We start from the raw sequence: 72,089 nt of genomic DNA, 5'->3' as shown, positions 1-72,089 counted from the left end.
GGTTTTCGAAGCACCAACCTGGAGTTTAGGGAAGAGCATGGCAGCCCACATCGCTATGGGACGCATTGGAGAAGTCTACCACAGGGAGCTTAAGGATACTATTTATCAGATTTGTGGACGCCGAGACGAGCAATGGGAGATGATCAGAACCAAGAAGGATGGATCAATTGCAGCTTTCATCCAGGAGCGAAACCAACACATTCGTCGCTAGGAGAACCAGATGTGCTCAGACAAGGAAGATCTGAAGAAGGCATTGACGAAGATCAAGGAGCTGGAGGAAGAACTCAAGGCCACACGCGAGGATTATTTGGAGGAAATCGTCACACTAGTAGGGAAGAATGACGACCTGGAGAAGAAGATTGGAGTATTCATGGGAAATCCAATGCCAAAAGGAGAAGATGACGAATGCACTTGCCCGGATAACTACATCATAATCGACGACACTGACTCGGAACCAAGTGAAGATGACTTTGTTGATGAAGCTGGAGCAGACATCATGGAGTCATCAACTGATTAGAATTTCTATTGGACCACCATATGAGTAGTAGTTTTTCCCCCATGTATATAATATAGTTCGAGCACTTGTAACGCTAGTGAGATCGATTGTATGCCTTGTTTGAATTGATTGAGTGATATTGATTGTATTTGACTCATGAGCATATGGGTAGTGTTTTCTCTCTAGACCTCATTCTATTCTTAACTCTCATCTTTTCTAACCCATCAGATGCCTCCGAGACGCGACACCGGATTTGTCTTCCCACCAGAGATCACTCAGTTGATTCAGCAACAGAATGCCCTGATGCAAGTGTTAGTGCAGAACCAAGGCAACAACAACAACAACAACCCACCGCCACCACCACCTGTTGATCACTTAGCCCGTTTCTTGAGGCTAAACCCGCCGGTGTTTTCCAGTAGCACCGAGCCGATTGTTGCAGATGATTGGCTCCGCAAAGTTGGAAGGGAGTTGACCACTGCAGGATGCACAGATGCGGAAAGAGTGCGTTTTGCCGCACATCAGCTTGATGGACCCGCAGCATCATGGTGGGAGAATTACACAGCCACACACCCTATTGACACTGTCACATGGGACCAGTTTCAGCAAGCTTTCCGTACAGCTCATGTTGCAGCAGGAGCTATGGCTATGAAGAAGCGTGAGTTTCGCAACCTACGCCAAGGAGGACGCACCGTAGGCAGTATGTGGAGGATTTCAGTAAGTTAGCACGTTATGCACCTGATGACGTTGCTACAGATGCAGCCAAGCAGGAGAAGTTTTTGGAAGGACTGAATGATGAACTGAGCATGCAGTTGATGGTAGCAACCTTCAACAACTACCAGGAGTTGGTAGATAGAGCTCTCATGATTGAAGGGAAGCAACAGCAGATTGAAAACCGTAAGAGGAAGTATGGACAAGGGAAGTATAATTCTGGAGCTCAGCAGAAACCACGATTTGCCCCGAAACCGGGAGGACAGTTTCAGCATACCCATGGAGGAGGTAGTTCGCACAACCATAATGGCTCCAAGAATGGTAATGGGAATGGAGGAAGCAATGGACAGAACCGCACCAACCCATCTACCCCAGCCAAGAGGGACCTGAGCCAAGTCACTTGCTTTAAGTGCCAGAAGACTGGACATTATGCCAATGAATGTCCTAAAGCCCAGAATGGAAATGGCAATGGAAGCTCTGGGAAGAAGCCGAACCCTTTCAATAAAGGACATGTGAACCACGTGAGCATGGAAGAGGTTGAAGCACAGCCTGATGCAGTAATAGGTAAGTTTATGGTCAAGTCATTTACTGCAATCGTTCTTTTTGATACTGGTGCATCGCATTCATACATATCAAGGGGATTTGTGGATAAGTTTAAGTTGCCCACCAAAGTTCTCAGAACACCTATGCTAGTAACCTCGCCAAGAGCAGAGTATATGGCAAGCCAAGGATGTTTTCAGATGCCATTAACCATAGGTAGGCATGTTTTCCCCTCGGACCTAATAATTTTGGAGTCGCAAGGTTTGGATGTGATTTTGGGAATGGATTGGCTATCAAAGTATGAAGGGAACATCGATTGTGCCAGTAAGTCGATTTTGCTTACCACCCCAGAAGGAAGAAGGATTAAGTATGTATCACAGCATGTGTCAAAGAGGACTCAAGTGAATTCCTTATCAGGAGTTGTACAGGAGGAAGTACCAGTGGTGAAGGATTATCCGGATGTATTTCCAGAAGAGTTGCCAGGCATGACACCGGATAGAGACATTGAGTTTCTGATTGAACTTTTGCCAGGCACAGGGCCAATATCTAAGAGACCGTACAGGATGCCCGCAAAAGATTTGGAGGAAATTAAGAAGCAGATTAAGGAGTTACTGGATAAAGGCTATATTTGCCCAAGTTCATCACCTTGGGGATCACCAGTACTTCTAGTGGAGAAGAAAGATGGATCATTGAGGATGGTTATTGATTATCGTGGATTGAATGAAGTGACCATCAAAAACAAGTACCCACTGCCGATGATCAATGATTTGTTTGACCGCTTACAAGGAGCTAAAGTATTTTCCAAGATCGATCTACGATCAGGATACCATCAGTTAAAGATTCGAGAGCAGGATATACCCAAGACGGCTTTTACCACCAGATATGGGCTGTATGAGTATACCGTTATGTCATTTGGTCTGACTAACGCACCTGCCTATTTCATGAACCTGATGGACAAAGTGTTTATGGAGTTTTTGGATAAGTTCGTCGTGGTGTTCATTGATGATATTTTGGTCTTTTCCAAGAATGATGAAGAGCATGAGGAGCATTTGCGATTGGTACTTGAGAAGCTCAGAGAGCATCAGTTATATGCCAAGTTCAGCAAATGTGAATTTTGGCTGAAGGAAGTTGGATTCCTCGGACATGTTATTTCTGGAGAAGGAATAGCAGTAGACCCCGCCAAAGTTGACACCATAACAAGTTGGGAATCACCCACGTCAGTTGGAGAAATCCGGAGTTTCCTTGGACTCGCAGGATACTACCGGAGATTCATCGAGAATTTCTCAAAGATTGCAAAGCCCATGACTGAGCTATTGAAGAAGGACACCAAGTTCAATTGGACTGAGGAATGTGAAGATAGTTTCCAAGAGTTGAAGAAACGATTGGTTACATCACCAGTGTTGATTCTGCCAGATCAACGCAAGGATTATGAAGTTTATTGCGACGCTTCTCGTCGAGGACTTGGAGCAGTGCTTATGCAGGAAGGAAGAGTTGTGTCATATGCTTCACGACAACTTAAACCCCATGAGAAGAATTATGCTACGCATGATTTGGAGTTAGCAGCCGTGGTGCATGCGTTGAAGACATGGAGACATTTTTTCATCGGAAACCATTGTGAGGTGTACACGGATCACAAAAGTTTGAAGTACATTTTCACGCAGAAAGAGTTAAATCTCAGACAGAGGAGATGGTTGGAACTCATAAAGGATTATGATATGAGATTGCATTATCACCCAGGGAAGGCTAACGTAGTAGCAGATGCGTTGAGCTGCAAGAGCCATGTTAACACCCTCATAACAGGAGAGTTACCTCAGGAGTTAGCCGAGGACCTTCGCGAGCTATGTTTGGAGATAGTCCCAAGAGGCTATTTAGCGACATTGGAGATTTAGTCTACCTTGATGGAAAAGATCAGAGAAGCTCAGAAGACAGACAAGGAGATTGACGAGATAAAGGAAAAGATGAGCAAAGGAAAAGCCAAGGGATTTCGTGAGGATGAGCACGATACCTTATGGTTTGAGGACCGCGTTTATGTGCCCAATGATCCGGAGATCAGGAAGTTGATTTTGCAAGAAGCCCATGATTCACCGTACTCGATTCACCCAGGAAATACCAAGATGTATTTGGATCTGAAGAATACTTTCTGGTGGACCGAAATGAAGAAGGATATTGCGGAGTATGTAGCAGTTTGTGATGTATGTCAGAGAGTGAAAGCAGAGCATCAGAAGCCAGCAGGATTACTACAACCATTGCCAATACCCGAATGGAAGTGGGATAAAATAGGCATGGATTTTATCACAGGATTGCCAAGGACTCGTTCAGGCTATGACTCAATATGGGTTGTAGTCGACCGTTTGACGAAAGTGGCTCATTTCATTCCAGTGAAGACCACTTACACCAGTGCTAAGTTGGCAAAGATATACATGACCAGGATCGTATGTTTGCATGGAGTTCCGAGGACCATTGTATCAGATAGAGGAACCCAGTTTACCTCGAAGTTTTGGAAGCAGTTACATGAAACATTGGGAACCAAGCAAGAATTCAGTACAGCCTTTCACCCACAGACAGATGGACAGATCGAGAGAGTGAATCAGATTTTGGAGGACATGTTGAGAGCTTGTGCACTAGATTATGGATCTAGTTGGGACGACAATTTGCCATATGTAGAGTTTTCTTACAACAACAGTTATCAAACCAGTTTGAAGATGGCCCCTTTCGAAGCTTTGTACGGAAGAAGGTGTAGAACACCGTTGTTATGGGACGAAGTTGGAGACCGTCAGTTGTTTGGACCAGATTTGATTAAGGAGTCTGAACAGAAAGTGAGGTTGATACGCGATAGGCTCAAGGTAGCCCAGTCCAGGCAGAAGAGTTATGCTGATTCTAAACGAAAGGAGACAGTTCACGAAGTCGGAGACAGAGTTTATCTTCGAGTATCATCACTTCGAGGAGTGAAGCGCTTTGGAGTTAAGGGAAAGTTAGCGCCCCGTTTTATCGGACCATACAGAGTTTTGGAACGTATGGGAGAAGTTGCCTACAAGCTAGAATTGCCCCAAGGATTGTCAGGAGTTCATGATGTATTTCATGTTTCCCAGTTGAAGAAGTGCCACGCAGAGATGGCTGAGATACCACTGAGAGATACAGTGCCACTGGAAGCGATTCAGCTGGAAAGTGATTTGACCTATGAGGAGAAGCCAGTTAAGATTCTCGAGTATGCCAGCCGAGTTACCCACAATAAGGTTATCAAGTTTTGCAAAGTCCAGTGGAGTCACCATTCGGAAGATGAAGCCACCTGGGAGCGAGAGGAGGATCTACGGAAGGACCACTCTCCTATTTTCTAGCCAACCCGAATCTCGAGGGCGAGATTCATCTTAAGGGGGGTAGGTTTGTAACATCCCAAATTTTCAATTTGGAATGTTATACATAGATCATCATTGCATATCATATTTTATTGCATTTTGGCAAATCCTCGATAAATCCTAAGCAACTCAAGGACCCTCGGAGAGAGTTGGGGATTTTTTCGATTTTTCATATTTGATTTTATCAAATAATAAAACGAGGATTTTGGTTTTAATTATTTTCTCTCCGGAAAAATATTTCACATTAAAATAAATGAGAGGAGAAAACATGACTTCTCCAAAACAATTGAAATATTGGAGGAAAAATATTAAAATCATATATTGGATTTTATTCGGATTTTATTGCAATTTTAATTGCATTAAAAAATTGCACATTTTCAAAACTGCATTTTGTGTCAAAAAAATGTTCACCTTGTTCTAATTATTCTAATTAGACGGGGAAAATTTGTTTTATTATTTTTGGATTTTTATTTATTTTTCTGTGATTTGTTTTGGGATTCTGCGGAATATTTAAAAAAAACGCGCCCGACCGGGCCGAGGCCGAGCCGAGCCGGCCGGCCCAGCCCCGCCGTCTCCCTCGCGCAGCCGCCGCCGCCACCGCGCCCGAGTCCGCCTCGAGCACGGCCGCCGCCGCCTTGCCCCCTCCCCCACGCCACCAGCCCCCCCTCATAAATACCCCGCTGCCGCCCTCCCTCTCACCCCGAGCCGCCGCCCCCGCTCGCACTCGCCGCCGCCGCCGCGCCTTGCCGCCGCCGCTCGCCCGTCGCCATCGGCGCCGCCCCTCGCCACCCGCGCGCCCCGCCCGAGCCTCGCCGCCCCTCATCGAGCCCCGCCGGAGCCCCGTTCCGACGAGGTACCGATCCGACGCCGTTGCCGGGTTTTTTTTAAACTGTTTGTTTTTTTATAACCCTAGATCGGTTTATTTTCTTCGGTTTTATTATTTAGTGAGCGTTCACCGACCCGTTCGTTTTAACGAACGTGTTCGTCGGATTTTCACTGTCAACGAACGTCCGTTCTTTAACCGTTCGTCGATTTTTCTTTTTCGTTGGATTTTTCCGCGATTATTTCAGATCCCGATTTCAGATCAGATCTTCGTTTTCGTTTAACTTTTCGCTCGTTTATCGGAATCAGGCGATTCAAGCGCCTAGAGTTTCGTCTCGAAATTCTCTTTCCGTTTAACCTACTCAAACAAGTTTTTGCTACTGTAAAATTTGACCTAGATCCAGATTAGTAAACGAAGCTTGTTTCTTTCGCCGTTTGACTTTCGTTGCTTCGTTCGATTTGATTCTTTTTGCAAACCGGAGTTCTTAAGTTGAACTTTCTGTTTGGATCTTTCATTCGAGTTTTACGTGTGCATTAGATGAGTACTTATTGTTTGCTTGTTTGTTTGCGATAGAGTACCCGGAGTGCGCCGCTTGTTACTTCGAATCTCTAGGTTTCGCGGATCATCAGCAAGGCAAGTAACACTTTGATCATACCTTTTCCATACCCAGTTTTTATTGCATTAGATCAATCCTCAAACAGTGCATGACTAGGATCTAATTAAACTGTGGGTGTTGGGAAGTAGTTGAGGTAGTACCTATTACCTGTTTGATTACCAAACCCTTGGGAGTTACTTCTGCGTTTGCTATTATATTGTCATGCTATGCTCGTAGACGTGGATTGGGTTTGAGAGATTTCCATGACAGATGTGAGATTGTTAATTAATGGTTTACTTAAGGTGGCAACTAAAACTCACATCTGGGTGGATTGAGGTACCTGGTTATTCCAGGATTGCCTGTTTTTCTTTTGGACCGCCACCCAGGTTCAAAGGGATCATAAGATTATTCATGCTAGAAACTTCCGTGTGCAGCCGCAAGCTATTATGGGCTCTAGCATAGTTGACTAAGTTGTGTGAGCTCTTACAGTGGTAGACTAGCAGATGTAGGGGAAAGTAGGTGTAACTGTCTACCCATACGTAAGGTGCAAACACTTCTGAAAGACTGTGTCTCGGTCATCCGTTACTCAAACACCATGTAGTGCGAGTAATCCAACAGAGGAGATCGAGTCTTGTGGGAAATGTGCACAAACCTCTGCAGAGTGTACAAACTAATCATGGTTAGCCGTGTCCCCGGTTATGGACAACTTGAGTATCTAGTACCTGGATTATCATGTGAATCTCATCATGTTATTTTAATTAATTTTGTTGGGTTAATGATGATACTTAATTGGGATTGAGATGTTGTCAACCATCTCAATGTTTCACAACCACCATGATAGTTAAATAAAATTATTCCTTTGCAGTAGGGAAAAATTGGCTTTTCGCAAAACTGTAACCATAGAGCTTTCCACCAGCCATATATGCATGTAGTATAGCATTATTATGTTCATTATTCTCTATGTGTTACTTTGCCAGCATATTCCATGTGCTGACCCGTTTTCGGGCTGCAACGTTTCATGTTGCAGACTTTTCAGACGACGAGTAAGGTGCCTTAGGTCGTGGTCTTATACTTAGTGATGCCGTTGGAGTTGATGGACTCACTTACCTTCGAAGTCTTCCGCTGTTATCGTATTTAGATGGCCTTAAGCCATATTTGTCATACTTATTATATTTTGAGATATTCGATGTAATAAGTGTGTGATTGCTACTCTGTTATAAATCCTCCAATTGTACTGTGCGTGGCAGCATTACTAATCCAGGGATGACACTGGTGCACAGCAGCACAGACTATTTGAGGTCTGGTCGCTACAGACAGATCATATTCGGCGGCTCGTGCTACGGGCCAACTCGCTTGGCCATCTGGAGCAGATCGAGAGCTACGCCCCTGGCCGTCAGGTCAAGTTTGGAAATTTAAACTACACGGCCGATATCCGCGGAGACTTGATCTTTGACGGATTCGAGCCCATGTCAGGTGCGCCGCACAGTCACGACGAGCACGACTTAGCTCTGCCGCCGGACGGTGTTCGGGAGATCACACCTATGGCTACTCCGGCCCTAGATCCGGAGTCGATTGCACCGTCCGAGGACAGGTGGATGGGCCCCGCCTCAGAGGCCACACACTCAGTGGCGATAGAGCCGAATACTGACTTCATCTCCTATGAGACATGTGTCGCCGGATCCTTGGATTCGTACCCGACCACAGGTCCCGAACCGCCTGCGTCCATGCCTATCGAATCTGATTGGGCGCCGATCATGGAGTTTACCTCCGAGGATATCTTTCAGCAATCGCCTTTTGGCGATGTGCTAAATTCATTAAGGTCTCTCTCCTTGTCAGGAGGCCCTTGGCCGAACTATGTACAGCTCGAATGGGAGGCGGACGACGAAGAAATTCGTTCCCCACCCACCACCCACTTAATAGCCACTGTCGATGACTTAACCGACATGCTCGATTTTGACTCAAAGACATCGATGGTATGGACGACGATGCAGGAGAAGAACAGGAACACCGCCCACAGGGCGCTGGACAGCCACTTCATCACACGATATCTATATGGTGGATACGCCCAAAGAAAACAATGACGAGGAACGGAAGGATGCAGCGAGGGATAGTTCCCTCGAGAAGCAACCAAAGCGACGGCGTAGGCGCCGCTCCAAATCCCGCCTCGGCAAAAACAGCGATAACAGCGCAAGAAAAAATAATACCCCGGTCGACCCCAGAGGAAACAACGACCACACGGACCCAGTGATAGAGCAGGATGAACCAGCGGACGGCGAACATAGTACGCAGCCGCTGTCCGATCACGGCGACGCCGAGGATAAAGCTCATCAACCTCTCTCCGGAGAAGAAAACAGTCCTGACGATGATGCACACATCATCCCGGAAAGGCACTTGGAACAAGAGAACCTCCATAGAAGGCTTATTGCCACCGCGAGGAGTCTGAAGAAGCAGAAGCAAAGGCTCAAGGCCGCGCAGAATACGCTCAACAGTAGATGGAACAAAGTGCTCGACACTGAAGAAAAGTACGGTGGCAGTCACCACACAAAGAGCTATCCAAAGCGCAAGCTGTTGCCTGAATTCTATGATGAGGCCTTAGAGCCTACACAACAGAAAAATAAAACGGCCGACCGGTCGGATCGACCACCTCGTGGCCGCGATAGGGCGGCTAACGAGGCCGCACATAAGTCAGCACACAATTCACGCGAGGACTTGCATCAAAAAGCCGGCGTGACCAGATCCATCTACGGATCCAGGAAGCGCGCTCCAGCGCAGAATCAACATCAAACACTACAACCGTCAGAACGCCATGACACATCCAAATAAAGGGGTGCCGCGCACCCCCTATGTTTCACCGATGAGGTGTTGGATCACGAATTTCCAGAGGGATTCAAACCCGTGAACATAGAAGTGTACGACGGAACGACAGACCCTGGGGTCTGGATTGAGGACTTCATCCTCCATATCCATATGGCTCGCGGAGACGATCTCCACTCCATCAAGTACTTGCCCCTCAAGCTGAAAGGACCAGCTCGGCACTGGCTTAAGATCCTCCCCGAAAATTCAATTGGAAGTTGGGAGGGGCTTGAGGATGCTTTTAGGGCTAACTTTCAAGGGACCTATGTCCGACCTCCGGATGCAGACGATTTAAGTCATATAATTTAACAGCCCGGAGAGTCAGCCCGAAAGCTTTGGAACAAATTTCTCACTAAGATGAATCAAATCGTCGACTGCCCGGACGCCGAAGCCTTAGCAGCTTTCAAACACAGCGTCCGAGACGAATGGCTCGCCAGACACCTCGGCCAAGAAAAACCGAGGACAATGGCAGCCCTAACAAGCCTTATGACCCGCTTTTGCGCGGGCAAAGATAGCTGGCTGGCCCGTAGTAGCACCAGCGACCCAGGCACATCTGAAGTCAGGGCTGGCAATGGAAAACGACGACGCAGTAAAAGCAAGCATCGAAATAACGAAGTCAGCCCAGACAACACGGCGGTAAACTTCGGATTTAGGGGCTCTCGACCCGGTCAACGAAAAAGCCTTTCAAAGGCAGCAGAGATGGACCGTCCAGCCTAAACAAGATTCTAGACAAATTATGTCAGATTCATGGCACCTCCGATAAACCTGCAAATCACACCCACAGAGAATGCTGGGTCTTCAAGCAGGCCGACAAGCTAAACGCCAAACACAAGGGGAGGGAGACACCAAGTGAAGACGAGGATGAGCCTCGCCTGCAAAACACTGGGGGACAGAAAAAAATTCCCACCGGAGGTCAAAACAGTGAACATGATTCACTTAACAAAAAGAAGGAGCAAACACGCACTCCGAGACATATGCGGCATAGAGCCCGTCAACCCTAAGTTCAACCCTTGGTCGGCCTACCCGGTTACTTTTGATCGTAGGGATCACCCGACTAGTATCCGGCACGGAGGATTGGCCGCCTTGGTGCTAGACCCAATAATCGACAGATACCATCTCACCCAAGTCCTCATGGACGGCGGCAGTAGTCTTAATCTGATATATTAGGACACAGTCCGCAAAATGGGGATAGACCCGACAAGAATCAGCCAAAGCAATACTATCTTTAAAGGAGTAATACCAGGCCCAGAGGCCCGCTGTACGGGCTCTCTAGTACTAGAGGTTGTATTCGGTTCTCCCGACAACTTCCGAAGTGAAAAGGTAACCTTCGACATCGCTCCATTCCGCAGCGGCTATCAAGCACTACTCGGAAGAACGGCCTTCGCTCGTTTTAATGCAGTACCGCATTACGCTTCTCTTAAGCATAAGATGCCCGTTCCACGTGGCATCATCATAGTTAGCGGAAACACTGAGCATTCCTTACGCGCGGAAGAACGTGTGGCGGCTTTAGCAGCCGAACACTAAATGGCCTTTCCAACCAGAATAAACGGTCGGTCGTCAAGGCCGCGGACACGGCTAGACGAGTCCGGCGCACCACTAGCTGTAACAGCTTAGATAAACCTGAGATTGGTTTGATGGATATACCCCCATAGGCGGTACCAGGGGCTTCCCGCATGTAAAAAGGACTACAGTTCGGCTTTACCTCATTTCGATTGAATTTTAATGAGAATAATCAGTTTTTCGCACGAAGACTTTCATCTAAGTTTTTCTCTTTTACAGATGACAATCGTGCTACACCCTTCCAAGATACGGCACAATGGAGACACAGGCGCAGACGTGCAGCGGGGCCCCGCTCAAAGGTTTCTTTTTAGATTAAGACCCTGTGTAAACCTTTCTTACTGTCTCTTGTTGCTTGACACCCCCCGGATACCTAACACAACCGTGAGGGATGCTGGCGTTGTTGGCATTTTGCCACGACAGACTAATGCATGTACCTGGAAATTTAGGGTCCATTATCAAGGGCGTTACTCAGCCCGGTACATGTTGTAAAGACCGAACACCTTAGGGAGTGTTCGGTGTCGCGAGTTTGGCCTTATATGCACCAGCTCCAAATCATGTCTTTGGTCAAATGTTGGGTTTGCCCGGCTCCCGCGTTTTGCTACCTTACGTTCCGCTCTATCGGCTAAGGTGGCACCGGGAGAACAACTGCAATTGTGCCCTGGTTCATCCGGATGAGCACCTCAGTAGAGAAAGCCAAAAACTGACTGTCATGATAAAGCGCGAGACTGGTCAACCACTCGATGACTTAGCGGAATCTTCGGGATTCCTCCGCATTAACGAAGGGCTGGTTTTCCCGGTCATGTACGTACGCGCCCCGTACTCGGATGAGCGCGGAAGTACCAGGGGCTATATAGTAGCCCCACTGTCAAACTCCTATGGTTAAGTGAAAGTGTTAAAGCAATATAGTCCGATTGCCTCGTTCGCCGCACTACCACCTCCTTAATGGACCAAGACGTTGGATCAAGTGTGAACACGTGCTTTTGCGAACACCCCCGCATTATATGTGTGGGGGCTGAAGCCGACGACTACAAACTTTCAGGTTATATATATACATAAACGACCGCATAGGAGGCATAATAATACTTTCAGGCAAAAGTATAAACACAGTCTCTATAATTCAAATAGCATTGTTCTTACAATCGGGATACATCTCACTCGAACATGACACTCTTCGAGCACTGAGCCTCTATTAAACGAGCACCTTCTAGGACTTCTTCAAAATAATGCTCGGCCGAAACCTGGCCTACGGCCGGATTCTGGGTTCCAATAGCGGTGGCCTCCATCTTTGCCCAGTATGTCTTGACACGGGCAAGAGCCATCCGCGCACCCTCTATGCACACCGACCTCTTTACAGCATCGATATGCGGCACAGCACCAAGGAATCGTTGCACTAGACCAAAATAACTATTCATCCTTGGTCCTTCCGGCTAAAGGCGATCCACGACAGACCTCATGGCAAGTCCGGACAACCTATGGAGCTCGGCCCACTCGGCCATTTGCTCATTTAACAGCAGCGGACGCGCTGGAGTATTGAACTGCGACCAGAACAACTTTTCCACTTCATGATCCTTTTGAGCTTCGAAAAACTTGGTCGCATCAGTAGCACTCGCTGCCAAATCCAAGTACGCGTCCACAGAACTCCATAATTGATCCAGAAGGGCATACTTAGGATCTCCGAACTTCGTCCGCAACAAAAAGGGCTTCCCAGCCATGATATCTCCGGCTTGACGTAGCTCCTCCTTTGCCGCTCTGATTTTAGAGCGGGTTTCCTTGACTGCTACCATGGCTTTCTCCAGGTCCGCCGTCTTCGTTTGACTTTCCCTTTCAAGAAGATCATAACGGTCGGCGGCATCTTTCAACTCAACAGCCATCTTGGCCATTTTCTCTTTGCTCTGGCAATGTGCAGCCTGTTCGGCTCTTAACTCTTCAACCGCCTTTAGGGAAGCCGCATCACTCCTCCTGGGTTGTTCCTTGGCTCGGGCAAGTTCCGCCCGAAGGGTCTCCACGGCAGCAGCTCCATCTACAGTCACAGCATATTATAGATACTAGCATCATGCTCCTCTTAATATATGTTGACCACCGGAGAATACATACCATGTGCCTCGTCAAGCCGCCTGTTTACAAGCACGATGTCGGCATCCGCCGCATCAAGTTGCCGCTTCAGTTCGGCAAACTCACCAGTCCGGCTAGCCACTGGACCCTCAGCTGCCTGCACACGTAAGCAACACGGTTATTACCTGGGACTATGATCCTCTGTTTGCCGCCTTTTTCGACAGCAACCAGAGTCTCAGGGGCTACTATATGCATAGGGCACACCTAGCATGTGCGGTACCGTCAAAAATATACATATTACTTTGCGTACCTCAAAGCCTCTCAGCAGGCTCATAAAAGCTTCATGCAACCCGCTTTCGGCGGATGAAATCCTCTCAACCACCGTACCCATTAGCGTAGGATGCGCTTCTGAGATAGTCGCTTGCTCCAGACGATTCATCGGTGCGTCTGGTCACGCACCGGACAGTCCCGGACTCTTTCTGTTGCTCCCCTTAGGAGCCGAATACTCCGGACTTCGGGAGGCCGAAGGGTTACCTTCTGGCCTTGGTGGATCAGGAGAAATCCTTCATGACGACACCTCTGGGTCGTCCGCCTCATAAGGCGGGGAGGCATGGGGAGGTGTTTCGCTCTCCATCATCTCCGGAAGAAGATCCCCCGAAGACGAACTCTGTCGAGAAGGGCTACGATCCGAACTACAAGACATACATCTCGGTTATTGTCCTCGGAAATAAAGTAAGATATATTTAATATAAAGTGCTTTTGTTTACTTACAGCTCGGTGGAGGGCTGGTCCCCTTGCGGGCACTGTGCGGTAAGGATGCCCTCCGGGGTAGGGCCCCCTGACAAAGGTTTCTTCCCTCGTTTGGAAACCATTGTTTCCAAGTCTTCAGAGGCGGCCCTCTTCCTTCCTTGGGGAGAGGGAATTTTAGATTCTTCTTCCTGGTTATCCTCCTTCATGGAGGCACTAATTCCCCCGGTTTGGATGAGTAATGAGTGAGGCTCGCTTTCGGCTTCTTTGTTCCTCCCTTTATCTTCCCCTGATGGCCCTTGATAAGGCGCAAGGTGATCCTTCAGGAAGGGGGGCCGAACACCTGATCATCTTCGCCTTTTTTTATCCAGTCCTGGTCAAAGACCGACTTTTCAGAATGATGTTGTGATAAATATAGAGATAGTATGTTCGGCCGAAGAATTACTTACTTGGGTGTCTGGACGATTGCAGTTTAGGCCCGCATCCTCGGTGGTGTATGGACACTTTATTCGTGATCCGAAGAACAATCTGTACATCTCTTCGAGCGTCACGCCGAAGAATTGCTGAATGGTTCGCGGTCCTTCCGGGTTGAACTCCAACATACGGAGAGATCGACATTGGCATGGCAGGACCCGACGAACTAGCATGACTTGCATTACTTTGACAAGGCTGACATCTCTCTTGAGGAGATCCCGGATGCGACTCTGCAATGTCGGCACGTCATTAGCCGGCCCCCAGTCCATCCCCTTGTTGACCCATGACGCCAGTTGTCGCGGGGGGGGGGGGGGGGCGAACGGAAGGCAAGGGCAGCTACCCACTTAGTACTTCAGGGAGCCGTGATGTAAAACCACTCCCGCTGCCATAAGTTGGACATCTCGGGGAAGGATCCCTTTGGCCATGGAGCATCGACGCCTTTGCTTATTATGGCGCCTCCGCCCTCTGCGTGTTGCCCATCGATCAACTTCGGCTTCACATTGAAGGTCTTGAGCCATAAGCCGAAGTGTGGGGCGATGCGGAGGAAGGCCTCACACACGACGATAAACGACGAGATGTGAAGGATGGAATCCGGAGCAAGATCATGGAAATCGAGCCCGTAATAGAACATAAGCCCTCTAACAAAGGGATCAAGACTAAAGCCTAGCCCTCGGAGGAAGTGGGAAACAAATACGACGCTCTCGTTGGGTTCGGGAGTGGGGATGACCTGCCCTTGAGCAGGCATCCTGTGCGAGATTTCGGCGGTCAGATACCTGGCTTCTCTTAGCTTCTTGATGTCCTCCTCTATGACAGAGGAGGCCACCCACCGGCCTTGAAGGTTGGATCCGGACATGATTGAAGGTCCGAAGCGCTTGGCCTCTGCCTTGGGTGCTGGGATTCGAGGTGGGAGAAAGGAAAGATCGAGCGCAAGAAGAAAAGGACAGGCCTTGACCCCTTTATAAAGAGGGTGAATATCAAGCGCCCTCCGCACGACCATCTGGAACTTGCCTAAAATCGAGGAGTCTTACCAGCGGGCGCGATTGGGTTACCCACACTCGTATTGATGAGAATCCCGTGAAAAGAGGGACACAATCTCTGCTTTGACAAGACGTGCCAACAAAGCCGCCTCGCAACACGTGCAGTGGCAGGCTCGGAAAAAACGGTTCGTCATGACCAGATCACGGTAGAACGTCACGTTAAGAAAAGCTGTCAGCAGATTAGATTTGTGGAAATATTATTCTCTCTACGGTCGTATGTGGAATTTGTTTTGCAGAGCCAGACACTATCCTTGTGTTCAAAATCTTCTAAGGAATATTCGGAGGAGGAACCCGCCTTGCAATGCCGAAGACGATCTGTGCGCCGGACTCATCGTCATTGAAGCCTGGTTCAGGGGCTACTGAGGGAGTCCTGGATTAGGGGGTCCTCGGACAGCCGGACTATATACTTTAGCCGGACTGTTGGACTATGAAGACACAAGATTGAAGACTCTGTCCCGTGTCCGGATGGGACTCTCCTTGGCGTGGAAGGCAAGCTTGACAATACGGATATGTAGATCTCCTCCCTTGTAACCGACTCTGTGTAACCCTAGCCCCCTCCGGTGTCTATATAAACCGGAGGGTTTAGTCCGTAGGACAACAACAATCATACCATAGGCTAGCTTCTAGGGTTTAGCCTCTACTATCTCGTGGTAAATCAACTCTTGTAATACTCATATCATCAAGATCAATGAAGCAGGAAGTAGGGTATTACCTCCATCGAGAGGGCCCGAACCTGGGTAAACATCGTGTCCCCCGCCTCCTGTTACCATCCGCCTTAGACGCACAGTTCGGGACCCCCTACCTGAGATCCGCCGGTTTTGACACCGATAAAGGTTTTTACATATTTGACGAAGATATGACCCAAAGAATTTTTGAGATTTTTTGGGGAATTTTGGGAATGGTAGAAATATAGGTTGCTTCACAACCTAGGGCAAAAATTGACACATGGACATGACACATAGGAAAAACTGATGAAGTGGTGCCTAGTCGTAGCAATCCACCACAATTTACAAGGTTATTACCATCTATATTGGTCGTGATCAGCTAGAAATAAGGCAGCGGGCCAGTGATGTCTGCTTTATGACAATTTCGTGTAAGGAAATTACGACCTTTCTGACCAAAATGGTCGTTATAGTTTAGCGTTTGGAGCCCCCCGAACAGCTTTTGACCATTGGTCTCAAATGGTCGTAGATTTATGACCAATTCTTCCAGGGTCACTGACAGAATGTCACAAGTTGACATATTTCTTGTAGTGATTGATGACATCATAAGCATAAGTGGCAGATCTTCAACTGGCGGATCAGCAGTGTTGTGCAAACCAAAACGTGCACGATGGCACGATAGATCAGAGTTTAACTAGCCTATTACATGGCTCCCCGAGCCCACATGATTAAGTGTTTTCAAAAGCAATGCTTGAGGATGAACATTGTGAACCATCTTGCGGATCAACTCTCCTGGTCTTGGCAGTTCGAGGCTTCCGGGTCATCCCGCGCCGGTTCTTCTTCTCCCTCCACCGTCTAGAAGTCAGGCGATGACCAATTGATGCCAGTCAAGGCTTGGAATTAAGCTTCATCATCGATAAGCTCAGAGGGATAAGATCTGCAATTTTGTAAGCCAGTGTGGGCATTTTCTGGTTCTCTGCAGTATAAGCCGCCTGATATTTGGTCAGATCTGTTTTTTCCACAAGCAGGCTCGCCAAGGGACGCATCTCCTTCACACATGAAGCAAAATCTTTCTTATCAAAAGCAGACTCGTCCTCTTTGAAACTAGGGCAGCCAGTGGCTAGCTCGGCCGGGTCAAATTCTGACTGCCATGCCTTCGCCCGGCTTAAAGTTGTAATGGCACCGACTCTCGCAGCCGACCGTTTGTTTTCTTGGATACGGGCAGGCAGGACAGAAAGTTGGCTTAAAACATTGCTGAGCAGAGATGGAGCTTGATTACTTGGGGAAATGGTGGCTATCGTACGCTGAGCTCCGGTGTATAGTTGTTCCACCAATGTGTAAACCGCCTTGAGTTTTATCAGCATTCCCTTCCCAAGATTGTTGCTTCTAGGACCTGCATGGCATATTGTGATTAAATCACCTGACGGTTTATAACATGAAGGGTGGAAAATCATTACAAGATAACAGGTCTTACCAAAGATAGCAAAAGTCATCTGATTGATATGATGCTTCAAACTCGTAAGTTCTGTGTTGACCTCTTCTAATGAGGCCTCAGCCTTCTCAGCTCTCTTGATCAGGGAAGCCTTCTCTTCAGCCCAGGCGGCTTTCTCAGTATTAAACTCAGTCATGAGTTTTTCATTTTCATCCAAGCTAAATTTGAACTTGGAGTCGGCCTTTCGGGTTTCAGACTCTTGGGCTTCGAGCCGGGTTTTTAAATCAGTCAGCTGAGACTGAAATTGACTGGATGCTTCCTGAAAAGAGCAGGTTCAAACGAGTATGCACAGTTATAAAGCAGTATATATTGATAAGTCCCAAGCCCTTTGAGCACTTGGCACTTGGGGGCTAATGTGTGTAGAAAGTTTCTTTATACAACACTATATATTGCTAAGTCCCAAGCCCTTTGCAAGCAATAGCACTTGGCACTTGGGGGCTAATGCATGCACAGTGTTTCTTTTAATGATACAATGGTAGATGACCCTAGTTCATATTTTTCCAAAGTTAACCCAGTTTGCATGAGTGACAAAATTTGTTATCTGACAATGATAAGTCCTGGTTTAATCATATGGATTCAAACGGCCCTTGGGGGCTATAGCTGCATAATTGATCATTCTAACTGAAGACCCGGCTTGACTTAAAAGTTTAAGCCGGCCCTTGGGGACTACAAGTGCAAAATTCATTATTGGAAGATCCGGCTTATCTTGATAAGTTTAAGCTAGCCCTTGGGGGCTACAGGTTTTGACTCAGATGCATAAGTTACAGGTTATCTGGCAAGTCTACAGCATATTATATTCTATCATATTCAGTAGACTTGGGGGCTAAAGGAATATAGCTTATGAAAAAAACAAGAATTGATACCTCATGCTTCTGATGCATGTGCTTGACCATGTCAATCTCTAGATCACGGCTGTTGTGTATTTGATTCAAATAGCCGGAGAGGATTTCACTCATGCTCAGATGAGAATAGTTGTCCATGTCAAATTTGACCTTACGCCTTTCAACCAATTCTTCCTTGGCAGAATGCTTTGCTAGAGCAATAGGATTCCCCGGTTCTTGGAAAGAAGTGCCAGTGATCAGAACTTCCTCAGTGTCTTGTTCTGAAGGCTTGACTGGGCTTGACGGTTCAGTACCCAAGGGGTCAACAGCTATATGATCAGTAGAGGTACCACGATTTTCTGGTGGCGGGTCGTTAGTAGGATCCTCCGGTTGTTGCACGGAGGCCTCAGAAATAGGTGCTTGCTTTTCCAGTTCATGAGTCTTGGGATCCTCTGTTGGCTTGTTTGTCTTAGCCTTTTTGCTAGGCTTTGCTTTCCCACTGTAAGAGGATTAAAAAAGTCAGGATGAGTTCACAGATGTTGAAAAGATCAGATAAAGTTGGTACCCAGGAGCAGTCTTGAAAGTCGGTAGCAGAGTCTGAGATGAATCGCCGGATGAGGAGTGAGAGTTTCCCTTATAAATTGAGTTGGAATGACTATGTGTTTGATGAATAGAATCTGCTTGAGAATAAATAACGTTGGAACTTTTTGAAATACCTCATTCCGGCGCTTACGTAGGGCTGGTGTGTTAGGTAAACTGGAGGAAAGTTCTCCGCCTCCACTAGTCCGGGTTCTGCGTCGGGTCTCATGCTGTTGTTGCTTCAAAATAAAGTTGGGATCCAAGTGAGCTAAAGGGTTAGAAAACCTTACTTTCCGGATCACTCTTCGAAATTTCTGTCTGGGCAAGGGCTGTGAGTCGGAGGAAATAATAGTTACCTCGTCATCACCCGCTTGGCTGGATTCCGCGTCATCCTGATAGCAATCAGTGTCAATAAGATGGATGAAAAAAGAGCCAAGGGAATCAAGGTCTACCTCCGACTCATCATTTTCGTCTAAATTGAACATATCAGAAGCAGTGGATTTCTTTTTGTTCTTCTTTACGGCTTTGGTCTTGGCCCTGGCCTTCTTGGCAGCTTTTTCATCATATTTTTTATTCCAAAAGGCAGATTTAGCCTACAACAAATTACAACAAAGGTTGGGAATTTCCAGATTCTATGAACAAATGAAGTAAAGTATATAAACTGGACAGACTTACATCCGGCGCCGGGTTGAGTGTGTAGAAGGGATTCAGACCCACTTGGTTGCAGCTTTCCAAACTCTCATTGAGAACAGTCTTGGTCATCTCATTGATAGCCTTATCAGTCAAACGTATTGAACTGTAATGCAGTGAATCTTTGGTGTCGCCGGTATACGTACACATTAAAGCGGGCCGGCGGCTTAAAGGTATGATCCTCCAAGCTACCCAGCATCGAACCAGGTCAATTCTGATCAATCCATTGCCCAGTAGAGCTCTGACCTTTGAGAAAGTAGGCGCAAGTTTGGCCAGCTCAGCAGTGGTAAGCCGGTCGGGGAGAGGATGCTTTGGGTTGATCCGTTGATCACGAAAGCCGGGCATGGGGTTTTCATCAGCAGGTGAAGTATCTTTGCAGTAGAACCAAGTTTTGTTCCAATCCTTGGGATGGCTTGGAAGCTTAGCATAAGGAAAAATGGCGTCTCTACGTCGTTGAATTGAGATAGCTCCAAGCTCCTGGCTGGGCCCGTCAGTAAATTCATTTTGGTGGTTCAAGTAAAAGTATTCTCTAAAAAGTTCAACACTAGGTTCTTCTTAAAGATATACTTCACAGAAAGCTTGGAAATTGCAGATATTTGACACGGAATTCGGTCCAATGTCTTGAGGATGGAGTTGACAAAAGTGCAAAACGTCACAGAAGAACTTTGACCCGGGCGGTGAGAAACCCCGATTCATGTGGTCAGTAAAAACGATCACTTCATCGTCCTGGGGCTGAGGCCTGACTTCATCCGGTTTGGGAGCATGCCAGTGAATGACGTTCTTTGTCGGTAAGAAGCCAATCTTGACATATTCTTGGAGCATTACCTCAGTAACAATGGATGGAACCAAGTCGCATGATGTGACGATCTTAGTCATGCTTGGACGCACAGCCTACACAAGGCGGTTCAAGATGTTATTAAACCGGAAGATGTATGGCGACTTACAAATTATTGTTTAAATTCTCTGAACAAGGTTAATAGTTATGGAGATATAGTTCAAAAAATGCAATTGTTAAACCGGAAGGATGTTATAGGGTTAGTAACTATGAAGTAAAGGATGGTGACTTAACGGGGCCTAATGCTATATAATGGGTGATGGTTTATGTCATAAGCCGCCATGGCAGTGTTGGTGCTTCAGATCTGTCAAATAAAAAAAATTGCTAAGTGGTGGACAAACAGATTCGTAAGCTAAAGCTATAATTTTGGATCTGTGGCACTTCAGAAAAGGCAGTGAAATTCTAAACCTAAGGTGGCGGCAGCAGCAAGTTTTGATGCTCTGACGAGGTTTTTATGGAAAGATGCTACTTGACGATGCGCACGAATGCTAAACTACTACCGCACAAAGTTTATGACTCATTCAGATTGAACGCTGTTTGGAGTTAAGGAACACGAAGAACAGTAAGAACACCGATGAACGGTCTGAACCCTAGCACAAATATGAGGCTTGGATAAAAGGGTACTTACAGATGCTGTGGAGCGGTGGTGGCGCGTCGGAGTTTTTCTGATCTGATCAGGTCGATGCGGCGGCCTGAGTTGGTGCAGCGTCTGAGGTCGTGGCGGCGGAGCTCGAGCGGCAGATGCGACGTGAGAGGAAGACGAAGGAGGAAGTGAGGGGGAAATGAGAAAGACCCCTGTCCCTATTTATAACAGGGTGGATGCAAGGCATGCACGGGAATCGAGGAGGCTGAAACCATCTTGTGGCTATATGGACGCCTTGGTTTTCGGGATGCTCATTAAGATAAGGATCAATTAAAGATGCTCTGGGCTACGTGCGATATTATTGCGAAATGACATCATGGCGGTTTAAGAAAATTCTGTGAGCTAACGTCACGGCGGGTTACAACAAGGTTTATCAGACAAGTGATGCAGGATTGTGACAAGTCAGGTATTGAAGATTGATGTGAACAAGTTCAAACCAACCTGGGGCCTAATGTTGGGGATATGACCATTGGGTATGAACCGCCCAGGAGGGGCCGGGTTATACCACTGACGACTTACCAATAAAGATGGCGGATTATACGAGCCTTGTCGTGGAATTGTCACGTCAGATGTCCTAGTGTGAGGACTTAGTCGTGAGGCCAACGCATCTATGTGGTAGCTTGAGAGGGGTTGATCGGGATGAGAGACACGAGGCAGATCAACACACAAGACAAGGATTTAGACAGCTTCGGGCCCCGGGAAATATCATCCGGTAATAGCCCTACATGATGTTTGTGTCTAGGTCTCATTATGCTTATGAGGGAGTCGCCGCATAAACCGGCTCTCCACTTAGTTGTGTCTAGCCTTAGAGATTGTTCTTCTCTCCCCTCTTGGGGTGCCCTGCCCCTCTTTATATAAGTTGAAGGGGCGGGATACATGACTAGTCCTAGTAGGATTAGGATTACTCTATTACAAGTGGAGTCCTAGTCTTGCTTCCTTTGTAAGGGTATACTTCTTGTGCTTTCCTCTTAAGCCGGCCCACCATAACGTGAGTCGGCCTTCTGGGCCTTGGGCCTAGTGCTCTATCTGACCCGCCATTGGGGCCATCCGTGAGTCGCCAGGCTCGCGAGTCGTCTGTCCAGTGAGCTGCCAGACTCGTAAGTCGCCAATCCTCCGGCGGGTTACCAAAGAAACGCCAAGTCCCAGCCGGGTCATATATCCGGCCGGGTCATACCGCGGGGTATACCCCCGACATTAGCCCCCAGTTTAGCTTGGATTTATCCACAGTGAACTTATCCTACGTAACAAGACCAACTTTGATAGATTATACGCCGGGTCGAAGGTTCTTCTGAGCCGGCACTTGATCATCGTTAAGTCCTTGTCATTTCCTTGTTTATATATACATGTCCATGATCTCATAGCAAATCTTCCTTAGCAGATATGTTTCAACTTTGTCAATGTAAAAAATCTAGATGCTTCTTTTGAAAAAATCCAGGTCAACATGCCAGCTTCAGAGTCAATTTGCTGACATTGGTCTCTTGTAGAGAAATATTGTAAGAAATAATCCACTTGAGTTGGCTTCCAAAGCGCTGGATTAAAAAATATTGGTCTTGAAATACTCATCTGATTTTCAGCCGGCTTGAGGATGTAGAACTTGCCAGTTTATCCTCTTATATGCATACCCCCAAGTCTTAAGAAGGGAGCGTACTAACAACTTGAGACTTGCTTCAATATAAATGTTGCAACCTTGAAGAAATCCAGGTTGTTCATCTCAATCACTAGTCAAAACTAAATATTGCACATATGTAGCCCCCAGGTGCCGGGTTGTCATGCTTGCAGCAACCTGGGACTTGTAATTGCCTTATGCTCATGAAAACTTCAACCAGTGTAGCCCCCAAGGGCCGGCTCAGTAAGATAATACTGAGCTGGGACTTTATATATATATATATACTTCATTGAAAACAACATCATATGATGTAGCCTCCATCGTAAGGCTTGAACCCACATCCACAAGGTTAAGAGCCTTGTACTTTACCAACTGAGCAATGGACCTTTCAATATAATGGATTTAACTTGTGTACTTGAATTTTCAACAGGAGCAATTAGTAGCCCCCAAGGGCCGGCTCATCACTATGTGAGGGGTCGGGTCTTCAATGAGGCGAGTTAAGAATGATCTTGCATTAGCCCCCAAGTGCCATGGTACATGCTGGCAGTGACATGGGACTTGCGTATTTGATGTAATCTCAATCTGAATAATGTAGCCCCCAAGTGTCGGGTCGTAAGCCTACAGCGACTTGGGACTATTCCTTCCATTGTAGAATAAATCATATGCATTGATAAAATAATAGCCATTGCGCTGAAGCGACTTTGAAAACCCCAAACATAATACTGGTTATTGATAACCATAATAAAAATCCAACCATGTTGGCTATTCAAGATTTGAAGAATATAATCCGGTATGATAACCTCAATCATTCAATATCATCATGAAAATCCAGCCAAGTTTGGCTATTAAAGATTTGAATAATATAATCCGGAGTTAAATACCCGGCGGCTCTTGGCCGATGGCGACTTAATGCACATTCATTGTAAACCAGAATTTTTGTAACCCAGCGGCTTATAGCCTTTGTAAAAATCAATAATTGATAACCCTTTTGATACACCAATTTCAGTTTTTGATGATGGGCTTGGACTTAATCATTTATGTAAGTCATAGCTCTGCAAATCCTGCACGGAGTTTAAACAACATATTCCCTGGCGACTTAACGTCAAAAGCCAGGGCGGGTAACAACCCAAACATAATATAGTCTTATGCAATTATGGAAAAAACTAGCATTAAGGCCATTCAAGCCTAAACATACTGGCAACTTAAAGTTAAAAGCCAAGGCGGGTTATCAAACCTCGCATATTCATATAACCAGGAAAACATACCTGTAGGATTGATTTATACTGCTGGCTTACATTGCCATACCTAGTGAAGGTAACAATCCAATGAATTATAAGCGCATGATTCCAATGACGCAATTCAAAATATACTAGTGACTTAACGTCCAAAGCCAGGCCGGTTTAATCATAACCTTATATAATCATAACAAAATATCATACCTGTGATATTTGCGCACACCGCCGGCTTATCATACCTGTGCAGTAAGGGTTACAACCCAAAGATTGAGAGCTCAACGCCCTGTTCAATTGATTTATACCGCCGGCTTACAACGACGCATGCAGCAAGGGGTAATATCCCCAAACTTAGAGCACAGCGCTCTAAGCACATAAAATCATCATACGCTGGCGACTTATAGTCCAAAGCCAGGCCGGGTTAATAAACACCGGGTAATTTCAGATATGAACCATAAGGCATCATAGCCCTCATCGGTTTTCAACAATGTATATTAACATGTCACAAAAGATGAACCTCAAAAAACTTTCAAATATAAATCAAAAGATAAAAACAAGGCTTTCATAGGCTGCCAAGCCTAAAAATCAAGTGCTTTCAAAGGGCCGCACAGCCGCTGAGTTAAACCTTCATGCAAACCTTATAAGCCGGACCTCACATGGCCAATCGTCATTTTAACTTTGACAAGTTCAGGGTCTGTATAAGATTGACTTGTCAAAAGTACGGCGAGTCATTCCAGTCAATCTGGCCGGAGTGGCAGACTTAAAAAGGCGGGATAACCCGGGTTTTTAGGTGAATACACCTGGCTTCCAAGCCTATTACAAGGGTCATAAAAACTCTTCCATTGAACAAACAGCCCCCAAGTAATATTTTATTAAAGGCATACAAGCCGGATCAAGAGGGTAATCAAGGCTCTGCTCATTAAGCAGGTCGCCCCCAAATGATATCAAAGCAGGGTACCTATGTTTGAGTTGTGCTTTGCAACAAACTCTCTTTGGCCCCTATAGCCTGGGTAGCAAGCCCCCAAGTGTTTTGTAATTATGGCGTATAAGCCGAATCAAAGGGTAATCATAGCTACGCTCAATGAGCAGGAAGCCCCCATGTGACCATAATAAAATAAGCCCATAATGCAGGATGCCCATGTTTGAACCACGCATCACGGCTGCAAGTTCTCTTTGGCAACCTTTAATTTTTCTTGAAAACTCGAACTTGCGAGAGATGTATTCTTTTTGAACCGGAATCTTTCCTGATAACCCGGAATTCTTCTGTTGAGCCAGAACTTTATGATTGTCAATCACTTTTTTAAGCCAGAAATTTTATGACGGCCTTCAAATTTTCACCAATAGGGCAGTAGCCTCCAGGGCCGGGTTATTTTTTCCCCAATGACCCGGAGTTCTTGAATTTTGCTGAAACTGGCAATATTTGCTGAGTCATGTCATCATAGCCCCCGAGTCTTAAGATGACTCGAAGAATTGGCTTGAGATTCTTCATATTTTGACCATAGAATAAGATGTATATCATTGGCGTTGATAACGCAATGTGAATCCATAGAAGGTTGAGGTGACTGCGGCGGGTTATAAATGATCCCGTCTGAGCCGTGTCAGCAACTCGGCCAATGTTTCATCCCAACTGGCTATTTGAAGTTAACCAAACTGTAGTGGAGGCGAAGGCTGATAATATATGATAATTTGCTCCGAAATTGTTGGAATAGACCGGGCCGTAGAGCGGCATATTGCAAACGTCCATTGGGCAACTTGTATGAACAGACGTGGCCCTGATTTGTTGATGTATATGCAAGAGTCGACCGCGGTCATTAGAAGATAGCGCCGATGCGTGAGTCGGTCATGGCTTTGCAAAACCATGGAAACGGGCGAGTCAGCGACGTGTTGATGTAGACCGAGCCGCAAGGGTGGTGGCTTACACACACCCGTTGAGCAACGAGCAGGAGCGGTCTCGGTGAGTCACTGTAGACCGGACCTCAGGGACAGCAACTTGCACGCGTCTGTCGAACGGACGAACGCCAGTACAGATTAATGCTGACGTGCTCCATATCCATAGTATAACGTCACTTTTATAGTGAATAATTATCCTGTATATAAAAATACAGCAGGGCAGAGTAGCATTCCTCGGATGAATTAATATTTATTTAAAAATAGATAGGATAAATAGCACCTGGTATTTTTATCTAACGATCGCAGACTGATGATGGAATGGTTGCAGGAGTTATGATCGATGGAACTTGTGCCCTGGTTCATGCGTGATGATATGGAGTTTTGAAATGTGAGTCGTGACGCCCCCAGGCTGTGGTCTTGGTATTTGGACTATCAATTTGTTCGCCGGACGCCTGCACCCAGTTAAAATACTCCCAACTTTTGTTTATTCTTAATCTAGTGAACTACTGTTTTTCCATACTCCATAGCCACTCATTCTACAACTCTATGAAAAACGAGTCTGAGGAGGTGAGGGCGCTCCAGCGGGTCAACATACGGCGGCTCGAGGCGATTGACAGAGCCGGCAACTATGACTTGCAGAGGCAGCGGAAACGGCCGGGAGGCAGACGGTCGGGTCGGGGCCGCACACGCTATAGAAGCGACTCGAAAGCTGAGGTGGAGCCAGTGGCTCAGCAGAGCGCGCCACGGTGATGGACGGAGCCGGTGAGATGGGTCACCGGAGCAGCGGAGGCCGGCACAGGCAGCTCAGGATGGCGGGGGGCAGGCGGCGGCAACGGCCCAAGGTGCTGCAATAGAGGACGCGCGAGTCGGCCGGTGCTCTGGAGACATCGAGCGCGTGGGAATCGGCCGGTGTCTCGAGTGAGGGCCCCGGCTTGAGGCAGATTTCTGTAAAAACAGGCTCAAATCATACGTCGTGGCCGCTGTGACAGTGGAGAAGGCGAGCGGCGGCTCGAGGAGCAGAGGTATGGTCGGCCCGTGGCGCGGCCGTTAACTGCCGCGGCGGAGACGGCAGGGTCGGCCCGAGGTGAAGGTGACGAAGGTCGGGGCGGCTCGGCGATGAAGACGACAACGACTTGAGGCGGAGCGACAAGGCGGCGAGGTGACCCGGAACTGGGGCAACTCGAAGTAGGAGATGCGAGGCCAGCTCGGCGGCTCACCACATAGGCGAGACGGTCGGCGGCTTGACCAAGGCGGAGTCGGCGCACGGCAAGGCGGCTTAGAGGTGCGGCTGTGACACACCGGTGGAGCCCGAGGCAGCGGCGGCGGATTGGAGTTGCGGCAACTTGAAGCTCTGGCGGAGGCCGAGTCCACCTCTGTTTTCCGTGTTGTGGCCGGCTTGACTTACTCTCGTCCGTGTCTTTCTCCCAGTCGTTGCCTTCCTTTTCCCTTTTTCCTTTCTTTTCTTTTTTTATTAATTCCCTAGATCCCAATTTGCAAACAGCACACGACGACTAGGCCGGGGTCCCTCGGTTCCTTAATCAATTATGTTTTCTGCATATCAGATCGAACCGATGACTTCTTTTTTCCTTCAGTAGATATACACGCGGTTTTGAATCCATGGTGACTTGATAAAAGTTACAGATCAAAACCTGATGTGACGACGAAATAGACTGCTGCAAAAAATGCTGTCCTTGGCGACTTGTGATTCCACTGCTCACTCAGACGAACAATCGGTTGATTCATCTTGAACTCAAATATTGCACTGCCAGAATCAAAGTTGACCAGCAACTTCTAATTAACCCGGCTGCGGCTCTGCCCAAGACTGTTGCTCCATGCCGGTTCTTCTTCATTTGTAAAATTGCGAGCTCCTCGATCCCTAGGAGAGATCCCTCCAAGAACTCAACGCCACCGTGCGCAGGCCCCACGATGGGCGCCAACTGTCGTGGAATTGTCACGGCAGATGTCCTAGTGTGAGGACTTAGTCGTGAGGCCAACGCATCTATGTGGTAGCTTGAGAGGGGTTGATCGGGATGAGAGACACGAGGCGGATCAACACACAAGACAAGGATTTAGACAGCTTCGGGCCCCGGTAAATATCATCCGGTAATAGCCCTACATGTTGTTTGTGGCTAGGTATCATTATGCTCATGAGGGAGTCGCCGCATAAACCGGCTCTCCTCTTAGTTGTGTCTAGCCTTAGAGATTCTTCTTCTCTCCCCTCTTGGGGTGTCCTTCCCCTCTTTATATAAGTTGAAGGGGCGGGTTACATGACTAGTCCTAGTAGGATTAGGATTACTTTATTACAAGTGGAGTCCTAGTCTTGCTTCCTTTGTAAGGGAATACTTCTTGTGCTTTCCTCTTAAGCCGGCCCACCATAACATGAGCCGGCCTTCTAGGCCTTGGGCCTAGTCCTCTATCTGACCCGCCATCGGGGTCATCCGTGAGTCGCCAGGCTCGCGAGTCGTCAGACCAGTGAGCGGCCAGACTCATAAGTCACCAATCCTCTGGCAGGTTACCAAAGAAATGCCAAGTCCCAGCCGGGTCATATATCCGGCCGGGTCATACCGCGGGGTATATCCCCGACAAGCCTGTTGACGGCCCAAGACCCAAAGGAGACTTAAGGCCCAGGAGGATGAACCGCCATGTATGTATGACTTGTATTGTAAGGCAAGCGTAGTTAGTCACCGAGCCGGACACGTTGTGTATGAGTCGGCCGGGACTCTGTGAGCCGCCGGGCGTCAACCTGTGTATATAAAGGGACGACCCGGCGGCAGTTTAGGGCAAGAAACAAGAGATCGAGAACTAGGGCAATCGTATTCGCTCCCTGGTAATCGAAACCCTAGCAATACCACCTCAAAGTCGATTAGGCTTTTACCTTCACCGCAAGGGGCCGAACCAGTATAAACTCGCTGTGTCCTTTGTCCCGATTAACCCCATTAAGCTAACCTTGTCGTGATGACTCCACGACTAAGTCCTTCCGCTAGGACATCTGTCGTGACAATTCCACGACACTCATGTTGTTCTATGTTGACACTAGAAAATTTATGAAAGCAATAAGAGGCAACGGATATCGTTCCATCCCCAAAGGTGGCACGTTCCCTATGGAAACCATCACGCTTGTTGTGAGAAGCTCTGGTTTGTGAGAAGCTTATACCCAAACCTGCCCCAAATGGGACAAAAAATTTACCACGGCATGTTGATGCCGCTCCATGATAGCATGCTAAGTTTCATGAATTTCAGACGAGTTTTGGATTTACTAGAATTTAAAAACTAGGTATCTCAATGTTTTGCCGGCAATCAACAGTGCCCTGGTGTTTGAATTTCATTCCCATCTCTTGCATGGGACCTAGAAATTCACCCAAGGACACACGTGTGATTTTTCAACCAACATTGGTGCACTAGAGCATCTGCTTGTAGTTAAAATTTGAATTATGCATACTAAATGCCCAGAAACTCAATTAATGTATAAAAAAGGCCAAACGAACCCCGAAAAAATTCAAAATTAAACACAACACTCCTGTTGTTCTATCTTGACACTAGAAAATTTTTGAAAGCAATAAGAGGCAACGGATATTGTTCCGTCCCCAAAGGTGGCACGTTCCCTACCGAAACCATCACGCTTGTTGTGAGAAGCTCTGGTCTGTGAGAAGCTTATACCCAAACCTGCCCCAAATGGGACAAAAATTTTACCATGGCATGTTGATGCCGCTCAATGATAGCATGCCAAGTTTCATGAATTTCAGACGAGTTTTGGATTTACTAGAATTTAAAAACCAGGTATCTCAACGTTTTGCTAGCAATCAATAGTGCCCTGGTGTTTGAATTTCATTCCCATCTCTTGCATGGGACCTAGAAATTCACCCAAGGACACACATGTGACTTTTCAACCAACTTTGGTGCACTGGAGCATGTGCTTGTAGTTCAAATTTGAATTATGCACATTAAATACCCAGAAACTCAATTAATATATAAAAAAGGCCAAATGAACCCGAAAAATTCCAAAATTAAACACAACACTCCTGTTGTTCTATGTTGACACTAGAAATTTTTTGAAAGCAATAAGAGGCAACGGATATCGTTCCGTCCCCAAAGGTGGCACGTTCCTTGTCGAAACCATCACGCTTGTTGTGAGAAGCTCTGGTCTGTGAGAAGCTTATACCCAAACCTGCCCCAAGTGGGACAAATTTTTTACCATGGCATGTTGATGCCGCTCAATGATAGCATGCCAAGTTTCATGAATTTTAGACGAGTTTTGGATTTACTAGAATTTAAAACCAGGTATCTCAATGTTTTGCCGGCAATCAACAGTGCCCTGGTGTTTGAATTTCATTCCCATCTCTTGCATGGGACCTAGAAATTCACCCAAGGACACACACATGTGATTTTTCAACCAACTTTGCTGCACTAGAGCATGTGCTTGTAGTTCAAATTTGAATTATGCTCATTAAATGCCCAGAAACTCAATTAATGTATACCGCCTGGAAGGTTTTAATGTTTGATAGCACACGACTAGTATGTGCGGACCGTGTGCGATGTCTGTTACTCCCGCTCTGCTTCAGTCCCTTGATTCAAATTTTCAGTAGCTTCTGCATCCCTCGCAATCTCAAAAATATTTGCTCACCCTTGATCCAAATTTTCAGTAGCCCCGCCTTGTTACTCCCGCCTAGTAAAATTTTCAGTTGCCACAGTATTTCCTCAAACACCACCTTGCCCCCCAGCCCCCCTCCACACACACCACACACTCCCCAAAACCTCCGCTCACGCAGACACACACAACCCTCGAAACCATTGGTAGGTCGCCGCCATCGCCGGTGCCTCCATCCTCAACCTCTGCCTGTGTGCCGGGGAGCTCGAGGAGCCAATAGCCAAAAAGAGGTTTATCGCGGCCTTTTCGCCCGACGTCGGCAAGGTGGCCGCCGAGGTGTCCCCGTCATCCTCCGCGGGCTTGATCCGCCGTCGCTGGTCCCCCGATCCGCCCGCCGCCGTGCCCCTACGCCTGTTCGAGGACTTCCCCGTCCTCCCTCGGACCCGGCAGCCAATGAGGTCCTACCTCGGGGTCCGGCAATGGCGGTGGGGGACGTGAGTCGCCGAGATTACAGATCAGGAGACCCACACCCACCGGTGGCTCGGTAGCTTCCACACGGCCGAGCTCGCGGCCATGGAGTACGACCGCTGGCAGGTCCGCTACCACGGCGCAGCAGCTAGGCTCAATGTCCCCTTCCGCACACGTCCGGTCGACCTTGTTCCATCGGAGCCAGGGGTGGTGAGCTCGGCTATGGTGCGGGAGGACCGCGAGGCGTGGGAGCTCCTCGAGGCCGAGGCCGCCGACGAGGCCTACATGCAAGAGCTCCACCGGCAGCACCCGGAGCTCGTGGAGGCAGAGCGGGCGATCTTTGCTGGCGCGGAGGGTGGCGAGGTTATCGCGCTCTCCTCCGATGACGAGGTCGAAGGCGGCGAGGACGGCGGCGTGGAGGGCGGCGAGGTTATCGCGCTCTCCTCCGATGACGAGGTTGAAGGCGGCGGCGACGGCGGCGTAGAGGGCGTCGAGGTGGGCCCCGAGGACGAGGAGATCAACGTCAACAAGTGGAGGAGTGCCTTCCCCAACGACCCCGACGACGGTACCGGCCCGGACCCGGCTCGTGGCACACCGTACATGACGAGGAAGGATTGGCTCGACCTCTACTTCGACCGAAAGTAGTTTAGCTTAGTTTAAATTTATGTTTTATGTTCGGTTATGCAAAACTATCTAGGTTTATGTTTGAATGCATGCTACTTTCGGTTGAACCTTCTTTGAACTTGATCAAATTGAATTTTACAACCCTAAGTGTAGGGGATCGACTAGAAAAGGCCAAAAATTGCTGGAGTATATATATATATATCCACTAAGGGTTTTAGTCCTTTAACTTTTTAAGGATCGGCTAGAGATGTCCTTATGACTTGTTTATTTCAGTTCTTCACAATGTGATGCTCTATATGTGCAACTATTTGCCGTGCAGTTCAATTTCATCAATAACAGTTTCAACAATACCACTATGAATTACGATATTTGGTTGCTGTTAAGGATATTGCAGTTAACATGCCTTTTCGTTTTTTTAACAATAACTAGTGTACTGTAGACCTGCACAATACCAGTTTGAATGACTATTTGCTTGTTTTTAAATTTTATGCCTGATGCAGTTAACACACCTTTCCACTTGTTCTTTTGCTTAACTAGTGTGCTTAAGCCTACACACTGAACTTATCATTTGTAGATTATGTTGTCTACCATGGATATATTTGGTTGATGTTTAGCCTGTTGTGCTTAACATGCCTTTATATGTACTCATGCAGGACAATATTGAGAACGGTGTTTTTTTCCATCGAGGTTAGTTCCATCGCATTGCTTATATGTACTCACTGTTCAGGATATCGGTAGCTGGTACCATATAGCCTGGGGCTGATAAGGGATTAATCGTCGAATCGGACATTTCACTGAATATATATGTAACCCATTTATCAGTAGGTTAACTAGGGCTATATTTAATATATCTAAGGCTACATAGCAACATGCATTGTACTGAATGACTAAATATGCAATCCCAGGCTACATAGCAACAAGGAAGAGTGTTACCTTAATGTTCTGATGATGTCTAGATATACATGTAATAAAATCTTATATAATGGGATGCAGGGAGTGTTGTACTACATCATTTTTCAATTGTTGTTTAGCTTCTAATATTAACTTGGTGCTTTTAGGTACATATATCATTGCCAAAGATCCACACTTTGACCCTTTCTACGTATGGGGCAATGAGATATTCATGAACCAGCATCAAGTGAGGAAACCGATAAAGATTGTTATTAAAATGGGTCAAAAGATGTCAATCGAACAATTTGTTTACACTTTATGCAAGACAATAGTGAACTGCGGGATGGTAAGTAAGAACCCTGTAGCCTTCTTTTTACTGCCCGTAATGAGTTGTGTTAGATGACAATGTCTGAATCTTTTTTCTTTTGCAGTGGATCCTGAAGCAGTTTACTAGAGTCCTGCATGCCTTTTGCATCCAGGAGAGCACAATAGGGCCATTTCGCTTCACCTTGTTCAGCAACCGGAATGTCTGTCGCCTCTTTCTTTACCATCTGTAATAGTACAAGTATAGAACCCCGGTTCATCATTCTTTATTTGGTGCTTATGTAATTCTTAAACATATGTACCTATGAATCGAATAATGCATTGGTTGTTTGAACCTGATGGATATGAATAAAGCTGTCTACTTTCAAGTTTAAATTAGGTACAATTTTAAATAGCAGCAGTTAAATTAGGGCGAAATTACGGTGTGCAGGTCATTACGGCACACAAAACACAAACGTTTGCGATATACACCATAATCCGAGACGGTTCACAGAGAGGAAACGTGTGCAAGCATGCACACAGTTGCCGTTTGCAAAGCGTGTGTGATGTCAGACACTATCACATACGGTGCGGGAAAACTAAATCCGTGTGATTGTCTACCTATCGTACACGGTTTATAATCATGAACTGTTTGTGATGTGCCAAGCATCGTAAAACTCCCATGCCTGGAATCTGCCTGGAAAGCTCCCGTGCCTGGAATCTGCCTGGAAAGCTCCCGTGCCTGGAATCTGCCTTGTTTTAGGTAAAACCACAAAACTCCAACTATGATGTCAATGCGAGCACAAACGAGTAGCAAGGATGAAGCATTTGGGATATTCCAGGAAACGGTTAATAGGGACAACTGTATGCATCAAGGCTCCCTATCCCCGACGATTTCTGGGACATGTGGGAAGGACCCCCCTATCGCCCACACTCACATGGCGACGATTCCAAATGTCATCGCAGAAAGGGGTTAAAAACCATTTTTATAGCACCGACGTGCACCAGTGTACATAGTTCTCGAACCCGTAGGGTCCGCACGCTTAACGTTTGTTGATGATTTAATGTTATATGAGTTATGTGATTTGGTTACTGAATGTTATTCGGAGTCCCAGATGAGATCACGGACATGACGAGGAGTCTCGAAATGGTCGAGAGGTAAAGATTGATATATATAGGACGATGGTATTCGGACACCGGAAGTATTTTGGAGGGTACCGGGTACTTATCGGGTCACCGGAAAGGAGTTTCGGGCACCCCCGGCAAAGATATGGGCCTTATGGGCCAAGTGAGGGAACACACCAGCCCACAAGGGGCTGGTGCGCCCCTATAGAGGCCGGCCCTATGAGGAGGATAAGGAAAGAGGGGAGGGAAAGGAAAGTGTGGAGTAGGACTCCCCCTTCCTTCCCCCCCCCTCTTTCCTTCCACCTAGTTGATACAAGGAAAGGGGGCGCAGGGCAAGCCAGGGGCCGTAGGTATGTATGTATATATATATATATATATATATATATATATATATATATATATATATATATATATATATATATATATATATGGGGAGGGGGTGCCACACAAGAACACACAAACATCAATTGTTAGCCGTGTGCGGCGCCCCCTCCAAAGTTTACACCCCCGGTCATATTCTTGCGGTGCTTAGGCGAAGGCCTGCGCGGATCGCTTCACCATCAAGGTCACCACGCCGTCGTGCTGAAGGAACTCACCTACTACCTCGACATCTTGCTAGATCAAGAGGACGAGGGACGTCATCGAGCTGAACGTGTGCAGAACTCGGAGGTGTCGTATGTTTGGTACTTAATCGGTCGGAGCTAGAAGAAGTTCGACTACATCAACCGCGTTGTCAAACGCTTTCGCTTTTGGTCTATGAGGGTACGTAGAAATACTCCCCCCCGTTGCTATGCATCTCCATGGATAGATCATTGCGTGTGCGTAGAATTTTTTTTGTTTTTCCATGAAACGTTTCCCAACGGTGGCATCCGAGCCAGGTCTATGCGTAGATGATATGCACGAGTAGAACACAAAGAGTTGTGGGTGGTGATCGTCATACTGCTTACCACCAATGTCTTATTTTGATTCGGCGGTATTGTTGCATGAAGCGGCCCGGACCAACCTTACACATGACCACGTTCATGAGACCGGTTCCACCGACAGACATGCAACTAGTTTTGCATAAAGGTGGCTGGCGGGTGTTTTTTCTCCTACTTTAGTTGAATCGAATTTGACCGCGGCCGGTCCTTGTTGAAGGTTAAAACATCAAACTTGATAAATCACCGTTGTGGTTTTGATGCGTAGATAAGAACGGTTCTTGCTAGAAGCCCATAGCAGGCACGTAAAACTTGCAACAACAAAGTAGAGGACGCCTAACTTGTTTTTGCAGGGCATGTTGTGATGTGATATGGTCAAGACATGATGTGATATACGTTATTGTATGAGATGGTCATGTTTTGTAAAAGTTATCGGCAACCGGCAGGAGCCTTATGGTTGTCTCTTTATTGTATGAAATGCAAATGCCATGTAGTTGCTTTACTTTATCACTATGCGTTAGCGATAATTGTAGAAGTAATAGTTGGCGAGACAACCACAACGCAACGATGGAGATCAAGGTGTCGAGCCAGTGACGATGGAGATCATACCGATGCTTTGGAGATGGAGATCAAAAGCACAAGATGATGATGGCCATATCATGTCACATATTTTGATTGCATGTGATGTTTATCTTTTATGCATCTTATTTTGCTTAGTACGGCTATAGCATTATTAGATGATCCCTTAACTAAATTTCAAGGTATAAGTGTTCTCCCTGAGTATGGACCGTTGCGATAGTCCGTCGTGTTGAGACACCACGTGATGATCGGGTGTGATAGACTCTACGTTCACATACAACAGGTGCAAGACAGTTTTGCACATGCGGAATACTTGGGTTAAACTTGACGAGCCTAGCATGTACAGACATGGCCTCGGAACACTAGAGACCGAAAGGTCGAACGTGAATCGTATAGTAGATATGATCAACATAGAGATCTTCACCATTGATGACTACTCCATCTCATGTGATGATCGGACATGGTTTAGTTGATTTGGATCGCGTATCATTTAGATGACTTGAGGGATGTCTATCTAAGTGGGAGTTCTTAAGTAATTTGATTAATTGAACTTAATTTATCATGATCTTAGTCCTGATAGTATTTGCATATCTATGTTGTAGATCAATGGCCCGTGCTACCGTTCCCTTGAATTTTAATGCGTTCCTGGAGAAAGCTAAGTTGAAAGATGGTGGTAGCAACTACACGGACTGGGTCCGTAACTTGAGGATTATCCTCATTTCTGCATAGAAGAATTGTGTCCTTGATGCACTGCTAGGTGAAAGGCCTGCTGCAGGAGCAGATGCTGATGTTTTGAACGTCTGGCAAGCTCGATCTGATGACTACTCGATAGTTTAGTGCGCCATGCTTTACGGCTTATAACTGGGACTTCAAAAACGTTTTGAACGCCACGGAACATATGAGATGTTCCAAGAGCTGAAATCGGTATTTCAGACTCATGCCCTTGTCGAGAGGTATGAGACCTCTGACAAGTACTTTGCCTACAAGATGGAGGAGAATAGCTCAACCAGTGAGCATGTGCTCAGAATGTCTGGGTACTACAATCACTTGAATCAAGTGGGAGTTAATCTTCCAGATAAGATAGTGATTAACAGAGTTCTCAAGTCACTATCACCAAGCTACTAGAACTTTGTGATGAACTATAATATGCAAGGGATGACAAAAATGATTCCCGAGCTCTTCGCGATGCTGAAATCAGCAAAGGTAGAAATCAAGAAAGAGCATCAAGTGTTGATGATTAACAAGACCACTAGTTTCAAGAAAAAGGGCAAGGGAAAGAAAGGGAACTTCATGAAGAATGGCAAGCAAGTTGCCACTCCCATGAAGAAGACCAAAGCTGGACCCAAGAGCCTGAAACTGAGTGCCTCTACTGCAAAGGAAATGGTCACTAGAAGCGGAACTGCCCCAAATACTTGGCGGATAAGAAGGATGGCAAAGTGAACAAAAGTATATTTGATATACATGTTATTGATGTGTACCTTGCTAGTGTTCGTAGTAGCCCCTGGGTATTTGATACCAGTTCAGTTGCTAAGATTAGTAACTCAAAACGGGAGTTGCAGAATAAAATAGACTAGTTAAGGGCGAGGTGACGATGTGTGTTGGAAGTGATTCCAAGGTTGATACGTTCACCATCACACACTCCCTCTACCTTCGGGATTAGTGTTGAACCTAAATAAATGTTATTTGGTGTTTGTGTTGAGCATGGATATGATTTGATCATGTTTATTGTAATACGGTTATTCATTTAAGTCAGAGAATAATTGTTGTTCTGTTTACATGAATAAAACCTTATGTGGTCATACACCCATGGTGAATGGTTTATTGAATCACGATCGTAGTGATACACATCCTATATACTTAAGAAGTTCACCCCAACTACTTGATTTATCTCAACATGCAACATAGACACATTAGCATCCAATCACAACAAGCCACATCACACATCATAAAGTCCCACACAGCCCACCTTCTGAGGTCATTTTACCTGAAAAGAAAAAACAAAATCTATCCAATTTTCCCCACGCAGCCACGCCCCACGCCCCTGGTCAAACCCATCCCCTTCCTGTGCTTTGGCTTCTCCTCGTGGCGGCGGCGGTGCTCCATCCCCATCGCCCGCCACATTTCCTGCACGGCCCAGCAGCATGACGCGGTGGATGTGGCCCCTGTCCCCTTCCTTCATGATATCCGGAAACAACAAATCTTTCGGCTTCTCCGCCCCCGCCTCTCCCCCTCCCCCATCAATAATATCCACCCCGCATCCCCAACCTTCCTTCGCTTCTACCATCCATATCCCTCCGATTCGTCGCCTTGGTCATCTTCTTCGCGTTGGGTTTCAAGGTCGGCATGTCCTCTTTGCCTATCGATGTCATCCAGGGCTAGCTTTGATTCTGATCGAGTGATCGTTCAACATGAGGAAGTCCCATGGCGTTGTAGTCTTAGATCATGACTGCCCCGTCAACGCATCATGAAATTATTCTCCTCACCAAAGGTTAGGCTCCGTATTCTCATCCTGTCCCACCCATGTAGATCTGATGTTGTTGATTAATTTGTGCAAGTCTGGGATTAGCAGTTCTCAAGTTAGGGAAAGTATGTACGTTTCATTATTTTATTAGACTGCAGCTTTTGATGTTGTAGGCCACAAGAACCGGTATCTAGCACTGCATCTACCACTGCTTGGGAGTTTTTTAGGATCGTAAGACGATCGATCTGGAAGGGTGTCATGCCAACGGGGATCAGAGTATGCAAATCGATAGGACAAGGTCTTCTCGATCTCGCCTGGCTGGCCCAACAGGAAAACTCGACCTTAATCTGCAGGTATATACTGTTCTTACTATAGTTTCATCCAAATTCGATCCATCGGCAAGCCGATCTATATGCATGTATTCCTGTGTTGCAGCTATATATAATGTCGACACGTGCGGGGTGGCCGTGGCAGGTTTACCCGCGGCCTGATGGCTGATGGCCGGGAGCAACATTGTTCTTCCATGTTTTTGATCTCACCCTTTTGATGCACAAGTGTTCCTCCATGTTTTTGATCTCACCCTTTTGATGCACGAGGCTTTGGCATCGGTCATAATAAACATTCATGTTCTTTCTTTCTTTTTTGAGAAAAAGGCAGCCATTCTTTCATTTGATCTGAGGAAAAATGTCAGATGAAAAGAGAAGGAAAAAGGATCAGATGAAACAAAAGCTAGCGCGGATATTCATTATTTCCCTACATTTGGAATTTATTATATTTAAGGGCCAGTTGCATTTGGTGTGCTTTAGCCAACTCCGGTATGAAGTTTCTGTTATAGCTTGGTTGCTTTTGTTTCATGCAATTGGCGCTTTCTGAATATGCACAAAAAACCTTTCAGTTGTGAGCTCTGTTGAAATGTATATGTGTATACTGACTTTCCTTCTAATGCATGTACTTATTCTCCATGAAGTAATTATTTGTTTAAAAGTAATTTTCAGGTCATGTTCATTCAACACTACTGGGAACCGCTGAAAGCTGTACAATGATGGGTTGTACAATAATGGTGACCATAAGTGTTACCAATAAACAATGAGGCAAGTATGGTTTCCATGTTTGGTTTTAACCTAACACATGATTGTACAAAGTTATTTTCTTAGTTTTCTTTGCGGAAATTTGATTCTATGTTACTTGCGGGATTGACAATCATTGATTCTTTAGTTGTCTGACGTGTGATCTTCCCCTCCATTAACTGCAAAATATGCCTTTGATCCCCCGGATAAATTAATTATAGTTGTTTGTTAGAACTTGAAGTAGGAGCCTCACTTATTTTCAAATCTTATACTCTTTTCAGTATTTTGAAGGAAGCGCTTCTAGCATGGTGGGAAGTCATGTAATTGTAAAGGCTGCAACCTTGATTCTCACAAAAAGGGTGCCTCACTGAGTTTGCAATTGCGCCATTGCGGACAATGGAGCCGGCTTTTGGGTCCTTCCCTTACATAAAAAAGGCATGCCTTCAGGTTTCTTTTCATATTTTCCTGACAGTCAAGTTTTTTGTTAATAATTTCCAGCGATAAAAAAATTGTGCTTTCACACACCTCTTTTATGTTTGCGTGTTTGAAATAATTTTGATCTTATGTTTTATTATGTTCCGTACAATGTTGGCATGTCTTCAAAGCGAAACCATCTTATTTGCAAACCTTGAAGGCATGTATTGTTGACTGAAATGTTATAAATAAAACTGAGGATGCTTACTTGTATTGCTTCCATCCTTCCTTTGTTACACATCAATACAAGAAAGTTGGATAGGGGACACTCTGGTTTCTTCCTTCTGGCCCCACTTATAATTGTACTGCCCTATTTTTTCCCAGTGCAATGTACTAATGATAGAATGGTTGACGGGACTTTGTTCGTTTTATTTAGTAATGGGGTCATGCAATGTGTATCAACACTAACTCCACACATCAAGTGAACTATAGTATCCCGCAGCAACGCGCGGGGTATCATCTAGTATTCATAATATTGATGCCAAAAGATGCAAAGTTGATAATGATAGTGCAACATATTTGTGGCACTGCCATTTAGGTTATATTGGTGTAAAGCGCACGAAGAAACTCCATGCGGATGGACTTTTGAAATCACTTGATTATAAATCATTTGATACCTGCGAACCATGCCTCATGGGTAAGATGACTAAACCTCCGTTCTCTGGAACAATGGAGCGAGCCAATGACTTATTGGAAATAATAAATACCGATGTATGCGGTCCGATGAGTGTTGAGGCTCGCAGCGGGTATCGTTATTTTCTGACCTTCACGGATGATTTGAGCATATATTGGTATATTGATGTCTACTACACAACCTTCTTCTTGTAGACATTGTTGGGCCTCCAAGTGCAGAGGTTTGTAGGACAGTAGCAAATTTCCCTCAGGTGGATGACCTAAGGTTTTATCAATATGTGGGAGGCGTAGGATGAAGATGGTCTCGCTCAAACAACCCTGCAACCAAATAACAAAGAGTCTCTTATGTCCCCAACACACCCAATACAATGGTAAATTGTATAGGTGCACTAGTTCGGCGAAGAGATGGTGATACAAGTGCAATATGGATGGTAGATATGAGTTTTTGTAATCTGAAAATATAAAAACAGCAAGGTAACTAATGATAAAAGTGAGCGTAAACGGTATTGCAATGCTAGGAAACAAGGCCCAGGGTTCATACTTTCACTAGTGCAAGTTCTCTCAACAATAATAACATAACTGGATCATATAACTATCCCTCAAGATGCAACAAAGAGTCACTGCAAAGTCACTAATATCGGAGAACAGACGAAGAGATTATTGTAGGGTATGAAACCACCTCAAAGTTATTCTTTCTGATCAATCTATTCAAGAGTCCGTAGTAAAATAACATGAAGCTATTCTTTCCGTTGGATCTATCATAGAGTTCGTACTAGAATAACACCTTAAGACACAAATCAACCAAAACCCTAATGTCACCTAGATACTCCAATGTCACCTCAAGTATCCGTGGGTATGATTATACGATATGCATCACACAATCTCAGATTCATCTATTCAACCAACACAAAGAACTTTAAAGAGTGCCCCAAAGTTTCTACGGAGAGTCAAGACGAAAATGTGTGCCAGCCCTTATGCATAGATTCCCAAGGTCACGGGACCCGCAAGTTGATCACCAAAACATACATCAACTGAATCAATAGAATACCCCATTGTCACCACGGGTATCCCACGCAAGACATACATCAAGTGTTCTCAAATCCTTAAAGACTCAATCCGATAAGATAACTTCAAAGGGAAAACTCAATCCATTACCAGAGAGTAGAGGGGGAGAAACATCATAAGATCCAACTATAATAGCAAAGCTCGCGATACATCAAGATCGTGCCGAATCAAGAACACGAGAGGGAGAGAGAGAGAGAGAGATCAAACACATAGCTACTGGTACATACCCTCAGCCCCGAGGGTGAACTACTCCCTCCTCGTCATGGAGAGCGCCGGGATGATGAAGATGGCCACCGAAGAGGGATTCCCCCTCCGGCAGGGTGCCAGAACGGGTCTAGATTGGTTTTCGGTGGCTCTGGAGGTTTGCGGCAGCGGAACTCCCGATCTATTGTTCTCCTCGATGTTTTTAGGGTATATGGACATATATAGGCGAAAGAAGTCGGTCAGGGGGGCCACGAGGGGCCCACAAGGGTGGGGGGCGTGCCCAGGGGGTAGGGCGCGCCTCCCTGCCTCGTTGCTTTCTCGAAGCTTCCCTGACGTCTACTCCAAGTCTCCTGGATTGCTTCCGTTCGAAAAATAACTCTCCCGAAGGTTTCATTCCGTTTGGACTCCATTTGATATCCCTTTTCTTCGAAACACTGAAATAGGCAAGAAAACAGCAATTTGGGTTGGGCCTCCGGTTAATAGGTTAGTCCCAAAAATAATATAAAAGTGTTTAGTAAAGCCCATAAACATCCAAAACAGATAATATAATAGCATGAATACTTCATAAATTATAGATACGTTGGAGACGTATCACCATCCCCAAGCTTAATTCCTGCTCGTCCTCAAGTAGGTAAATGATAAAAGAAATAATTTATGAAGTGTGAATGCTAGCGGGTGCACAAGTTTGATCAATGATAATTTCAATCACCTTTTCTAGCATCATTATATGTCATAACAGTAGGTCATGTCATAAAACTTTTCATGATCAAGTAACAAACTGTTCACATGCTAAAGTATAGATCATAAACTTTCTTGAAAACTAACAAACAGTGCTCTTAGTCATCAAACAATTGCAATCCATCTTATTTTCAGGAAGGGTCTATGTTAGAGCTTTGATTTAGCAAACTCCACATACTCAACTATCATTTAATCTTTCACAATTGCTAACACTCATGTGATATTTATGGGTTCAAAGCTTTAATCGGACACAGAGAAAGATAGGGGCTTATAGTTTTGCCTCCCAACCTTTTACCTCAAGGGTAATGTCAACAATAATAGTTCATGATAACTTACATCCAATTGGATATATATATCAGGATCTTTCCAACACAATGTGCTTGCCAAAGGATAAAATGTAAAAGGGAAAGGTGAAGATCACCATGACTCTTGCATAAGGTATAACACAAGAATAAAGGATAGGCCCTTCGCAGAGGGAAGCAGAGGTTGTCATGCGCTTTTATAGTTGGATGCACAAAATCTTAACGCGAAAGAACGTCACTTTATATTGCCACTTATGATAGGGACCTTTATTATGCAGTCCGTCGCTTTTATTGCTTCCACATCACGAGATCGTATAAAGCTTATTTTCTCCACACTAATAGATCATACATATTTAGAGAGCAATTTTTATTGCATGCACCGATGACAACTTACTTGAAGGATCTTACTCAATCCATAGGTAGGTATGGTGGACTCTCATGGCAATACTGGTTTAAGGGATGTTTGGAAGCACAAGTAGTATCTCTACTTGGTGCAAAGAATTTGGCTAGCATGAGGGGGAAAGGCAAGCTCGGCATGTTGGATGATCCATGACAATATACTTTATTTCGGATATAAGAAGACATAACCCATTACGTTGTCTTCCTTGTCCAACATCAACCTTTTAGCATGTTATATTTTAATGAGTGCTCAAAATTAAAAAAGATGTCCAAGATAGTATATTTATATCTGAAATCTCTCTTCCTTCAACATTCTTCATGAATTGTTCAAGTGACCAATACAATGTTTGCTAACCTTCAATAAATTTACCACCTCTACTTATTATATGTGAAGTCATTACTCCCCATGGGATAAGCAAATGAAACATATATAATTTGAGATTTATGATATTCAATTCATTCAACCATTTACTCATAGGATATAAGTGAAGCATACAAGTAAATGACAAACTACTCCAAAAAGATATAAGTGAAGATCAATGAGTAGTTAAATAATTACGCAGCTACGTGAAGACTCTCTCTCTCATTTAAGAATTTCAGATCTTGGTATTTTATTCATACAGCAAGAAAAACAAAAGAAAATAAAATGACGCTCCAAGAAAAACACATATCATGTGGTGAATAAAAATATAGCTCCAAGTAAAGTTACCAATGAACAAAGACGAAAGAGGGGATGCCTTCCGGGGCATCCCCAAGCTTAGGCTCTTGGTTGTCCTTGAATATTACCTTGGGGTGCCTTGGTCATCCCCAAGCTTAGGCTCTTGCCACTCCTTATTCCATAGTCCATCGAATATTTACCCAAAACTTGAAAACTTGACAACACAACACTCAACAGAAAACTCGTAAGCTCCGTTAGTATAAGAAAATAAATCACCACTTAGGTACTGTTGTGAACTCATTCTAAATTCGTATTTGTGTAATATCTACTGTATTCCAACTTCTCTATGGTTCAAACCCTCTAATACTACTCATAGATTCATCAAAATAAGCAAACAACACATAGAAAACAGAATCTGTCAAAAACAGAATAGTCTATAGTAATCGGTATCAAACGTATACTTCTGGAACTCCAAAAATTCTGAAATAAATTGCTGGAGGTGATGAATTTGTCTATTAATCATCTGCAAAAAGAATCAACTAAATAGCACTCTCCATTAAAAAAATCGCAGCTAATCTCGCGAGCGCTAAAGTTTCTGTTTTTTACAGCAAGATCATAAAGACTTCACCCAAGTCTTCCCAAAGATTCTACTTGGCACAAACACTAATTTAAAACATGAAAACACATCTTAACATAAGCTATATGAATTATTTATTAAACAGAACCAAAGAGCAAGAAACAAAAATAAACTTGGGTTGCGTCCCAACAAGCGCTATCATTTAATGCCCCTAGCTAGGCATGATGATTTCAATGATGCTCGCATAAAAGATAAGAATTGAAACATAAGGAGAGCATCATGAAGAATATGACTAGCACATTTAAGTCTAACCCACTTCCTATGCATAGGGATTTTGTGAGCAAACAACTTATGAGAACAATAATCAACTAGCATAGGAAGGCAAACCAAGCATAACTTCAAAACTTTAAGCACATAGAGAGGAAACTTGATATTATTGCAATTCCTACAAGCATATGTTCCTCCCTCATAATAATTTTCAGTAGCATCATGAATGAATTCAACAATATAACTAGCACCTAAAGCATTCTTTTCATGATCTACAAGCATAGAAAATTTACTACTCTCTACATAAGCAAAATTCTTCTCAATCGGAATAGTGGGAGTATCATAAGAGACTCGAATACTATAAATTGTTTCCACATTGAAAGAATAAAGTTCAGAAAAAGGGTAATCATAATCATGACAAGTTTTATAAATATAATCATCATTACTTTTTATAGCATACGTATCATCACAATAATTATCATAAATAGGAGGCATGCTTTCATCATAATAAATTTGCTCATCAAAACTTGGGGGACTAAAAATATCATATTCATCAAACATAGCATCCCCAAGCTTGTTGCTTTGCATATCATTAGCATCATGGATATTCAAGGAATTCATACTAACAACATTGCAATCATGCTCATCATTCAAAGGTTTAGTGCCAAACATTTTAATGCATTCTTCCTCTAGCAATTGAGCACAATTATCGGAATCCTTATTTTCACGGAAGACATTAAAAAGATGAAGCATATGAGGCACCCTCAATTCCATTTTTTGTAATTTTATTTTATAGACTAAAGTAGTGATAAAACAAGAAACTAAAAGATTTGATTGCAAGATCTAAAGATATACCTTCAAGCACTCACCTCCCCAGCAACGGCGCCAGAAAAGAGCTTGATGTCTACTACACAACCTTCTTCTTGTAGATGTTGTTGGGCCTCCAAGTGCAGAAGTTTGTAGGACAGTAGCAAATTTCCCTCAAGTGGATGACCTAAGGTTTATCAATCCGTGGGAGGCGTAGGATGAAGATGGTCTCTCTCAAACAACCCTGCAACCAAATAACAAAGAGTCTCTTGTGTCCCCAACACACCCAATATAATGGTAAATTGTATAGGTGCACTAGTTCGGCGAAGAGATGGTGATACAAGTGCAATATGGATGGTAGATATGAGTTTTTGTAATCTGAAAATATAAAAATGGCAAGGTAACTAATGATAAAAGTGAGCGTAAACGGTATTGCAATGCTAGGAAACAAGGCCTAGGGTTCATACTTTCACTAGTGCAAGTTCTCTCAACAATAATAACATAACTGGATCATATAACTATCCCTCAACATGCAACAAAGAGTCACTCCAAAGTCACTAATAGCGGAGAACAAACGAAGAGATTATTGTAGGGTACGAAACCACCTCAAAGTTATTCTTTTTGATCAATCTATTCAAGAGTCCGTAGTAAAATAACACGAAGCTATTCTTTCCGTTCGATCTATCATAGAGTTCGTACTAGAATAACACCTTAAGACACAAATCAACCAAAACCCTAATGTCACCTAGATACTCCAATGTCACCTCAAGTATCCGTGGGTATGATTATATGATATGCATCACACAATCTCAGATTCATCTATTCAACCAACACAAAGAACTTCAAAGAGTGCCCCAAAGTTTCTACCGAAGAGTCAAGACGAAAATGTGTGCCAACCCTTCTGCATAGATTCCCAAGGTCACGGAACCCGCAAGTTGATCACCAAAACATACATCAAGTGAATCAATAGAATACCCCATTGTCACCACGGGTATCCCAAGCAAGACATACATCAAGTGTTCTCAAATCCTTAAAGACTCAATTTGATAAGATAACTTCAAAGGGAAAACTCAATCCATTACCAGAGAGTAGAGGGGGAGAAACATCATAAGATCCAACTATAATAGCATACCTCGTGATACATCAAGATCGTGCCGAATCAAGAACACGAGAGAGAGAGAGAGAGATCAAACACATAGCTACTGGTACATACCCTCAGCCCTGAGGGTGAACTACTCCCTCCTTGTCATGGAGAGCGCCGGGATGATGAAGATGGCCACCGGAGAGAAATTCCCCCTCCGACAGGGTGCCGGAACGGGTCTAGATTGGTTTTCGGTGGCTCTGGAGGTTTGCGGCGGCGGAACTCCCGATCTATTGTTCTCCTCGATGTTTTTAGGGTATATGGACATATATAGCCAAAAGAAGTCGGTTAGGGGAGCCACAAGGGGCCCACGAGGGTGGGGGCGCGCACAGGGGGTAGGGCGCACCTCCCTACCTCGTGGCTTTCTCGAAGCTTCCCTGACGTCTACTCCAAGTCTCCTGGATTGCTTTCGTTCCAAAAATAACTCTCCCGAAGGTTTCATTCCGTTTGGACTCCATTTGATATTCCTTTTCTTCGAAACACTGAAATAGGCAAGAAAACAGCAATTTGGGCTGGGCCTCCGGTTAATAGGTTAGTCCCAAAAATAATATAGAAGTGTTTAGTAAAGCCCATAAACATCCAAAACAGATAATATAATAGCATGAATTCTTCATAAATTATAGATACGTTGGAGACGTATCATATATCTACTTAATGAAACACAAGTCTAAAACATTTGGAAAGTTCAAAGAATTTCAGAGTGAAGTGGAGAATCATCGTAACAAGAAAATAAAGTTTCTACGATCTGATCGCGGAGGCAAATATTTGAGTTACGAGTTTGGCCTTCATTTAAAACAATGTGGAATAGTTTCACAACTCACGCCACCTGGAACACCACAACGTAATGGTGTGTCCGAACGTCGTAAACCGTACTTTATTAGATATGGTGCGATCTATGATGTCTCTTGCCAATTTACCACTATTGTTTTGGGGTTATGCATTAGAGACAGCTGCATTCACGTTAAATAGGGCACCGTCTAAATCCGTTGAGACGACACTGTATGAATTGTGGTTTGGTAAGAAACCTAAGTTATCGTTTCGGAAAGTTTGGGGTTGCGACACTTATGTCAAAAGGCTTCAGCCTGATAAGCTCGAACCCAAATCGGAGAAGTTCGTCTTCATAGGATACCCTAAGGAAACAATTGGGTACACCTTCTACCACAAATCCGAAGGCAAGATCTTTGTTGCCAAGAATGGAACATTTATAGAGAAGGAGTTTTCTCTTGAAAGAAGTGAGTGGGAGGAAAGTAGAACTTGATGAGGTAATTGTACCTTCTCTCGAATTGGAAAGTAGCACATTAGATAAATCTGTTCCCGTGATGCCTGCACCAACTAGAGAGGAAGCTAATGATGATGATCATGAAACTTCAGATCAAGTTACTACTAGACCTCGTAGGTCTAACAGAGCACGTTCCGCACCAGAGTGGTATGGTAATCCAGTTCTGGAAGTCATGTTGCTAGACCATGACGAACCTACGAACTATGAAGAAGCTGTCATGAGCCTAGATTCCGACAGATGGCTTGAGGCCATGAAATCTGAGATAGGATCCATGTATAAGAACAAAGTGTGGACTTTGGTGGGCTTGCCCGATGATCGGCGAGCCATAGAGAATAAATGGATCTTCAAGAAGAAGACTGCCGCTGATGGTAATGTTACTGTCTACAAAGCTTGACTTGTCGCAAAAGGTTTTCAACAAGTTCAAGGAGTTGACTACGATGGGACTTTCTCACCCGTAGCGATGCTTAAGTCTGTCCGAATCATGTTAGCAATTGCCGCATTTTATGATTATGAAATCTGGCAAACGGATGTCAAAACTACATTCCTTAATGGATATCTCAAAGAAGAGTTGTATATGATGCAACCAGAAGGTTTTGTCGATCCTAAAGGTGCTAACAAAGTGTGCAAGCTCCAGCGATCCATCTATGGACTGGTGCAAGCATCTTGGAGTTGGAATATATGCTTTAATGAGGTGATCAAAGCATATGGTTTTATACAGACTTACGGTGAAGCCTGTATTTACAAGAAAGTGAGTGGGAGCTCTGTAGCATTTCTGATCTTGTATGTCACTACAAAAAAATACACTTCCGTGATGATACGTGTTTGTCACAGTAGGTCGCGTTTTTTGTCATGCATGTACATCCATGACAAATTTATGACAGAATCAAGATAGTCATACCTGTGCTGTCGTAGAAGTGTTCCATGACATTACCAAAATTATCATCACGGAAGTGTCCACTTCCATGACGATAAATCGCACGTCACAGAAGTGCTTTCGTCAAGGGTGACCGACACGTGGCATCCACCGTAACGGAACGCCGTTAAGCTATCGGGTCGGGTTTTGGATCCGATAACCCGTTAACAGCCCCGACCAATGGGGATTTTCCACGTGTAAAATCATCATTGGCTGGAGGAAACACGTGTCGGCTCACCGTTGGGACAGATGTCATCCACTCATTGGACCGAAGGCGCCTATGATACGGCGAAACGTGGCACGGCCCAACAGAGGCCCATTCCTGTGAAAAGGCCAGCCCGTTTGACTTGGTCAAAAGGTGGCGGGCCGGCCCATGGAAAGCCTGTTAACGGCCTGTTCGCATATAGCCCATTTACGGCCCGCTAACCCAGGGCCCGTTACGCCCTATCCGAATTAGGCCCAGTAGCGTCATCTGGGCCGTCCAATATGATTCAGCCCGTTTTAACTTCCGGCCCATGTGTGGCTCATGACTTCTTTCGGCCCATATGAGGACCTTTGTAACTCTTGGCCCATTAACGGCCCGTGGTGAAACTGACCCGTAATGAACAGTGTATCACTTTATACCCATTAACGGCCCGTTATTCCATTGGGCCGTTTCCAGCCCAAGTTATCTTTCGGCCTTCTCAGGGCCCATTGATTCTTGGGCTCATTTGCAGCATTCGGTTACATACGGCCCGTTACTGTCATTTTCTGCTTGTGGGCCAAATTCAGCCTGTCGTTACAGTCGGCCCGTTTGCGGACCGTTAATACGTTGGGCCATTTTCATAGAGTTATCAAATATGGCCTATTAACGACCCGTTATGGTCCACGAATAGTACAGCCCATGATTGGCGAAATGATGATACGCCCCGTAGAAGGTCCATGGATCCTACAGCCCATATGAGGCCCATGGATAGTACGACCCGTAGAAGGCCCATGGATCGTACGGCCCGTAGAAGGCCCATGGACCCTACGGCCCGTAGAAGGCCCATGGACCCTAAGGCCCGTATAGAAGGCCGATGGATCCTACGGCCAGACGAAGGCCCATGGAACATACGGCCTGCAGGAGACCCATGGTTACAACAGTCCGTGTGTTGCCACGATTATTTTGGCCTAGTTACCAAAAATAGGCTATTGTGGCCACTAGAAAAAAACAGAAAAAGAACTGCAGTGACTACAAGCAAACAACTAAACAAGACAATAAGGAAATAAATAAGCAAGCAATTAACACTAGCCTATTACCGCTATTACACATATTACATCCACTGGGCATCAAAGTTCGCCACCAGTGCAAATATAGGGAACAAAGCAGCACATTACATACACTGGCCGTCAAAATTGGCCACCAGTGCAAATAAACGCGGCAGCAAAACAAGAGCATAACTGAAACAACTTCAGAAGAGCTCAAGAAACGTTATCCTAGGTATCCAGCATGCTGGCAATAAGCTTAGCAAGCTGATTAGCTTTGTCCTGTTTGGCGCTAAAATCCTCCAACGCTTGTTGTTGCACCAGAAAGTATGCATCTGAATGCTCCAGGGACTTCCGCAGTCCTTCCGCTTCTTGTCGCAGCACAGCTGATCGATGTCTTTCAGCTTGTAGTTGAGACTCAAGAAACCGAACTGATTCAGACAGTGAGTTTGAATAGCTTGTGCAAGAGGTAGTGGCCAGTAACTCGAACACTAAACCAAGACAGGACTTTGGGGTTCTCTCGTTGTCTTCAAGATAGTCTTCCTTAGCTGTTTTATCAGCTTTGTTCGAGACCAACAAGGATGTGTCACTATCCTGAACCTTATCTGCATTACTTCCTTTACCATTGCTTAATAAGGCACTCTTCCCCAATATTCTGTCAGCATTCTAAAAGAAGAAACAAGCAGACACATAGCAAGTTTAGCATGTACTAGTATATGAAACTCATTTCGGTGAACCAGTTCATTAGTAAGGTGGACAGGATTAAACTACCAAGTCTTCTATTGCCAAGTACTAGTACATAATAAAAGCATCAAACAAACATATATCTATGTCCTATGGTCACTGCATTGTCTTGCCAAATCAAAATTCAGACACGGTTCAAATCATATCAGTTCAAGACAAAGTAGCAGTGAAAGAATACAAAGTGTGGGAAACTACACGGCACAACAAGATTTCAGATGGGTACCATGGGTCTACATGTACAACAATACTATTGGCTCTATTGTGATGCTAGTAATGTGCGTGATATGAAAGTCAACTGTATACACAATTGAAATTGAAATCAACAGAGCTATTGATAAGAGCAAACATGTTAAAGAAACATGTGTGAACATACCTGCTGTGCCATTGGAGTTTCAATTGGATCCTTCAATTTAAAAATAAGTTTGTATGAGTAAATACAGTGATACAAGAGCAAAGCAATCATAGTTAAAGAAGGCGCGCCTAAGCAAGCGCTTAAGCGCGCCTAGGCTCTAGGCGTTGGCAAAACGCATTGCGCATAACTACGCATAAGCATGCGCTTTGGTCAGTAAAGCGCAAGGCGGTGGCAAAACACACAACTAACGCCTAGCGCTTTTTTGAACTATGATAGCAATGGAATCTTAAATTAGAACATTTGTTCTTCAGGTTTAGGCACTTGTTCTACATGAACAGAGTACAGTAAGACGCAAGAATATAATACTAAAAAAATAGAAAATGAGCTCATAGACCTTACCACATTCTTGGTTCAGGACCAGTACAGAACAAGGCGTTCCCAGTCATCGTCCAGTAAATGTGTCTCAGGAGAACGTAAGGGAATTTGATGAGTTTCTTTACCGGTGAAGTACGTTTTCTTCAGGTAATTCCGATACTGCCACCAAGCATTCTTGAAGATAGCATAGGTATTAGCACAGGTTACCTCATCCTGAGTTTCCAAATCGGTCCTTCTCTATAGAGAAAAATGGGAAATTTTGCTGTATTATAACCATCATGGAGGTAGGATGTATGGGACGAAGCAAACTAATTGCCATGAATAACATTACTTACACATAACTCCTGGACAAACACCTGCAACTGGCATTTTCCTTCATCTTCAGTATAATATTTCCAAGATGGGAAGATACGCACATACGATTTAACAACATCAAATGCGATAGATGCTAAACGATGACTAGCTGGTTGTGCTTCCTCCACAGGAATAGGCGTACTAACTGGTGGAGTTGGGGTTCGCCGTGATAGTACTGGCCCTTTGGGCACTGGAGCTGCCTTACTAACTGCTCTTGTTTGGGAGCTCTGTGGTGGAGATGGTGTTGTGTCAACAGGAACTGGGTTACTATCGGCTGGGGTTGGGGTTAGATTGGGTGAAGCTGGTTCTCTCCATCGCAGTAGGGGTACAATGTGCGAGAGTTTGGGTTATGTGTGGTAGGGCTGGTTCTTGTGCATGTACAACCGGGGTGCTATCTCCACCAAGAGATAGCACTGTTTTATTTGAAGACCGTGTTTTTAGTCCGCTAGATACTGGCATCACCCGCTCCAATTCAAATGGCTGATAAACAGGAAACATAGTTGAATGTACAGACATTGTATGAGAGACAGATGCAATAGATAGTGTGGAGAAAACAGGGCATGAAATAGTTGACATGTATATTGTTTAACTAAAACGGATAGCATGACATAATTTCACATATATGATGTCTATCTAAATTGGATAGCATAGCATAACATAATTCAAAGATATGATGAATAACTAAACAGGATCGCATGACATAATTCACCTACATGTTATCTAAGTAATCAGGATCGCATCATTTAATTCACATATGTGATTTATATGCTAAACAGAGGGCATTCGATATGATGTCTGAACTAAGAACATGGTGTTGAATATTGTGTATATGATGTCTAAACTATGCAATGCAAGACACCGTATGCATGATATGAGAAGTATAACCGTGCCAAGTTAGAGCATACACCTCAGTGGGGGAATAGGACTGGTCATCTGTCTCTGAATCCATCTCTGAGGAGCTATCGGGACCCAACAAGAGATCTGCTTCGACAGGTAGCACTGTTTGCTCTGAAGGCCTTGTTTTCACTCCAGATTTTTCCATCTCCCACCCAAATGGCTGATTCACAGGAAGAGTAGTTTAATGTACAAACATGGTCGACAAATGGAAATGTAATGAAGAAAAGGATGGGCAAGATATCATTCAAATATATGATGTCTGGTTAAACAGGATGGCATTGCACATTTCACATATATTATGGCTGGCTAAAAGACATGAGACTGCATAATTCCCATATATGATATAGAAACTAAACAGGTGGCATTACAGAACATGTCTAAACTAAGCAGATGACATATATGATGTCAAAAGTAGGCACTGCAAGGCAACATATGCATGATATGACTAACATCATCATGCCAAGGTAGAGCAAACACCTTGGGGGTAAATAGGAGTGGTCAACGACGTCTGAATCCGCCTCAGAACAGATATCTTCCTTTGGATTACAATCTGGAGAGGGGTGGGGAGGGTTTGCCATTGAACCCACCATGGAGCGATGTCTGCATGACATTGTATTGTCGCGCAAAACTCTTCTCTTTTTCTCTACATGTTCAGCATGACTGTGTACAATATCTGACATGCATACGAAAAAAATATGGTGAGATTATGTAAGGAGAGCATGCAGAAATTTAGAGTGATGGTAACAACCAGTGGATCGGCGTTTTTCCGTTGAACCAAAATAGCCCTAATGGATCGACGTGAATGTATAGTAATAAGTGATGCAACAAGTGTACAACCTCTTTGCCGTAGCCGTGTCGACCTCAGCATCATTGGGTTGGTTGCTGAAGCAGTTGAGGCAGAGGTGGCTGTCGGTGGTGCGGAGGGAGATCTGAGGAATCTGTAGACGGCGTCCAGGGCACTGCTCTATTGTGATGGATCGTTCTATCGTTGGAGCAGCTCCGGTGAGCCGTAAGACGTCAAGGCTGAAGCAGCACAAGACAGACATCGTCAATCTCAAGTGGGATTCTAATAGCATCTCCAATAGATGATGTAAAATGGATGTAAAATTAACATCACCAAAAACCACCTGACTACAACAGATGAGGTAAAAACTGTTGACTCTGAACTTAACTGTCGAAACTGAAATTTACTGTGGAATCTGAATGCTACTGTCGAAACTGAACGCAATGGTAGCAGAGAGGCACTTGACATGTAGTTTAGGGAGGGCCTGCAGTTCATCTTCAACCTGCACCCCCCTGAGCCGCCAGCCACCACCGGCCGAACCGCCGGCCCCAGCGCCGCCTCGCCGCCCCGAAACAACTCGCCACCGCCGCCCCGACCAGCCCTCTAGGCCCCCTCCCCCCACCCTGAACCCTAAGATAGATAGTGGGGTACCTCTCCGGCGAGCCCCCGTCCCCGCTGCGGGTGGTTCTTCCTTAACTCCGGCGAGCCCCTCCAACCCCTGAAAATCGACTGACCCAAAAGTCGATTCAGTCGACTGAAGTGTGGCTTAATCGGAGCAGAGCAGCAGCACGAGCGAGGGGGAGAGCAGCAACAGCAGCTGGGCGAGCGAGCGATCGAGCGAGAGCCGGAGCAGCAGCAGCAGCGCGAGCGAGAGCCGGAGCAGCAGCAGCAGATCCGGCTGGTATGGACGCCGCCGCCGAAGGGGCCTCGCACTGGGGGAGAGCCGCCGTGGAGATGTCGCTCGTGGCGCCGGCTTCAAGGTAGCCGCTCCATGGGGGTGCGGGATGGAGCACCGTCGGCGCCGGGAGGTCGAGTTAAGGAGAAGGTGCGATGCGATGAATGTACAACCTCTTTGGTGGCGCCGAGTAGGCCTCGGCTTCGTCCGAGGAGTCGGTGAGGATGCTGCGGTTCCGGTGGAGCAGGTTAAGGCGGCGCTGTGGGGATGGAGCAGCCGCGATAGACGAGGCGATCGTCGGAGCAGCTCCTTGGAGGTGGAGGACGGGGCGGCTGAACCGGCGAGACGGCGAGATGGACGACGAATCCTCATCCGGGGAGGTGGACGAGGGACGTCGAGCTGTTGCGGTGGACGACGTCGTCGGGGAAGAGGCTCCAGCTGGGCAGCGGTGACGTGGCGGACGGAGGAGGGTGGGGTTTCGCGGCTGGAGCGGAGAGGTTATGGCGGCCTAGGATTTCGAATGGCGAAACGGGGGCGATGGGAGGGGGTGAAGCATGACTTAGGGACGCGCTTGTCAAAAATGTAGGGTGTGTTACAAAAGTACCCCTCGCCGATTTGAACTAGCGGCCCTTTCGGCTCAGGGTTAGAAGCGGGATTTCACGTGTCGGGATTTGGCAGCTGGAGGGAGTTTTCACGCGCGTTGTAATTTCGGGATAGCAAGGCGCGGGTTGTGAAGGCGCCAGTTTTGGGAGCACGATATCTGAATTTTCGGGATATAACAAGACGCGGGTTGAATTTTAGGGACAAGCCTAACATGTAGTAATATTGTACTTGTACGTACCAAATCAATTCGCACTTCCCTCAACCAAAAAGAAAACAAAAAAATTAAAACTATTCACACCACACAAAGAGAGAGTCTTGCCCCGTTTCACTATACAAATGCTATTCAAAGCTACTCCCTCCTTCCATCTATATAGGGCCTATGTGTTTTTCGATGCTAACTTTGACCAAATATTAGAGCAATGATATATGACATGCAACTTACACAAAGAACACCGTTAAATTCGTCTGTGAAAGGTTCTTTCAATGATATAATTTTCACATTGTGCATGTCATGTACTATTAATCTTGTCAATAGTCAAAGGCGGTGTTAAAAATCTCATTACGCCCTATATAGATGGACGGAGGGAGTATGAATCCATGTTATGTCCGATTAAATTTTTCCGCTTGCTGTATAATGCATGTAACCTACTCATACCAACATTTTAGTGCATTCCAAATGTCTATACTACCGCTGCAATTCGAACTAAATTTGAATTCGTTTCTCTATTTCAATAAGAATCTACAATCATGATTGTTGCCAACTTCAACCATCATAGTTTCCTTGCTATCCGCCACATATAAATCGGACGGCCTATAATGCAGGATGGTAGGCACACCATCATCAACAACTCCGTTTTTTTATAAGAGTAGAGATAAAATATATTAAATGTAGTATAACATGTTCATAACCACACCATGTGTATCACCGTTATATATATTCACACATGCGTCGGTTTGAAACACTATGATAAATTCTTCAAATATCCGAATTCGCTTTTTATAATGAAGTATGTATGATCTCTATTCGTCTTTTACACCCACACAACCCTCTTATCTTTGTAGCTAGCGCTAACTTTCTCTTGTGCATGCACACGCCCGCATCCCTCTCACCCTCCCTCAGCATTCTCTAGCTCCATCACGCAAATTCGTCTTTTCACTTTAGGTCGTTCACCCATGGTGTGTGTAGGCCCCCCAGCTCCTTCTTTTCGGCACACATCGATCGATATGCCTCTCTAGCCAGGTGTGCCTAGCACAAACACAAGCTTCCCCTCTTCTCTTATCACCGTCCATGCCTCACTCCCACCACTCTTTTCATCATTCTTGTACTCGCACACTCCTCCCCCCTCGATATAGTATGCCTCTCGTACCACCTCCTACATGCATCCCTCTCTCTCTATCCTTCTCCTCGCGCCTCATTTGCTTCTAACACACACATGCATGTATACCGATCGATCTCCCAACATATACCTAGATCGACTTTAACTACACCCCCCCATCGATCGACGTACCTCACAAGTTATGTCTCTCCTTTCTCTAATAAAGGGCAATTGATCTTCCTATGTAGTTACGTCTGCTTACCACAGCCACATCGTCCCCCCTCATCATTCGTGCATGCCTCCTGACCCGTCTCTCACACGCACGTGCACAGACAACAAGCAGCCATCTCCTCTCTTATTGATATTGCGGGCGTGCCCTCCGTTTGTCTAGCAAGCCTATCCCACCATTTGTTAGAAGCAACTCCACTACCACCCCCTTCAACACTCTAGCTCTGTCTCTCTCCCAACCTTATTCCTCTCCTGCACATATGCATGGATGCCGATCGATCTCCCTTAATACATGAGGCAGATCGATCTCCTTAATACATGAGGTAGGCCTCTCTCCTCCTCCACACATATACCAGCCATTGTACCTCTATAGTTAATTGGGCCTCCCTCTTCCCCCACCACACACCAATAGTAGAGCGCTGCAGGTAGGTATCCATGCCACAGAGACAAACTGCACATGTCCCATCTCACGTTCCAGTAGGCCAGCCACTCTATATCTTTTACGTGGGCACACACAAATTTGATGGCACTCTTTATCGATCGCGCGCGCACACACACACACATCATCCCTCTCTTCGATTCTATGGACACCTCAAGCCGATTATACCTCCACTCTCTTCTCGTGGATTGCCCCCTCTATATATATGTTATATCCAGGACTCTATTTCACACACATTGCATATGTTACATTTTTTGATTGACCCCCCCCCAAAAAACTCTCAAGAACCCACACACTATATCTCTCTAGGTTTGTATCTCTCTCACACAACCCCATGTAGGTGGTGTACGTATACAAGAAGAGAATAGGTGCACCGTGCACGTACTCACGCTTCGTGCCCAGCCACACCCGCGCGGGTACACGGTGGAGCTCATTTCTTTACAAATGGCAGCCCACGTGCTAATTTGAACGCCTGTAGCGGTTGTTTACCTAGGGAGGTCGTGTACCACGCGTGCACGAAACAAAGTTCGACTTGACGCGTTGCCGCGCTATTTTTAAATAAAGTTATAGCGCTCAATGGCACGTACACAGAATATAAAACGATTTTTATGGAGAAAAAGGTAGTCCGCTCACTATATACAATGGAGCATGCCTGCCTGGTTTGTCGCTCTTCAGAGTATCTCACACAAGGCTGCGGTGGCCTCTCTCTCTCTCACCGTTGGTCACTGATCCGGTCGCATCCCGTCCGCCAGGGGAAAGGGAGTGCGGTGGCCTCTCTCTCTCTCTCACCGTTGGTCATAGATCCGGCCGCATCCCGTCCGCCGGGGGAAAGGGAGTGCGGTGGCCTCTCTCTCTCTCTCTCTCACCGTTGCTCACTGATCCGGCTGCGTCCCGTCCGCTGGGGCAAAGGGAGGAAGTGCGGTGGCCAATAATTGTTTCCTTTCTACTCGTTGCTATTGCGACCTTTTGGTGAACTACACAAATCACTTTTTTCTTAAGAGTGTTTTGTGCAGTTGTACTAAAATGTCACACGGGCAACGTCTCTACATTTCAGTGCGACTGCACAAAGGGAGATTGGTTTTGCTCTATCCTCCTCATCCAACTCCGAGCCTAATCTTCTCCAACTAGTTAGTCTTAAGAAAGACTGCAAAGGTGACCGGCTTCTATTTGTGTGTTTATTGTTTCATCAGCAGTCCTCTATTATCGTAATCACACTTAATATCTTTGGAACAGGGACGCTAAGCTCTATTTTAGTGGAACTGCACAAATGATCGGAATGTTGCATGCTCCAGACATCTACTTTTTTTTCCAACATGCCTTGTTGATTTAGACAGAGCTGGGCGGACGTTGCTGCCAATGAAAGCATGGATCAATTTTAATTTAACACCTTCTCACAACTCTGTCTTCAGTTGTGATGTAATTATTAGCTCTGATATGCTAATAATTGACATGCATTAGCAAGGAAGTTAGTTGTTTATTGTTTCCGAAAGAGCATCGATGGCAAGACACGCGAAACAACAGCTGAAAGCTCACACCATTGTACAATTTCATGTCGCTGGAAAATTATTTGTATAGTACGTCAATTATGTAAACAAATGATGGAAGCTTGATAGCATTGCCAGAAGCCTCTTCATCATCTGGTTCCATGTGCCATGCACAAAATTATACTCCTTCGTTCCTAAATATTTGTCTTTTTACAAATTTCAAACGGGCATATTTTAGTGTGTAGATTCACTCATTTTGCTTCATATGTGTACTCCCTCCGTTCCTAAATATTCTATTCGTCTTTCTAGAGATTTCAACAAGTGACTACATACTGAGCAAAATGAGTGAATCTACACTCCAAAATATGTCTATATACATCCGTATGTGCCAGTCCATTTGAAATCTCTAAAAAGACAAATATTTGAGTAGTCACTCGTTGAAATCTCTAGAAAGACAAATACTCTGGAGTATATTTAAGAACCGAGGGGGTAGTGCGCAACTGCATGGGAGACTCAGCCCGGTCGTTGCGCCGCATTAATAGTGAGTAATGAGCAGTCAAATCATAAGCCCCACCTTTCCCACTGTAAGTTGCTCTGAAGAAGCAACCATCAATACGCTCTTCTTTGAATCCGCTCATACTACTCCATCTGTCACTGTTTATACAGCGCGCTTCAGAAAAAAGAAAAAAAATCTGTGGGACCAAGGCGACTAGCGATCGGCCTGAAAAATAGCATTGGTAGTTATAGCACGGCGTCTATTACTAGAGGGAATAATGCGTACACACATGCATGCAGTGCTTCCACCCCGGGTACACACATGCATGCACTTACTCCACTCCGTAGTAGTACAGTACATGGAGAGAAAATTGTGGACTTGATTGCAGTTACCACGCCCTAATTAATTGAGCATTAAACCAAACGCGTCTAAAGTCTCTCTGGTGGTGGAAATGCATTGAGAGAAATGCATCATAATGAAGCGCGCCCTGTAAACTGTGACGGAGGGAGGAGTAGTATGAAGGTGCAAAACCAAGTACGCATATGGCCAGTCGGTCAACGCACCTCCTCTTGGCATATCACTGACATGTGGGACAGGAGTGTGAGCAAACCGATCTCAATTGACGGCAAAGAGCCAACCCGCCGTTCCTTGAGAGAGACGAGGAGCGAGAACACACAGACGGGCTCGCACAGAGGCCAAGATATATTCGAGCATGGTTGGTTGATCGATATCATTCATTACATGTTGGGCTGCCGTTTTCCGCCCTTCTCCGGAATAAACATGTACTTTATCAGAGATAAAAAAATAAGAGTACGGACGCTCCACCATGCGGTTCTAGTAGTAGTACTACTCATACTACTACGCTTGGCTCTTTGCCTCTTCGTGAAGTCGAACAATGATGGTACTCTGCATGTTGGGTACTACAGTGTATGCCTCTGACAATCTGACACCGAATGGACTGATGCATGTCCACCGAGGGTAGGATGCATTAGTCAAAAGGCGTAAGCGAGCTTCACCTTGTCCTGCAAGCTTCTCCTCGTTCTGCGAGTTGACGGGACACACCAAAAAGTAGTGCTAGTCCATACTCCCTCCTTTCCGGTTAATATGGCTTAATCTTTTTTGCGGGTAAATGAGAGAGCTTTATTCATATATATAAGCATTCTTAGGACGATCAGCCAAGACACTGGTCACTAGGAAGCGAGGTACCCCGCAAAATAAGAAGTAGGAAGCGAGGTGTTTCATCAAGCCAGCTCTCGGCCAGATTCAAAGTGCAGCAAGCATGGTTCGCACGAAGATGCGCCGCACGGTTCGCACGAAGATGCGCCGCAAGGTTTGCTGACCTGTTTACTTTGCGCTTGGCTGTTTGCCTATTCGGGAAGTCGAACAATAATAGCACTAGTAGTATAGTGTATGCTTCTGGCAATCTGGCACCGAATTAACTGTTGCACGTCCACCGCCTGAGCGAGGGAGAGCTTGCATTAGTCAAAAGTTTCTCCTTGTCCTGCGAGCCACCCCGCGCAAGCTTCTCCCGTCCTGCAACCTTCTCCTCGTTCGGCAAGTTGACGGGACACAGCAAAGTAATGCTAGTCCATACTGCCTCCTCTCCGGTTAATATTGTCTTAATTTCAAACGAGATAAATACACTGTCTATCACTGTATATTTGTAAAAATACGGTCAGTGGACTTCATAATACACTCATTGCGCTCAATATATATATTTTCCGGTGTTTATACGGTCACTAGCTCACCCTGACTGAGTATGTGTGTGCATGCACGTGTAGGTTGAGCACTTGAGCGTGACCGTGTGTGTTCCGTCGTGTGCTCGGACATGCATGCATTAGGGCGTCGCGCGCGTTTTTGCGTCCATGTGTACGTGTGACTGTTGCATACACGTAGGGGGAGTACGTGTAGGGGCCACTAAGGAGCAGTCAAATCACACAGTAAGTTAGTCGGAAGAAGCAACCATCATTTCACTCTTGAATGACACGTACGCAATATAAAATGGTTGATATGGAGAGAAAAAGAAAACCACTATATATACACTAGCAGGAGCCTAAGCTACAAGCCTGCTTGCTTAGGTTGCTCTCTTCACAAGCATAGAACGACGGGGCCTAATCCCGCAGCTGGGGGAAGGGAACAATGTTCTGTGTAGATGCGGTCGACATCGGCGAGGGAGAAAACCCACAGTCGGTGCGTCCCAATCGGGGGTCACCGCGGTATGGGCCGATGTCGCGTCCCAACCACCCTTCTAGCTACAGCCCGACGTCCCAGGTAGTCCATCTTCCTTTTAGAGCCGGCTTGCTCCACTGCCGTAGCTCCATCTCCATGTCGATCTTTCTCTACTTCTACCGGCTTCTACTTGTGATGAGTTTATGTCTCATGAACTAGTGCCAGTACTATTATTCTAATCACACTTCTTCAATATCTTTGCCATCAGGGATGCTCAGGTCGATTTTAGTGGAACTGCACAAAAGCATCGTATGATCCGAGGGTGCCAGCCGTCTTTCCTTCGACAGGTTCTACCTGGCCAGGAAATTAAATCATGTTTAGGGTTTAGGGTTTAAGTCGTAGTGACCCCATCAGTAGTTTTTCTTTCGTACACGCTCTCACAACTTTTTCCTTTAGTTGTGAAGTAAATATTGGCTATGATCTGTGAATCATTGAGATGCATCAGCATGCGTGTTAGTTTTCCTTTGTATTTGATGGAATGTTGTAACGGGGCAACCTTGGAATAGGAATGAAAATGGAGTGGAAAGTTTCCGTTTTTTCCGGAGAAAAATGGAAACGGAGAGAAACCAACGTTTCGTTTCGTTTCGTTGGATCGCGCCATCGAGCAAAACCAACGTTTAAATCACGTCTGTCGTGTTCGTGTCTCACCCTCCTCCACGGCTCGACCCCACACAATCGCTCGGCATGCCACTCACCGCAAACCGAGTATACGATAACTTTCCCGCCTGCTTATCGATGGATCGCACCATGGAGTACTAGCACTACTGGAAGAGATTGACGAGTTGGGGGAGGACAGCTAGCTGTAGCACGGACTCCCAAGAACTTTTTACATGCATGTTGTAGCCGGCTATTGCAACCTTTGAACGCGGAGCAGCCGCGTGCACCCGGAAGCGGCGCGGGCGACGCTCTCTCGGCCGGCGCGCCGCTTCAATGCCGACGCCAGTGAGAGGTCGCGTCCGCTCTGTCCGGGCATGAATGCGGCACTGACCGTTTCGGGCGGGAAGCACGCGCGGGTGATGAAGAGGGTTCGGGTTGGTCAGGACCGGCCGTGGCAGCGGTCCGGACGTGCGCAAACAAGAGATGATGTACGTTAATATTGCTGCGTATATAATTAACAACATAAATAATGTGCCAGTTGGACAAATATGATTGGAGATGGAGATGGAAATGGAATTTTACGTAAACACGGATATGCATGTCTATGTCTATGTGTGTGTGCGCGACGACTCTCGCGACCTGGAAGCGGGGGCGTGTTTTTGATCGAGTTTTCTTTCTTGGTACGTTAGAAAAATTGTCCGCCAGTGTCACGCCCAAGATGCAACCCTATCCTAAAGGAACTCGACGGCCCCACCAAGGATAGAAGCACATCTTGAAGACGCTTTTGCAAGGTGGATATCGTTACATCAACATTACATAATATTTGGGGATACATACAAGGCATACAAATGCCGCAAGAATACATCAATACATCATACATAAGATCAACATCCGACTACGGATGAAACACAAACAGAAGCTCAAACAACATCCACCCTGCTAGCCCAGGCTGCCGACCTGGAACCTATCCCCTGATCGAAGAAGAAGCAAAAGAAGAACTCCAAACAAGTAAACATCGCTCTCATGTCAAGATCATCGAAACACCTGTACCTGCAACTGGTGTTGTAGTAATTTGTGAGCCACGAGGACTCAGCAATCCCATTACCATGGGTATCAAGACTAGCAAAGCTTAAAGGGTAAGGAAAGGATAAGTGGTGAGGTTGCAGCAGCGTCTAAGCAAGTATGGTGGCTAACTTACACAAATAAGAGCGAGAAGAGAAACAACGGAACGGTCGTGAACTAGTAATGATCAAGAAGTGATCCTGAACTCCTACTTACATCAAACATAACCCAGAAACCGTGTTCACTTCCCGGACTCCGCCGAGAAGAGACCATCACGTCTACACACGCGGTTGATGCATTTTAATTAAGTCAAGTGTCAAGTTCTCTACAACCGGATATTAACAAATTCCCATCTGCCACATAACCACGGGCACGGCTCTCGAAAGTTTATACCCTGCAGGGGTGTCCCAACTTAGCCCATTATAAGCTCTCACGGTCAACGAAGGATATTCCTTCTCCCGGGAAGACCCGATCAGTCTCGGAATCCCGGTTACAAGACATTTCGACAATGGTAAAACAAAACCAGCAAAGCCGCCCGATGTGTCGACAATCCCGATAGGAGTCGCACGTATCTCGTTCTCAGGACACACCGGATGAGCAAGATGTCGGGTTGGCATAGACCCCGGTTGCCCAGGGGGCGCCGGACATCGCTCGGTTTGGACTAGCACTTAGACAAGCACTGGCCCGGGGGGTAAAATAAAGATGACCCTCAGGATGCGCGACTCCCAAGGGAAAAAGGCTAGGTGAGGCAAATGTAAAACCAAGGTTGGGCCTTGCTGGAAGAGTTTTATTCAAAGCGAACCGTCAAGGGGGTCCCATAAATCACCCAACCGCGTAAGGGACGCAAAATCAAGGAACATAACACCGGTATGACGGAAACTAGGGCGGCAAGAGTGGAACAAAACACCAGGCATAAGGCCAAGCCTTCCACCCTTTACCAAGTATATAGATGCATTAATAATATAAGAGATATTGTGATATCCCAACATAAACATAATCCAACATGGAGCAATCTTCATCTTCACCTGCAACTAACAACGCTATAAGAGGGGCTGAGCAAAGCGGTAACATAGCCAAACAACGGTTTGCTGGGAAGGGTGACAAAGGTTAGAGGTTCATGGCAATTTGGGAGGCTTGAAGAGCAAGTGATAGGTAGCGCAGCATAGCGATAGAACGAAGCAACTAGCATAGCAATGATAGTAATGAGATCCAAGGTGACGGTCATCTTGCCTGAAATCCCGCTAGGAAGAAGAACGAGTCCATGAAGAAGATGAAGCCATGAAGACGAACGAATCCTCACGATCGCAACGACACGGGAACTATCGAGAAGAAGCACGCAACATGGTAAACACACCACACATGAACAAGGCATGATACTCAACCAAGTATGATGCATGACAAGGCTACATGAAGCTACTCATGACAACAGATGATGCATACAAGAATAACACATCAAAGCAAGTTTAAATGAGGCCGGAAACAACATATAACAATTCCGGTAAGTCCTCATATGCAAATTTCGAAATTGGTCCAGATCTGAATAAACTTTATGTTCAAGTTTTTAAACAGCAAGTTAAAGAGCACCATGATTATCTACACAAAATTCTAGTCAGGTTACATATAAAGTTCATTAGATTCGGAGCTACGGCCTAGAAGATATGAGCAAAACAAGTTAAACGTAGCATTGATGCAAAAAGCATACAAACATCAAGCAAACACCTCAAAACAAGGATGCAACATGAGAATATGAAACTACATACAAAACTAAGCAAGTTTCATATAGAGCAGACTCCAAACGGAGCAACGGTGCAACACATACACTCCACACAAGTCATAGCAACAATCTGTCCAAAACAGCAACTAGGCATCTAGCAAGCATCAAAACAATATGCTACAGCAACTCAACATAAAAACAAAAGGCACGAACATGATGTACAGGTAAAGCAAAACAAAACATGAACACTGAGCTATCCCCATAAATCACTATAACATGCTCAAAAGGACATGGCAAGATTGCAAATAATAACAGGTTCACAGACTTGGCAGAAATTATTGGACATGGCAGAAATAACATCAGGTTGCAATGTTTAGAGCTATCACGCAACATGCTACAGGAACAGATCATAGAAAACAAAGGAATGGCATGAATTTACTCAAAGCATATAACAAATGCCCCTTACTGAACATGAGCCAAAAAGGCACAGAAGATATGATGGCAACCAGGTAAACATAGCAACTTTCGTTAACAGGTTTCAGACAGGTAGAAACCAGAGCATGACAGAAACAGACATTATGAGGGCATCTTGGTGAGCTTGATGCACTCAGCACAAAGCAATTCATGACAAAACAAGCATACCTACAGCAAGATGGCATGTTTATGAAGCTATCCATGTCAAGAGCTAATACATAGCATGAAAAGATCAACTACAACAAGCTTGGCAAAATTGAATAACACGTAAACAATCTGCCAGGAACATTTTATAGCAAAAGTAGAGCAAGCATGAGTCATGCTATGGCACTCCATAATTGCAAACAAGGGCATGGATAGATCAATTACAACAATATCTACAAAACATCCTTACTTAACATCTCCAAAATAAGCATGGATCTCACTGTAGCCACATGGATACATAGCAACAAAATAACAGCAGTCACAGACAGTAAAATTACCAAGTCTCTGGAATCAGAAACATCACGAAGCCTAGTTTGCATGCTTGTTCTAGTCACCACAGAGATCACAAAAATACATGGCATACACCTCTGGAAAGATGGCATGGCATACAACAAAACACATGTAGAGCTCATGCCCATAAGATGCACAGATCAAATGCAACAAAAATAACAAATCACCAAGTTCTGATAAGTAACAGCAGATAACAGCAACTAGCACTCTTGCACCAGAGATTTTGGCATCAAGATGGACTCAAATGAACATGGTGCAATGTAACAAAATGAAAAGCATCTCGAGGCGAACATTCTGATATATTACACGTGCCAAACGGAGCTATATGCAGAGAGTTACGATGCAATGAACAGGGGCATATATCGTAAAATGCAAAGGACTTGGAGAATATTCGGGAGGGGGAGAAGTCAACCGTGGTACGGGACCCGAGGCTCGCCGGCGCGGGGCTCGCCGGAGATGGCGGGGAAGGAGGCGGGGCTCGCCGGAGATGGCGGATCCGGGCCGGATCTCGCCGGATCCGGCCGGATCCCGGCGCGGGGAGGCGGAGGAGGTCGCCGGCGGGCGCGGGCGAGCGGAGGAGGCGGCAGGGCGCGCATCGGCGGCGGGGTCGGCGAGGCACGCCGGCGGGACGGCGGCGGCGCACGGCTGACGGCGGCGGGGCGGACGGAGGCGATGCGCCTCGGGCGCGGGAGGCAGGCGGCGGCGGCTGCGGGCTCGCGCGGGCCCTCCCTGGGCTCCGCGGGCCACGGCGGCGGCGGGCGGCGGAGCGCCACGTGGCGGGCGGCCACTGGTTCCGGGCGGCGGCGCGAAGCGTCCGGCGCGGACGGACATGTCCGGCGCGGCGCGAGGGAAAAAATACTAGGGTTAGGGTGGAATTGATCCGAAATTTCGGGGGAGGGGTGTTTATATAGGTAGAGGGAGCTAGAAGAGTCCAAACGGGGTGCGGTTTTCGCCCACGCGATCGTGATCGAACGACCGAGAGCATGGCGGAGACTTAGAGGGGTTTTTGGGCTGTTTGGAGGGGTTTTTTGCTGCAACACACAGAAGGCATCTGCGGTTACCCGATTAACCGTTGGAGTACCAAACGACCTCCAAATGGAACGAAACTTGACCGTGTTCTACCGGTGGTATACCAAGGCCACTAGACAAGCCTCGGCCCATTTCGAGAACGTTCAACACCCGCTCACGAAAAGAAACAAGAGGGGTGCGCCGGAGGAGATGGGAGTGCCGGATTGCAAAACGGACAACGGGGAAAATGCTCGGATGCATGAGACGAACACGTATGCAAATGCGATGCACATGATGACATGACATGAAATGCAGATGATGACATGGCAAAATGCAACACGCAAGCAAATGACATGGCAACGACAGCGAGTAACTGGGTGACACCTGGCGCATCGGATCCGGGGCGTTACAGCCAGTTTTCGTTTCTTTTTTCTGGGAACGCGTGTATTCTATTTAAAACCACTGCTATGGAGAGATTTTTTTACTCCATTATAGCCTCTTGTTTGATAGAGTTTCTCGCGTCTCGCTCTCTCATCCTCTCCATATCAAAACAAGATGACAGTGTCCACTCTATCTCTCTCCTCACCGGTGGTCACAGATCCGGCCGAATCCCGTCCGCTGCGGGAGGTGAGGAGGTGCAGCGTTGACGTTGTCGCCGTCGGCGACGGAGGAAGCCGATGCGCACCGTCCTCTCGGAGCCGGCGTTGGCGCGGACGAAGATCCTCCGCGCCCTTGTTCGCTGCCGTCGTGTGGGCAGATCCCGCCCGCCTAAACGACATCTCGCCCACCTGCGGTATAACTTCTTGTACTGGTCCAGCTCCCCAGGTCGCTGCGTGCGGGTTTTCTTCTATGCGACTACTCCCCAGCTCCCCATGCATAGTAGCTAGGGTTCGTCGGCTGGTCCAACATCACCTACTAGTACTATTATAGAGGAAATGCCACTCGAAAAGTTGTCCTGATTTATGCCTCGGTGGAGGTATACATGTTGTTTCGACAAAAAGTACATGGTGGTTGTGCGGTCATTGTCCATATGGTGGTAGTACTATCACTGGTTAAATGAAGAAATGCTTTTTTTCTCGGGTATCCTAGTTTAGTTCCCATCAAGATAATTATGATGCTTCTGTTTGTTGGTGTACTTTTCATTAATTCTTATTGACAATTGAGATGTCGTTGCTAACCCTTTTTTATATTTTTGGAAACAGCGATGCGTGTCTCCATACCCGGGCATGTCTTCCTCAATTTTAGTGGAACTGCACAAAATTGGATGGCCGTTGTTGTTCCGCCTCACTATCCTCTGCCACGTGGTTCTTCCTTCCTCGAGCTTGATTACTGAGAAGAAACAGACCACGGTGAGGATTTGTCGAACTTCATAGGTGCCTCACCAAAACTTGATGCCAAATGGATGTGCATCACCACGATGACCTATCGATGCTCATGGTTGCGCCTCATGGTTGCATCGGCTGATGAAGCTGATCGATTTTCAATGAAAAACAACCTGTCTTCCATCAGTGCTCTTTGCTTGTTACGCACAAAGATGATATCCTTCGTCAGTTCACCTTGGTTGCGTTGGAGACGCAGTCGTCTTTCACGTTGGTGCAATTTTATCACACAATTGGCTATGAACCAAATGTTTCCTCGAAGAAGGATCGACGTTGGTACTAAGAGCATAAGTTTTGTATTGATTTCTAAGCCTTCTCACAACTCTGTCTCCAGCTCCCCTGTAATTTTATTTGTCCAGCTATTAACTTTGATTTAAAAATGGTGTGGACTAAAAACCCGGATGGGCGTAGTAGCCCTCCATTTTTATTTACTCCGCATATTAGATTTGACTGAAGTCAAACTTTGTAATACTCTCAAACCTTTCTGATAATTGAAATTAAAAATCTTTATTTGTACACACTCTCACACGTTTCTGATAATTTGGCGCATGTGTGGTTGTTCACTTAAGGGAGGGTAGTGTACCACACGTGAAGGACGGGAAGTGCGACCAGGACGCGTGGGCGTGGAACGTTAGTTCATCAGAAGTAGTACTAGTTTTCTTCACTGTACATTAAATAAAGAGTTTCGTTTCGTACTTATACAATTTAAAACGATTGTTATGGAGAGAATAAGAAAACCACTCCACTATATATTAGTCGTATACACGAGAGTACTATATGGACGCAGCTTCATTGACTTAGTGCACCTGCCTTTGGATTTATGACAGGTGGGCCCAAAATGTGGCTGGCTCACCTGTCATACAACCAAAAGCAGGTGCAGTGAAGGCACCGGAGCTCAGTCCGTACTATAGTAGTATATATATAAGCGGGAGCCTCAGCGCTTGTTCGCTAGGGTTTGCACTCTCCACACGCTCGCCGCACTACATATATGTTACACGCTGGAGGCTCAGCGTTCATTTGCTAGGGTTTGCTATATTCACAGTCTCTCACCCTCTCTTCACCAGATCTAAACAAGACTGCGTTGGCCTCTTGTCTCTCTCTCCCCCCTCACAGCTGGTGAAGGAGGCGTCCGTATCCCGTCGCACCGGGAAGGGGAGGAGGTGCAGCGTTCACTCTATCGCCTTCGGCGAGGGAGGCAATACACTGTCGGCTGCGCTGTTCTCTTTCACCCAGCGCCTGTGCGGGAGGGCCACCGACCCCTTCTTCCTCGCTGCCGTACGTAGTGTGGGCAGATCCGGCCTCCCGCCGCACGCCTTGCCACATCCCGACGACCCTAAGGTATAAGTTTCTTTGAAACCGTCGTTGCTCTAGCTGCATGTGGATCTTTTTCGATCTGTAGTCGAATCTAGGTCTTGGTTCAAAGAGGAAAGAAGGGTGCGGTGGGCTGGAGCAAGAATCTAGGACGTGGTTCAATGAGGAAAGGAGGGGCGGAAAGTAGTATAGACTGGCTATCCAGCCGCTTTGTAGGTCGAAAAGGGAAAAAGGGGGTAACCCAGTACACACATCTGTAAGGAACCGATCTCTTTGTTGAAAAGGGAAAGAAACTGGGGGGTCGGGCAGGACTAGATTTGCTGCCCTCACATAGGAAGAAGGTTCAAAGAGAACAAATATGGGACCAGCGCATATATGCTGCTTGGCTACATACTCTGCATCACCCATTTATACGTGTGGACGCACATGGTGCTCGCATGTCCCATACAGCTATTTTGCTGTTGTTAATCTAAGAATGCCGCCGGAAAATTGAAGCAATGCCACTGTTAAAAGTAAATTACATTTTTTAACAAATGTTGTTTCAAGAGAATGTCTCTGTTAATATGAATCAATGCAACCATTTTAGAAATGCTACTTTCCTACTTTGTTTTCCATCCAAGATAAGTTAGATGCTTCTTTCTGTCACCGTTTGTTTCATCCTCCTTTATCGGCAAGTAATTGTTTCCTTTTTTGCCTCTGCTAAAACAGGGCTATCGATTCAACTTGCTGCTATTGCGACATTTTGCTTCGCTACTCGAAACACTTATATTTTAAGAGTGTTTTGTGCAGTTCAACTTGAATGTCACGCCGGTGACTTTGCTTAATTTTGGTGGAACTGCACAAAAGGAGATCGAGATTCGTATTTTACCTTTGTCGGTCTCATGAAACGTCAGTACAGGCCTTCATCCACATGATTGTGCAGTGTGCTTTGAGATGTTGTGCTACTTGTATTGGTACTGTTTTAAATAAATGTTGAATTGAAGCTATTGTATTGCTGTCTTTTCCCATTAAGTAGTGAAAAAAAATGGGACCAACCCAGACATGATGCGTGTTGCTTTGTTACAACAAACTCTGCATCACCCCCTTTATAAGTAGATGGAAGCACATACTATTGTTGCGCCCACTCTCCCCTGGAACTGTTTATGCTTTTCGTTAATCTAATGCCGCTGGTAAAATTAAGCAATGCCACTCTCAGAATTAATTAACTACTGAATCTTAGTTAAAAACTGCAACACTTGTTAGGAATGGTACTATCCTGCTTTGTAGTTCTTTCTACATGTTTAACCAAGGTATTGTTAAGATAATGTCTCTGTTAAAATGAATCAGTTGCATTGTTTTAGGAATGGTACTTTTCTGCTTTGTCGTTCTTTATACATGTTGAAACAAGGCATTGTTAAGATAATGTCTCAGTCAATATGAATGAATCACACTGATGGAGAATTACTACTCTCCTGCTTTGTTTCCCATTAAGATAAAGTAGATCAGTAGATGCTTTTCTTCTGGGAGTACAAGTCATCAACCGTTATTTCTCAGTAATTGTTTCCCTTATACCTATTGTTGCTTATAGGGATATCAAAATTAAAGCTCGGTTTTATTCCGACTTCGATTTTAGTTGAACTGCACAAAAGGAGCCAATGTGTCCAAGGCAAACTGCTGCATTACTGGGTCCAGTTGGTCGTTCCACTTTGCAGAAAGAAGCAGTCACTGTTTGCGCTACATTATAGAAGGAATGACCGAGAAGCTTTATAGAGTATTATTAGACACCGGTGACATGACTAGTCTGCAGAGACCATTGGCAATTTAACAACACGTGGAGTGCCCTGGGCAAAAAGTGCCCAAACAAGTACAAGAAGCTACGACAGGACTCCACGATCATAGGCATTACATATTTTGAATGGGAAAAGCTTGTCAAAGTTTAATCATTGATGTTAGCAAGAAGACATTAGTTTAATATATTGGAATTGGAAAACCTTGTCAAAAATTGCTCATTGATGTTAGCCAGAAGACATGCATTTGATATTTTTGAGTGGGACGCCCTTGCTGTGAGCAGCATCGAGTGTTTTTTCCTATTCCTGTGTTCAGTTTACAAGTAAATAGTTACTCTGCTGAGATATTCTTGTGTTAAGAGTTTGTTCTGAATATTGTCTATGTAATGCCAGGCCTTGTGTTTGATTGCAAAGTTGAGACTGGATGGCATGATACGCACGTCGTGCATGTATCGTCTGGTAATGTCGTCCATATAGCAGTGCTCGTAAAATATACACTGGTCTCTCAAATTACACGCGTAACCTGCCGGTTTTACTTACAGACCTCGGGCCCTCGGTTTCATTACGCCTGTATTTTACGCGTTGTTTCCGATGACGAGTAAATTACACTTGTATGTTAATATAGGTTTGAAATAAACCAGAGCTCCCAAGCGCGCCCTTACCGTTTCATGTCGTCTCAGTTTCTCGAAGGTGCTCATAGGTGTCTGATGATCCTGGCTTCCTGAATGAGCAGCGGGCGCTGTATCAGACCATCCGTAGGGCCCGCGAGGCCCACTCCGTTGTCCTTCGAGTTGTTGTGCTCGCCGTGGCGCCGAGCATTGTTAACATCGTCAACGAACATGAGGATTCAGGAGATGACTTTATTTCGACTGGATGACACTAGGGCCCCACTAGGGCCATAGCCGTACGTATGCAAGTGCCTCCGTATTATGTACAACTATATTTTTTTTGCTTTCTCCTGGTTTCCTGACATCACGGTCCCACACCATTGTCAACCTATGTAGTCAATATAAACGAGAGAATTGCACAAGGTGCGGCCGACAGCTGGGACCAAGCAGCTCGAGCAGTATTTGTGTTCTTGAGGCGTGAGCACTGCAGAGTTTTTCTTGGCGATGATTTCGTTGTTGTTCAGAGGAGAGCAGGGTATTAACTGGGCGGGTTGTGGCCCGTCTAGCCCAGGCCAGATATCCAGCCCAGATACTAATTTTTTTCAAGATGAAAATGGCTAGCCCAGCTATACGTCTTTTTGAGGAATACCCAGGCAAGGTCAACTTGTTATTCTCCGCCCCGCTGGGCTGCAAATCTTTCCTAGGAGGGATGCATTAGTTTTAACAGGAAAATGGGCTTTAAAAATAATAAATGGGATGTAATTATAAAAACTGGGCAGTAACTATAAAAAAATGCACCAAACACGAAATTAGTTTATAAAATATTATTTATGGATTTTGAAAATCTTAAATTTTCATTGTTGCGCGCGCAATGTTTCGTTGGATTTTTACGTAATACAAATTTATATTTAATCTGACTAGAAATTTCGGATAAAAATATTTCGGATCCCATCAAAATGTGGGAAATTTTATTGAATTCTGTCTTCAACGGTTGGTTGAAATTATTAATCGTTGTCCTAGCTAGAAAATGGGATGTACTTTTAACAAACTATAAATGGGCTGTTGTAAATTCCATTAGAATTCAAAA

This window comes from Aegilops tauschii, chromosome 6 (genome assembly GCF_002575655.3).
Source record: "Aegilops tauschii subsp. strangulata cultivar AL8/78 chromosome 6, Aet v6.0, whole genome shotgun sequence".
Lineage (NCBI taxonomy): Eukaryota > Viridiplantae > Streptophyta > Magnoliopsida > Poales > Poaceae > Aegilops > Aegilops tauschii.
This window is presented reverse-complemented; position numbering follows the sequence as displayed.